This window comes from Hemitrygon akajei, chromosome 7, assembly GCF_048418815.1.
Source record: "Hemitrygon akajei chromosome 7, sHemAka1.3, whole genome shotgun sequence".
NCBI classification, from domain to species: Eukaryota; Metazoa; Chordata; class Chondrichthyes; order Myliobatiformes; family Dasyatidae; genus Hemitrygon; species Hemitrygon akajei.
The window spans coordinates 83,762,584-83,834,672 of NC_133130.1; positions in this window are offsets into that span (position 1 = coordinate 83,762,584).

Sequence of the window (72,089 nt, forward strand, 5' to 3'; positions counted from 1 at the left end):
TCCAGAAATCTGACAGCAGAAGGGAAGAAACTGTTCTGGAAACATTGAGCGCGTGTTCTCAGGCTCCTGTACTTCCTTCCCGATGGTAGTAATAAGAAGAGAGCACGTAATTCGAGTAGTTGGCACTCAGGCAGTTCAGGTGGCCTTCTGCTTGCGACTTAATCTCTGGGACTTGCTGAAGCAAGATGGAATTGCCTCCACCATTTTTCTTCAACTGCAGGAGCTCAAGGAGAGCCACAAGTACTTTAGACTAAACATTCAAACTGTGTTCATGTGGAACCCTGCAAGTCTGAGGAGAATCTGTTCTGGCTGTTGATATTCATGCACAGTATATAAAAGGTACTTCATAGAATAATCGTATATCCAATACAGAATGCCCACATGTAGCGGTACTCCAGACCAGGGGTTCCCAACCCAGGGTCCCTTAATGGCATTGGTCCATGGCATAAAGAAGTTGGAAATGCCTGCTCTAGCATGTTGCTGCTCTCTTTTCACATACTGTATGCTCATAGAAGGAAATACATTACTTGTTAGAGAATGGTCCCAGCAGTCTAGTAATTAATAATTTTTATGTTCTTCATCAGGCTATAAAGGCCACTAAGGATCCCAGCCACCCTGCTCATGGACAGTTTATCCCACCCCCATCAGGGAGGTGGCTACATAGCATCCACACCAGGACTATCAGACTCAAAAACAGTTACTTTTCCCAAGCAGTATTGCTGACCAACACCTCCACCCACTAACCCACCACTCAACACTCCCAACCATCACTATAATTTTTTGTCAGTCATCTTATGTACAGACAGTGCCTAGCGTCACTGTATGGACATACCATCAATCTACTATACTGTGCAAAAGTCTTAGGCACATGGAAAAATTCAGTAAAGCGAAGTTGCTTTCAAAATTAATGAATTAAAAAAGTTTCTAAATATAAAAAAATTATTATAAAGAGCAGTAAACAGTGAAACAAAACTAAATCAAATCACCCTTTGTCTTTATATTCATTGACTATTTATAGATGAGAGTTCAAATGAGTGATCTCAGACCTGAAATTTTGTCTCTTTCCACAGATGCGACCTGATCTGCTGAGTGTTTCCAGCTCTCGATGCAATCACCTCTCAACTTAAATCAGTTCCCTCGCCCTCCCCTCTTTTGCTATCTCTATCCCTCCATCCCTCCATATTTCTGTTTTGTCCCTCCTGGTTCTTTCTGCCCTCTTTCTACTCTTTCTTTGCTCTTTCCCTTCATCCCACTCCTTTTCTCTGCCCACCCCCACTTCCTCATTATGAGTAACTAAGTGGCCAATGAGTTGACAAAGATACTGTCAATTCTACATCCCTCCACCACATTCCCTGAAATTGCTGAACTGTGCATTAATGCATAACAACCACATTCGGAGGCATCGGCTGCTTCTACGTGCCACTGATGCTGGTTATCTAGTTGTCACAACAGCTGATAAAAAACCTTAAATCAAAAGTTCAATGGTTAATTTATTATCAAAGCATGTATCCATATTCAACTCTGAAATTTGTATTCTCCAGCTAGCCAAGAAAGAAAAAAAACATGCAAGTTTTTCAGAGAGAAACATCAAACCCACGTCCCCCATACAAAAAAGAATGGTATCCCAATCATCAATCCCCTTACCCCATCACAAAACAGAACAGGAACATTGACCCCCCCCTTAAAAAACAAACCCTCCCCACAGAAAAAACTAACAGAACATTAACAGAATATCAACCCCCAAACACACACCCCTTGCACAACAAAATGAAAAAGGAAAGTGTGATAAAAAAACACAGAATATAAAAACTATAAGTCTGAAAAAGTTCATAGTCCATAACTGTACTAGTCCAATCCATACACACAGAACCACGATACCATCCCCTGACATTACCAACATTCATCAAAAGAGAGGGACACCACACGAGGAGAAGAGGCCCATCTGCCTGCCACAGGGAGCCACACAGCGATAGGCCACTCACAGACTCCTTCTCCGACACCAATCAAAAGGCAGACAGTTGGCACTGAAACTCTCGCTTGCCTTCTGCATTCACTTCAATGTCTCAGTCTTCCTTGATGCTTTAAACAGCAAAATGGAGTCAAACATATGTTTGTGACCCATCTTGAAGTTTCTTTGCATCATTTATGGAACCTTCTTAGAGACAGCAAAGCGCTGAATCGTTCAACCAGTCTCCAATCTGTAAATCGCAGGTTCTAATAGCCCCAGAAACACAATTAAGGTGAAAAACAGGGGTTAAAGAAGTAAAAAAGATATTTTTGTTTGCCATCTGAAAGATGTCGCAAGGGAGAGTTGTATGCTGGCTCCATCTTAACTGGAATCATTTGCTAAATTTGTTGAGTAACCTGGTGAAAATTTCACCTCTAAATCTACCCAAATCAGAATCAGGTTTATTATCACTGGCATGTGATGTGAGATTTGTTAACTTAGTAGCAGCAGTTCAATGCAATACATAATATAGAAGAAAAAATAATAATAAATAAACAAGTAAATCTTTATCAGTATACTTTATACAGTATATATATATTGAATAGATTAAAAATAGTGCAAAAAAACAGAAATACTATATATTTTTAAAAAAGTGAAGGAGTGTCCAAGGATTCAATGTTCATTTCAGAATTGGATGGCAGAGGGGAAGAAGCTGTTCCTGAATTGCTGAATGTGTGCCTTCAGGCTTCCTGAGGTCCTTAATAATGGACGCTGCATTTCTGAGACACCGCTCCTTGAAGATGTCCTAGGTACTTTGTAGGCTAGTACCCAAGATGGAGCTGACTAAATTTACAACCCTCTGCAGCTTCTTTTGGTCCTGTGCAGTAGTCCTCCCATACCAGATAATGATGCAGCCTGTATAGAAGTTTGTGAGTGTATTTGTTGACATACCAAATCTCCAAACTCCTAATTAAGTATAGCCACTGTCTTGCCTTTATAACTGCATCAATATGTTGGGACCAGGTTAGATCCTCAAAGATCTTGACACCTAGGAACTTGAAACTGCTCACTCTCTCCACTTCTGATCCCTCAATGAGGATTGGTATGCGTTCTTTCATCTTACCATTTCTGAACACAATCAGCTCTTTCGTCTACTGATATTGAGAGCCAGGTTATTGCTGCGGCACCATTCCACTAGTTGGCATATCTCACTCCTGTACACCCTCTCGTCACCACCTGAGATTCTACCAACAATGGCTGTATCGTCAGCAAATTTATAGATGATATTAGAGCTATGCCTAGCCACACAATCATGTGTATATAGAGAGTAGAGCAGTGGGCTAAGCACGCACCCCTGAGGTGCACCAGTGTTGATAGTCAGCGAGGAGGAGATGTTATCATTAATCCACACAAACTGTGTTCTTCCAAATCCAATTGCAGAGGGAGGTACAGAGGCCCAGGTTCTGTAACTTCTCAATCAGGGTTGTGGGAATGATGGTATTAAATGCTGAGCTATAGTCGATGAACAGTATCCTGACATAGGTGTTTGTATTGACCAGGTGTTCTAAAGCTGTGTGGAGAGCCATTAAGATTGCATCTGCCATTGAGCTATTGTGGCGATAGTCAAATTGCAATGGGTCCAGGTCCTTGCTGAGGCAGGAGTTCAGTCTAGTCATGACCAACCTCTCAAAGCATTTCATCACTGTAGAAGTGAGTGCTTCTGGGGAATAATCATTAAGGCAACTCATGTTATTCTTCTTAGGCACTGGTAGCAGTGAGAGGTTGAAGCAGCAGTACTGTCTATCCATTTTGCCAAATCAAAGAATTTTATGTTTCTGCAGGTGGCATGCACTTTGGGAGGGAGTGGAACTATTAGTGACAAGTAGCAAGTAAAAACTAGAAGGATGTCCCTTTAGAACAGAGATGAGGATGAATTTCTTTAGTCAGAGGGTGGTGATTCTCTAGAATTCATTGCTGCAGATCATTGGGTACTTTTAAAGTGAAGGTTGATAGGTACTTCATTAGGAAGGACCTCCAAGGCTCTGTGGAGAAGATAAGACAAGGGGTTGGGGGGGGAGGGGGAATAAATCAGCCATGGTTGAATAGCAGAGTAGACTCAGCGGGCTGAATCGCCTAATTCTGCTCCTATTTCTTTTTTTTTGCAATTTATTTTTTATTGAAGTTCATCATCAAACAAACATTTCCATAAGATGTATTTCAGATATTGTACATATATATCATATAGTCATATATGCCACAAATCTCCACATAGTATTTATCTGAGGTATACACTTATAGAAAAGAGGAAAGAAAGAACAAAACAAAAAGGAGAAACTATGTACAAGTAGGGAGTGATCTTTTTTTTTTACAACATATTCATTGATTTGAGAGAATAAAATCAGGCCAATGGGGTGTTATGTAGTTAAACCATTTTTCTCAGTGTGAATCAAATTGCTCCAACTTATGATTAACAGATGCTGTTATCTTCTCCATTTTGTAACTGTCCATTGTAATTTCCATCCATGCATTTAAGGTTGGGCTCTCCTGTGATAACCATTTCCTAGTAAGAGTCTTTTTACCAACAACCAGCAGTATATTCATTAAACATCTACCTCTTTTCAACCATTCTTGAGGTATATACCTAAAATATATTGTCTTACTTTCTAAAGGTATTTCACATTTAAAGATGTCTTGTAGGGCATTGTGTATCCCACTCCAATAGTCTTTGATAACAGGACATTCCCAGAAAATATGATCAACACACACAAAATGCTGGTGGAATGCAGCAGGCCAGGCAGCATCTATAGGGAGAAGCAATGTCGACGTTTTGGGCCGAGACTCTTTGTTAGGACTAACTGAAAGGAAAGATAGTAAGACTATCTTACTACCTTTTCTTTCAGTTAGTCCTGTTGAAGGGTCTTGGCCCGAAATGTCGACATTGCTTCTCCTTGTAGATGCTGCCTAGCCTGCTGCATTCCACCAGCATTTTGTGTGTGTTGCTTGAATTTCCAGCATCTGCAGATTTCCTCGTGTTTGCCAGAAAATATAATACTTTGCATTTTGATTTCCACAATTTCTTCAGCAAACAGGGAGGTTACTATCATAATGGGATTTCTGAGAGGGTGTAATAAAATATCTTATCAAGTTTTTCCATCCAAACTCCCTCCATTTCTGTGAACTGGTACACTTTCATTGATACCTCCATATTATTGTTCATTCTTCCTCAGATATAATTATCCCTCCTTCCTTCTCCCATTTTGTTCTAATGTATGGAGTCGAATGTGTTTTAAGATTTCTGATGGTCCTTTTTTGTTCTTAATTTCAGTTTCTGGCTGTAGTTTTTTTTGTGATTTTTATTTCACATCTCGTACCTACATGGACACAGCCACAGTCCTACTGTGTGTTCATATGTCCTGCTGTTTTGTAGGGAGAGTTCTTCTTGCCAAGAGAAACTTTGTTACTTTATCATTTCCTGTCAGTCACTGATGTTCAGACAGCTCACGCCACTTTATGTATGAACGTACAATCACCCTATGTATATAAGCTAGTTTTATGTGTATTTAACCACACTCAATAATTACTTGTACATTGTGTTTTGTAAAGGTTGCTTTTATGTTTATACTTATTGTGTTCCTTATGCTTATTGTGTGTGTGTTTTTGTGCTGCATCAGATCCAGAGTAATAATTATTTTGTTTTTGTTTACACTCATATACTGAAGAGTGACAATGAGTAATCTTGAATCTTGAATTTAGAACCATAGAACCATAGAACATTACAGCACAGAAACAGGCCTTTTGGCCCTTCTTGGCTATGCTGAACCATTTTTCTGCCTAGTCCCACTGACCTGCACCTGGGCCATATTCCTCCATACACCTCTCATCCATGTACCTGTCCAAGCTTTTCTTAAATGTCAAAAGTGAGCCCGCATTCACCACTTCATCTGGCAGCTCATTCCACACTCCCACCACTCTCTGCGTGAAGAAGCCCCCCCCCCCCCCAATGTTCCCTTTAAACTTTTCCCCCTTCACTGTTAACCCATGACCTCTGGGTTTTTTCTCCCCTAGCTTCAGTATAAAAAGCCTGCTTGCATTCACTCTATCTATACCCATCATTATTTTATACACCTCTATCAAATCTCCCCTCATTCTTCTACGCTCCAGGGAATAAAGTCCTAACCTATTCAACCTTTCTCTGTAACTCAGTTTCTCAAGTCCCGGCAACATCATTGTAAACCTTCTCTGCACTCTTTCAACCTTATTAATATCCTTCCTGTAATTAGGTGACCAAAACTGCACACAAATTTAAAGACAATAGGTCTTCACCTTCTGCAGATGAGTCACTGACCTCAATTCTGTTTCTGGTTTGGTCTTGCAGCTGGTCTGGAACATGGCAGGTGAACAGTGACAATCACAAGGGAGTTAGTAAAGGTTTTGGCAGTGTTACTGTGTTAGTTGAGTAGTCAGTGAATAGTGTCTTCACAGAATCTATCTTTCTGAATGTTGTTAGGTATCACCTGCCTACAGACCTTATACCAACAAATCCCCCATCCGAGTCTGTAACCAGTACTTATATGTTGGGCATCAGGTGAACATAGATTTGAGTCCAGTTATAGTACTCCTTTTGTGGCATAGTCTTCGGCCATCTGTTGTCATGACTGAAGAATGAGTTCATTGGATCCTTGATATCCCCAGCAAGGAGTAAATATCCAAAATAATTGAAAGCAAATGAATTAGTTAAAATATGTAACCTGTGAAACGTTGTCATGTAATAGAGTGCAAATGTCTTCCATTGAAAACGTGACATTCAAATGATGCCTTTCTGATTTACATATTAGTATCACATAGTGTAATTTTCAAACCAAAGACAGCAGGAGAGCTGGTAAACTTTTCATACAAAGACCATTCATTTCAGCCATTAATCCATTACCAAAGTTACAGTGGATGCATGGTTCTAGCAGATTATAAACTCAAATCTACTTGTCCTTCTAGATGTCTTTTTAATCAGTCTGGCATAATTCTCCTCTAAGACGCTGACACAAGTCACTCAGCTGATGTATTCAGCAACCAGGCAGACGTGAGGATGAAATCTTTTGACCTTTTGATTGCGATTCAAGCAGCTGCAGTTGCGAAAATAAAGTGGAATTGCCTCTGTCGTTTTTCTTCAACAGCAACTACTTAGGGGACTCATGCGTATGCAGTGAAGTGTACATCAGTATGGTGTCAGTAGTGTAAAGTGGGAAAGAGGTTGGAGGGTGTGGAGGGGTCATTGTATGTTAATTTGATTTATATTGATCTGAAATGCTTTCCAAGTCCCATTCAGTTGGAACAGCATAACACATTGAGTTCCTTAATGTATTTACATATGAAGGGCCTGAAGCTAAATCACAGTCACAGCATAGGAGATGAAAGTTAAAATGTGGTTTTAGATATACTTGCCTGGTGGGTAACACCTTCATCTGAGTAATCCTAGTGAAAATTAAAGGGGTTAACCATTGCTGCAAAGGAGCCAACAGGAAGCAGCTGCAATCCATCTTGTTTATGCAGACCTGCTTCCTGACGTGCATACCTGCAGCTTGGCTGTTTTCTCACTTGTGAAATTCTTTAAAACCCAAATGAATGATAAACCCTTTCAGACAAGTGGATGCACAATGGGCTTTTGATTATTACCGATGTTTAGTTTCTGCTGTTATGTTTTATAACTCCAAAACATAAAGCTAATTAGGAGAAAAACATGGAGCCATGAATAACATGTCTACTTCATTTTCACTTTTAGTGAGGAATGCACTTATGATGTAGTGGTGTAATGGCGTAAGCCATTCACATACTTTTACATATAACCCATAATGAATTATGTAAGCATCAAGGAATGCTGAATCAAACAATATACTTACAATATTACTCAACTATTACTGAAATATTAAATACACGCCACTGCCCCCGTTTAGCTATAAAGTCCAACTGAATATAGAATGCATCAGAACATACATACTGTATATATAAATACATCCATATAGTAGGGTGGCTAAGACTTTTTCACAGTACTGTAGTAATTTTATTTATTGCACTGTACTGCCGCTGCAAGTAAACAAATTTTCTGATATATGTAACTGGTGATAAATCTAAGTCTGATATGGGTCTATGTTGTGGACTGAGAGTGGGAAAATTGCTGTGAGAGGGGAATCATGGTTGTGAAAAGAGGAAGGGAGAGAGGAGGGAACGGGAAACACCAAAGAGACATTCTGTAATGATTGATAAACTAATTGTTTGGAATCAAATGGCCTTGCCTAGCATTTCAGGGCTGGGTCCATCTGCACCCATGTCACACCCCTTGCTCTGGCACTCTCTTCTGCCACCTGTCTCACACCCCTCCCACAACATTCCACCCTCACCGTTCCCAACGTGCTTTGCTCCCGCCAGACTTACAAACTTGCTCTCCGCACCAAGTTGACAAATCCATGATGCAAAGGTCATGGGGCGTACACTTCCATCACTCATAACAAGTGACATGACTGCACCTATACCATAAGGTGAGACATCACAGGATAGCTTCACTGGAGGATGTGGATCAAAATGTGTGACACCAGTTTCTTTGCCTTTTGGAAAGCCACCTCTCACTGGGCTTCGTCCATTGCCATTTCTTCCTGATCTGTAGTAATGAGTTCAAGGGTTGGAACATGGTATACAGGTTTGGGAAAAACCTGTTATAGTAATTGACAAATCCTAAATAAGACCAAGATTGTGACACATCCTTTGGCCTTGGGGCATTCACCACAGCTTGAATTTTCTCAGCACACTTGTGTAATCCTTGTAGGTCAATAGTATATCTACAGTAAATAATGCTGGGATTACAGAATTCACACTTGTTGCTTTGTGCTCTGATCTTTTTAACACTGTCTTGAGATTTTGGAGATGTTCCTTGTCATCTTATTGCTAAAAATGATGTCATCCAGGTAACACTGAGTGTCTGGGCAGCCTTGCAGCACCTGTGCATACCTTTCTGCCAGAATGGAGGTGCAGATTCTATTCCAAAGACAAGCCCATTATAGCAACTTTGTGAGTGTTTGTAGTCAGAAACACTTTGGACTCTTTTTCCAGCTCCAGCTATAGGTAGGCCTCAGTTAAGTCCACTTTGCTGAAGTTTATTTTGTCCCCAGAGAGGTTTGCAAATATATCATCTATCCTGGGCAAAGAATATTGATCTGCTTTCTGTACTGGATCGATGGTGAACTTAAAATCACCTCGGATTCTAATGGACAGAAGTTTCTTGGCTGCTGGGACCACTGACATTGCCCATGGGCTCCATTCCACCTTGGAAAGAATTCCTCCAGCTTCCATGCAATCCAGCTCACCGCCTACTTTATCACAGATGGTATAAGAAACTGGAAGGGCTTTGTAAAACTTTGGTGCGGCATTTTCTTTTAACATTATTTTACTCTTGATATGGTTGAGTTTCCCAATACCATTGTTGAACACTACTGCGGCATTATACAGTGCCTTTCTTAATTGGCTTTCAATTGAGTCTGTTGCACGGGAAGTGCATTGAAACAGTGGATGGATCTCCAGTCAAGTTGTAGTTGTCTTAGTCATTCACATCCTCATGATGCTGGCCCTCCTGTTTTTACCACATACAAGCCCAATGTTACAAATGTCATTCCCACAGGAGTAAAAGTTTTTTCCAGTATAGGTTCTTAGTTGGATATCTGCAGGCTTCAGCTTTGTATCTTTGAAATGGAGATCAAATTCATGTTGTGGAATGACTGAAACAGCTGGGCCAGTGTCCAATTCCATTTTAATTAATGTGTCATGGTATTTAGTTGTAAGTCATATTGTTTGTTCTGTGTTAGTTTTCACATTGTAAATCTCAAGGTTCCCTAGTCCCGTGTCACTCTTATCAGCATCAGATTTTTCATCAACAGCATGTAGATTAGTGTTCTTTGAAACTGAAACATGACTTTTTATCTTTTTCTCTTCCCCGTGCAGTCCGTTTATTTCAGTCTGCCTGATGTGCTCTTCGTTTGTGTCTTACTTCATTGAATTTTCTGCAAGTTTCGCCTTTAAACCTGCATTGGTCTGTTTTATTTGAGCCCCTGCAACAACACTAACACAATTTGTTTTGCCAGGCTGGTTTAGATGTTGCAATATTGTTCACGCTCACTTTTATTCCTGACTACAACTCAATTCTCTCTCTGTCTGTTGTTTCCATTGATACATTGATTTCAACTGCTCTTTAAAATGTGAATTGTGCTTCAGTTAGAAGCTGTTTTTGAATGCTTTCTTGCAAGATTCAACAAAATGAATGATCTTCCAGGGTACCTTTGAGCTGGCAATTCTCAGGCAATTTCTTTAATTCAGCTATATCCACTGAAATGGACTGCCCTTCCTTTTGATTTCAATTTTGAAACCTAAAGCATTGTGCAATCAACAATGATTTTAATTCCAAATGTTCCTACATTACTTTCACAATATCAGCAAAGCTCATTTTGGCTGGTTTGGTTGAACATTTGAACTTCTAAGCAAACTATATGCCTTTCCACACAATGCACTCAGCAAAACTGACAGTCACTTTTATTCAGCTATTTCATTTGCTTCAAAATACTGCTCAGTTTGCTCAGTACAGATTCCCAGTTACCTCTTGTGCAATCAAATACAGCTATCTGTCTGATGTAGCCAGCCTTTTGTACTTTTCTAATTTATTATCACCCTGCACTCACTGTTTCTGAATCCGTGAAGTTCATCTATTTTCTGCCTTTTTTTAAAACTCAAACACCTATAACTCTCCTTTCTGAAGAAAAAAAAATGGCTGTGCTTTTTTAACTCAAACGTTTCACTGTGCTTCTTTTAAATTCGAACATCTTTTTTCCCTTTTGAAGAATAAATGCGCTGCACTTCAACAAGTGAGGTAATCATCTTGGGTTCATTTTAAATCTTATTCCTTGCCACTGTTATGTTTCATAACCTCAAAGCATAAAACTAATTGAAAAATACAGAGTCAGAAATAACATGTGTACTTCGTTTTCACTTTTAGTGAGGCACACACTTATGATGTTAATGTGCTATGACATATTGTATACTATTCATGTACTTTTACATATAACCCATAATAAATTATGTAAACAACAAAGAATGCTTAATCAAACAATATATTTACAATAAAGCTCAACTATTACTGAAATATTAAATACACAATACTAACGTGCCGTGCTCAAACTCTTGGGCCTTTTTATTTTGTGATAAAACCTTCAACTCACAGAAAAATCTTGGCAATCAAATCTTTCTGTTGACTGGTAGGTGACCAGCATTTCTGGTGATCTTTGTGGTATTAAAATAAAAGTGAAGCAGACAACAAAATTCTGTGAAGATCAACACAAAATGAACCATTTAAGGCAGTATATTAAATTCAGATTTGTAAGGCTTTTAATACACACCATAATAAAAGGATGAAGGTCTTCTTGCTCTTTTGGCTGGAAGAGCCTCATGTGAACTGAGCCTGTGCGGTCTTAATCCTACTCTAGCAAGCACCGATCAACTCCACATGAATGTTCACAGTTGGACAGTAGATTTACTTTCAGGTAGTGCATGGCAGCCTTTTTCTGTTAGGATTTAAGATACATTGATTGCTTCCTGTGGCTGTTGTAAAGCTGTTTCTGCTTTGAGACACAAGGCCATTGCTTCCATTATCTCCCCAAGGCTGGACATAGTCTAATGTTAACACAAGAAAATCTGCAGATGCTGGAAATTCAAGCAACACACACAAAATACTGGTGGAACGCAGCAGGCCAGGCAGCATCTACAGGAAGAAGTACAGTCGACGTTTTGGGCTGAGGCTCTTTGTCAGGCCTAACTGAAAGAAGAGATAGTAAGAGATTTGAATGTGGGACTATCTCTTCTTTCAGTTAGTCCTGATGAAGGGTCTCGACCGGAAACGTCGACTGCACTTCTTCCTATAGATGCTGCCTGGCCTGTTGCGTTCCACCAGCATTTTGTGTGTGTTGCATAGTCTAATGTTATTGGAGACACTGTCTTTTAGATGAGACATTGCTCTTCAGGTATATGCAATAAACCCAGTGAGATTCTTTCGAAGAAGATTAGGGGAATTTGCCATGATAGCCCAGGGCAACATTACTAAAGCTAATAATCCAATTAATGTCACTGTAACTCATTGGAGCTTGTTATGCGCAAACATTATTACAATGATACTACAGAAAATATAAAAAAGTGGTTTTAAATGTCACATGGGCTGTACTATATTGGGCTCTAGAATACTTGAAATGAGTGACAAATCCAGATAAAATGTGCCACTCATTGGTCTGAGCATCTTACACCTTTTAACCTTCCAATATTGCTTCAATAAAATTTGTTTCAACAAATTTTGGAAAATTATTTGGCTAGGTGCCAAAAAATAGATTTTCTAAGTGGTGTACTGAACCTTAGCAGGGTGATCTTCGATCAATGTGATTCGACTCTTAGTTATCAACTGTAGCAAAGGAAGATCAGGAGCACTGGGGTGTTATTGCCATAATTGTTATTATTTGCGCAGTTTGGAAATGTTTGTTTTCCTGATACCGCTGAACCTTACCAGACCATTACACTATCTGGGGTTCTCCTCCAAACCTCAAGAACGTGCACTTTGTAGAAAAAGGTATTCCAGCCAAAGAGGTAAGCACAGGGACACCAGCCAGTATGAACGAGGGCATGGTTGTTTTGACTGTTAGTTTGTTGGCAATGGTGGAATATGCAGATGAGCATTGGCTGGAGGAACTCAGCAGGTCAAGCAGCATTGCTGGAGGGAAACTATGCATCAGGATTAAGATCGGGGTTTGACTCCCACTGCTGTCTGTAAGGAGATTGTACCTTCTTCCAGTGACCGCATGGGTTTCTTCTGGGTGCTCTGGTTTCCTCCCACATTCTAAAGATGTATGGTTAGGGTTAGTGAGTTGTGGGCATTCTTTTTTTTGGTGCTGGAAGCTTGGTGACACTTGTGGGATGCCCCGCACAATCTTTGCTGATTTGATTTGAATCAAATGACATATGTTTCGATGTGAACGTGATAAATAAAGCTGATCTTATAATTGTATGATAAGGGACAGAGTAGCTAGCCAGTATAAAGAGGAGGGTGTGTGTAGGTGGGGAGATGGGGGTTAGAGGTGATTGCTGGACTGAAATAGGAGCAAAGGATGATGGGAACCAGCTGGGGGAAGAAAAAAGGGTGGAGCTGGGAACAGATGATCAAGATTGGGCAATACCAAGGTGAAAGCATAGCTACCTTATAGGCTGTGGGAGAACCAGATTCCAGCAGCAACTAAACTGGATTTATGGACAAAGTAGTAATTGTGTTGGGGTGGAGGTGAAGGAGGGGAAATAATGGGTGGGTTTATTTTACAGGGCTCTTGATTTTTTTTGTAATTCCAGTATTTCCTCTGTTAGACTGCATTTAAAACTATGCAATAGTTACACAGTTAATTCTTTATAGACATGGAAATCTCATGCTGAATGTCTTGTATCAGAATCTCCAGAGAGGAATGGTTGTGTCCAATGTCAAGGGCCAAGTGGTCTTTACAGCACCTATTTACCTTGGCACTTCTGCAGAGGTTCTGGTGATCCTTATCTCCTCCTTCACCACAACTGAGCAGGGCAAGACAGGGGGAAAGCCACCATCTCCTGAAGTCTGAGCTGCAACTAAAACAAAGGCAAAGTTCTAAAAATCCTTAAACGTCTTTCATAAACTTTAGTAATATATAAGCACGAAGCACCAGCTCCCACATGTAACAAAGTGATAACGATAAGGGTATTGATTGAGAGAGAATTATTGGCTAAGTACTGGAGAGATCATGTTCCCCTTTCTCAAAGTAGTGCAATGGGATCTATTATGACCAAGTGACAAAGTGGACAGAGTCATGACTCTTTCGTTCAAGTCAAAAGTTGTCGAAGTGTATCATCCCCAGCATTCTGCAATCATGTGTCAGCCTAGGTTTTTGCCCTCAAGCCTCCACACCAGGACATGATGTTCTGAGACATTAAGATGTACTTCTTCTAATATGTTCCATTTCATTAAGTTGTTACTAAACGGAGTTGTAGCTTAATAAGAAAGAACATATTAGAGTGGATGACATTTCATAGAGGGGCTGCTTTTCTCATCAAACAATAGATGGGAGATTCTGAACAAATGTGGCTGTATTGAAAATCAGACTACTATATAGATAGTGAAATTGCTAATGATAAACCAATTATCTTATGAATGCTGATTTCCTGATTTATTCTCATATCACTATTGAAGTTACTTGCCCCAGAAGCTGTTTAGAATGAGGATGCTGTGGGGCACCAGTTACTATGCCAACCAAATTTTAACATGGTTGCATGGCAGTTAGTGTAATGCTATAACAGCTTCTCCATGGATTGTCACCTTGTCGTGGTGGAGAAGCTTGTATGGTCCTGAGACCCTGAGAGCGATGCCGTCTGGAGCTATGCTCCTGGTAGGGTCACCCATGGTGGTAAGGTCGAGGGTGAGGTCCCTGACAAAGAACAATCCAACCAAGACCTCAACGGTGGACCAGGTGGATGAAGTTACTTCGAACTCAACAGCTGTGAAGGCGGATGAAGGCTGCAGCAAATCCATCAGCTCCAATCGTAGAGGTTTCCATGCCATTGGAATCAGTTGGTTGATTTGTGAAGTATCGTGTGCTTCTTGGAGTGCAACATCAAGTACATGTTGAACAAATACACGCACAGGCGCCTTCGCTCTGTGGAAATGGAACGAAAACCATCATCCTCGAACTCGAGGGATAGCCACAACGATAACAGCGCCAGCGACATGGGTTCAATTCTGTAAGGTAAGGAGTTCATACATTCTCCCTGTGACCGTGTGGGATTCGTTTGAGTGCACCATATTTCCTCCCACATTTCAAAGACATACAGGTGAGTTGATTAATTGGTCAATTGGGCGTAATTGAGCATCGTGGGCTCACTGGGCCAGAAAGGCCTGTTACCATTTCGTATCTCTAAAGAAAAATAAAGAGCAAATTGAGCAGCAGCATCACCAATAACAATTCTCAAGTAGGTCACTGAGAAAATGATTGGGTAGGGAGAAGATCATGAGGGAGGGTGCAATTGGGAGAACGACAATAATAATTTCCTGTGGTGTGGCTGGCAAAGAAGGAATAGCAGTGAGGGTAGAGATCAGAAAAGAAGGGAGAAATCGAGTGGATAGAAATGAGGTAAAATTGGGCCATTAGGAGGTAATGAATATGAATCAGGAGAAAAGAACAGGATATTTAGGTAGAAAGGAAGGGAATGAGCAGAAGGAGGCAATGAGAAAATGGAGTGAAAGGCATAGCTTGGAAGCAATGGAGCTGGGAATGTGCTCCTTCACACTCGGTGAACCACCTGAATCATTATTAGTTGTGGCTTCCTTTTAGAACTAGCGGGCTAAGAGAATGATTTGGAGCAGATTCTTGATGAGACAGGGAGTGGAATTTTGTATCAGATGGTCACTGGAGTGGGACTCCTCCACGATGGCATGCTTGCCACAGTCATGGTCAGCAATAGTAACTGTGAGCCTTTTAAAGTTAGATCAGGAGTAAAACAGGGATGCATGATTGCCCCAACTTTGTTCACCATCTTCTTTGCGACAATCATCCACATTATCAAGGATGACCTACCCCCAGGAATCGAAATTGTCTACAGAACAGATGGCAGACTTTTCAATCTTGCCCGTCTCGTCCAAAAACAAGACATCCATGAGTTCCCTCATTGAGTTCCAATACACAGATGACAACAGTGTAGCAGCTCTCTCCGAAAACCACCTACAACAGATTCTGACTGCCTTCAACCGTACATACACGAAACTTGGACTTACCATCAATTCCAAGAAGACTCAGATCATCAACCAACCGTCACCAACTGAGACAAATTGGATAGAACAATCAATTCAACTTGGTGAAATAACCCTGAAAAATGTGGACCACTTTCCGTATCTTGGAAGTCACTTCTCCTCCAATGTCGACCTTAATGATAAGATCCAACATTGTCTTAAATGCGCTGGAACAGCTTTTGGATGTCTCCGAACAAGAGTCTTTCATGATCATGACATCCAAACAGACACCAAAATGTTAGTGTACAAAGCGCTCCTGTATGCATCAGAAACCTGGACAACATACTGACGACATCTGAAGGCACTTGAAAAGTTCCATCAATGCTGTCTTCGAAACATCTTAAATATCAGCTGGGAAGATAGAAGAACCAACGTCAACAACAAACATTGAAGCCTACGTCATCAAGAACCATCTAAGATGGAGCAGTCATGTTGTTCGGATGAAAGACGAACATCTGCCGAAACAAATCATCTACTCCCAGCTTAAAGGAGGCAAACGTAAAAGAGGTGGACAGCAGAAGAGATTCAAAGACGTCTTAATAGCCAACATGAAGAAATGTAACATCGACATCAACAATTGGGAAACCAATGCCAAGGACAGGAAACTCTGGAAAGCCATCATCCGAGAAGGAATGGCAACTTTCAAAACCAACAGATGTGCAGAATTAGAAGAAAAGAGAAGAAAATGGAAAGAGAGACAGCAACAACCAAAGCCCGGTCTGCCACCTGGAACTACCTGTGCTGAATGCGGAAGAACTTTTAAAGCCAAGATTGGACTCAGAAGCCACTTGAGAGCCCATAAATAGATCAACGGAACAAAGACCATCATCCTCGACCTCAAGGGATAGCCACGATGACGAAGACGACGGAGTGGGATGGTGCCCAGAAAGTTGCCAGAGCAGGAAAGGAGGGCAAGCAGTAGCTTCAAATGAAAGATTTCCTCTTTCTGTCCCCAAAGCGTACTCAGCAATGCCTCTGGATTGACATCATTTGCGAGTTTGCCATCACGTTTCTCTCTTCATTCACTCACACTGAGTGTTACCTGTCATTTTCAAAATATTTTAGTTCTTCATCGCAAGGCATATTGAATTAAGGAACTGATATCATGTGGCCCATTGTCTTCAATTAAAATCTAATTTTCTTGGTAGGAAAATTGGACTTAGAAATTTTCAAAAATTAAACTGTGTTCCATGCAAAAACTAACATAGTTACTGAATCCCTTACCAAAAATGTTGCCCTCACAATAAAAAAGCATCAAATTTTTGGATGAAAATATGTTTAAGACACATAAAACATTTGATGATTGCTTCTTTGATGCTGGTATCATGCATGTTATTAACTCATAACCCACAGAGAACGTATATCATCTGATACACATTGCTGTCTATTAGGGGAACTCTGACAGTTTTAGATTTATTTTGTGGGAACAAGAAAAGCACATAAATTTGTGAAAGAAATTTCAAGATGATAATGTCAAGTGTCTCCTTCCCCTTTCTGTGATATGGTTGCAGTACATCATCACTACCCGGGATACCACACAAAAATGATAGTTCAATGGTACATGTGGTGGGTTGATGTGGTTATCAATAACATGCAAAGTCTTGTGGTTGTGACTTTGTGCAATGTGATTGTTATTATGCTGGGACAACATAAAGATTGAATTTCAGTTTAGTTCCACTTATCAGTTCCACTGATTTCAGATCAGTCCATGGATCTGGACTATATTCAGCAGCTTTCCTCGGAATAAAAGCGATAGCCCTCATACACTGAGGGACCAAGTTTCAGCAAGACTTCACTGCCGCTTTTTAGGCTTTGCTCTATTTTCTAGCCTTTGCTACAATGGAAAACTGTGGGGACCCTGTTCCTCCTGTTAACAATGAAATACAGCATGTTTCCAATAGACACTGAATTACTTTGGGTGAGCATGCGCAGAAAGTGTATGTATGTGTGTGTGTATGTCCGTCTGTATGCGGAGTGTGGAGTTGGTAGTTAGGTCACCAAGTGGCAGTAATGCACCTCAACGTATCAGTGTTTACATCAGTGTTTATTCCAGGCACTTCTGAATGGACGGATTCATTTGCTTAAATGTGCTTTAGCCTAATTGAAACCCCCTACAACCTGATAGGCAGCTTCACCTATATACTCAGGCATTTGGGTGCCATATTAGCCTACCTGTTGTGGTTTTATAAGAACAGTCCTTGGCTTCAAATTCCACTTCCACAGACCCAAAATGAAAAGGCAATGCCTGAATTAACCCAATTTGCCAGATAATACCTGTGGGAACACCTTCTGCTGGTGTTGGGGGAAAACTGCAGACAGGCATGCTTTTGTGAAGCAAGAGAAGGTGGGTGTAATAGAATAAGTGTGAGAACAAACATATATCATCTAAGAATTCTCTCCATACTTTTAATATAATAAATCATCCTTTGAAAATGATTACTAATTTATGAAGCCTCTACATAGTCACTAAATGCAGACAGCACAATTGCTCAATAAATCCTTTCCAACTAAAAGGATTGGGGCGTGGAGTTCAGTGCAATCTTAAATGTGTATCAGTTCTGTGTGTTTTAAAATAAGCCTTTCCTTTGTTTACTGTAGTAAACAGCAAAGAAATACAGGACATTGCTGGGGTGTCAGCTGTGACTCAGGGAGCAGAGTTCTGGACCTTCGAGGTAGAAGGATGTGTTTCAGATCCCAGTTCAGAGACTTTTTAAATAAAATCTATGGCAGCACTAATGGAGTGCCACATTGTTGCAGTTACTAGGTTTTGGATAAGATGCTAAATTCAGGCCGTGCCTGCTTTTTAAGGAGGGTGGAAAAGATGCTACGACCTGATATCTGAAGAACAGCATTGGAGATATTCCAGGTGTTACTTACTTATCATATTCATTTGCAAAAGCTTACTATGTAGAAATTGATTGCTATTTCCTACCTTACAACAATAAGTACACTTTAATAAGCATGTCTTTAGCTGTAAAACACCTTGGATATCCTATGGTTATGATGGGCACTACATAAGATTTTCTTCCAGGGCATAGAGTTAAGAATTAAGAGCATAGTTGAGAAACTGCTTTCTTGAGGGGCAACTGGGCCAAATAAATCACATAAATGCCTCATCTTTGATACTTAATCTATGGAAAGTTAATTATAATTTCAGACAGCAGTAAGCAGCTCACCGTTTGCAACATTGGAAAGGAAATAGCCCCTTGGGCCTATTTCACTATTCAGTTAGGTGAAGGCTGATCAGCAGCTTAACTCCAGTTTTATGATTACTGAATAGAAATCTAAAAGCCATTTAAAAAAAATTCTCCAGCAACTTTTGCATCATGACAATACACACAGGCAACACCAGTTTCTGTATTGTACATAGATATTTCTCATAGCTGCACGTTCCTGTCCTCATGAGCTTTCAGTGTAGCAGTTTCTACTGTTTCATTAAGCCATTCCACATTAAATGAACTAGCAGTTCTTTTGTCCTTCATGCCCTTTGCTTCTTTGGAATCTGACATAATGAATAAATACAGCATAAATAAGCCAATTCTAAAATCTGCAAAAATATCATCACAAAATCCACGTTGTCAACACTGACCACATCAGAAATTGGAAAAGGAAATGTGACTGCATATGATTGTGAAATATACTTAACATGCCAATGAGGTAGAGGGTGACAACTTTTTGTGCACGGTTGAATTCCTTTGAACGCTCGTAGCAAAAGATGTGTGCCCACACACATATGCACACCTTAGAAGGACTTTTGCTTTTGAAGGTCCAAGTAAAGAACATCCACTGACTCTCATTTGTCTGAATTTCAACAAATTTGCCAAGTAAGGTTTCTCCTGAAAGAATCTATGCTGACATTGGCCTATTTTATCATGTGCTTCCAAGAGCCTCAAAACCTCATCCTTAATAACTGGCTAAAATCTTACTGATCACTGTAGTCAGGCTAAACTGTCTATAATTTCCTATCTTTTGCCTCCCTCACTTCCCAAAGAGGGGAGTGGCATTTGATTTTCCAGTCTTCTGAAACCATTACTGACTCTAGCAATGTTTGAAAGATCATTATTAATGCCTCCACAATCATTACGGCTACCTCTTTCAGAAATTGGTGCGTTGTTCATCTGGTCCAGATGGCTTACGCGCTTTGAGAGCTTTCTGCTTCCTCAGAAATAATGAATACGCTCAGTTCTGCCTCCTGACTCTCTTGATTTTTTTTTGTTATGTTGTTGAGATCTTCTTTAGTGAAGACTAATGAAAAATACTTATTCAGTTTGTCCACCACTTCCTTGTTTCCTTTATTGCTTCTCCAGCATCATTTTCCAGTAGTCCAATGTTCACTCTTGCCTCTTTTAAATTTCAAAGTTCAAAATTCAAATTTATTATCGAAGTATGTATACCATGTTCAACCTTGAGATTCCTTTTCTGCATGCATCTACAAAACAAAGAAACACAACAGTATCTCCATGCACAACAAAGACTGCCAAACATACAATGTGCAAAAGAGGACAAATTGCGCGAGTAGTTTAAAAAAAGAAAACAAGCAACACATGGAGCATGAGATGCAGAGGCCCCGAAAGTGAGTCTGCAGCTGCAGAGTGAGGTTGCAGGAAGTGGAGCCGGTCCGGCAGCCTGATGGCCGCAGGGTTACAACTGCTCCTGAACCTGGTGGTGTGGGATCAAGACTCCTGCCCATCGGTAGTAGTGAGACAGGTCAAACACGGGCATATAGTGCTAAATCCCTTTTCACTTTCCACTCTTGGCCTTGATGGTTTTAATCTGGCCAGGTGCTTTAATTGACACAGAGTAATGGAACTGAGCGTGGGTTCATTTTCCACTCTTGGGCCTTGATTCAGTGTCCACCCCAGTGACGGCTACCCTGACTGTATTTGCACTCTCGTGAATCAACTTCACCGAATCCTTCATGAGATCGTAAAATCGCTAATTCCCTTAGACCAGTGTTTTCCAACCTTTTCTTAGCCCACTTTCATGCTTGCCAATGCCCCTCTGAGGCACAATATATTTTCTGGTGCCCCCATAGTGTAAAAACATGTCTACCATAACCTAACATGAGAAAAATGATTGTGCTTTAAATTTTTATTTGTCTTTAAATCTAGCTTATGCAGTACCTGTGTACTTCGATAGCAACATCATCCTTGAACATGCTGGTTTTTAGCAACAGCTGAAATATCTGGTTCAAATGTGACAGAAAAAGCCTTAAGTCCCCACATACAACATGTTTCTGTTTTTTTTTGTGAGTATGTGGTTCACTGCACTGAAGCCTCTTTCAACAAGGTAGGAGGATGGAAATGCAATGAAGAGCAGTTTGGCTCTTCTTCAAAGACTAGGAAAATTTGTACGACAGTGTAGCCACATACCACAAAAGCCATCAATTATGAAAAGCACTTCTGCTTCTTCATCATTCTGAATTTCGATAATTTCTTCTTGCAAGCTCTCTTGTGGTTCTTCAACCTTGCAAAGAAATGGGTTAATTACCCAGAAGGAAATTTCCAGATCATTCAAATTCTTGTATTGATTCTGAAAATCCTTCTTCAGTGACCGCAGGTGTAAGCAGTACTCTTGCAAATCACTGTGAAAGAGAGCGCCATACTTTCCATGCAGGGAAACTGTGAAAATATTCTTGTCCCAGTGTTTAGCTTATATATTTCCAATTTTCTGATAAAAGAGAACATTACACTTATTGCCTGGATTAACTTGAAATTCTCACCCTGCAGTTTCATATTTAGAATGTTCATGCTTGTCACACAGATCGGCTAGGTATGCCACATCTTCACATAGAAGTTTAATCTTGTTTTCCAAGCTCTTGTGGACTTTGAACAAAAAATCAAGCACAGTATCGAAAAGATCAAAGAAGCATTTTAAGCAGCAGGCTTCTGACAGTCAACACATTTCAATGTGAAGAAGTAAGCGTTCAAACTCTTCTTTATTATCTTGGCATAACTGGTGAAATATTCTGCTGTTTAATGGATGAGCTTTAATTTTGTTGACAGCAGACATTACAAGAGTCATGCTTGAAAAAAGTCACTGGCTGAGGTTTTTGGCTGCGAAATGTTGACGATAAATTATACAATGGATTGCAAACAGACTTGGAATTTATTTTTTCATAAATGCCACTAAACCAGCATTGTGACCTGTTATATACGGTGCTCTGTCTGTTGCACAAGAAATCAAGTCAAGTCAAGTCACTTTTTATTGTCATTTCGACCATAACTGCTGGTACGGTACATGGTAAAAACAAGACAACGTTTTTCAGGACCATGGTGTTACATGACACAGTACAAAAACTGGATTGAACTATGTAAAGAACAACACAGAAAAAACAACTACACTAGACTACAGACCTACCCAGGACTGCATAAAGTGCACAAAACAGTGCAGGCATTACAATAAATAATAAACAAGACAATAGGGCAGTAAGGTGTCAGTCCAGGCTCTGGGTATTGAGGAGTCTGATAGCTTGGGGGAAGAAACTGTTACATAATCTGGTCGTGAGTGCCCGAATGCTTTGGTGCCTTTTCCCAGATGGCAGGAGGGAGAAGAGTTTGCATGAGGGGTGCGTGGGGTCCTTCATAATGCTGTTTGCTTTGTGGATGCAGTGTGTAGTGTAAATGTCCATAATGGTGGGAAGAGAGACCCCAATGATCTTCTCAGCTGACCTCACTATCCGCTGCAGGGTCTTGCGATCCAAGATGGTGCAATTTCCAAACCAGGCAGTGATGCAGCTGCTCAGGATACTCTCAATACTACCCCCGTAGAATGTGATGAGGATGGGGGGTGGGAGATGGACTTTCCTCAGCCTTCACAGAAAGTAGAGATGCTGCTGGGCTTTCTTTGCTATGGAGCTGATGTTGAGGGACTAGGTGAGATTCTCCGCCAGATGAACCCCAAGAAATTTGGTGCTCTTAACGGTCTCAACCGAGGAGCCGTCGAAATCATATTTCTAATCGGAATACTTTTATCCTTGATATATATTTTCAGCTCACTGTAGATTGATTCTCTGTTGATATTTGTTTTTGATGTTTTACAAATGAGAATCTTTTCATGAACTTACATTTTTGATAAATGGTACATGTACTATTAGCAATGCCTCGATGTATCGCAAAGTTAGCTCATCCAGTTGTATCCCAAATTCTGTTTTCAGTAGCTCTGTGCATAGTTCATACTCAATGCCTCCACTGGTTTTGTCAATGCGATGAGCTCCTCAGAGGAATTGATTTTAAAGTACAGTTCATTTTGAGAACAGTGGTGAGCATTTTTGATACAGCAGGCATTATTAATCTTTCACAAATTGTATGACATTTTCCACACTTTGCTATCATTTTGGAAACGTTATAATAAGCAATGAGACCACTATGAAGGTCATCTTTAGCTTTCTTGGCAAATGACTTGAGTGTTAAATGCTTTTCAAATGCTTCTTTCATCTTCTGGATCTGAGTAATACCATAAGTAGAATTTTCAGGGTGTCATTTACAGAAATTGTCGCTCCCGCACCCTCCAAGAATCTTGAAGAGCCCCCAACAACTTCTATTTCCCTTAACGCATCCTTAGGACATGTGGACATGTACCCCCCCCCCCAACCCCAGGGGGGGCAGCAACACCCTTCTTGGAATCACGGACTTAGACTGTTTGAAAGTACACTTCTTAAAGGGAAATTATCATGGCAGTGATCATAGTTCAGAAGAAGTATATCCAGGAGATTATCTAGTAGTTTTGTGGCTGCCATGGTATCAAAACGGTTGGCACAACACTATTACAGCTCTGTAATAGTTCAGAGTTCAATTTTGACATCACCTCTAAACAATCTGTATATCCTCACAGTGGTATGCATGGGTTTTCTCCAGGTCCTCCGGTCTCCCCCCACAGTCCAAAGATGTACCAGTTAAATTCTCATCTTCTTTCTAAACTTTCTCTTTTTTTTATTCTGGAGGCTTCAGTGATCTCTCATGATCTTTCTTTACCGTTTACGCCATCCATACATCTCCAATCTGCTGAAACCACCCCTCTGCTATTTAGTTTAAATTCCTATCCATAGCCCTAGTAATGCAATTTTCCAGGACCCTGGTCCTATAGTTCAGGTGGAGCCTATCCCATCACTCCTTCCCCTATACTGGTGCTAATTTTTCACAAATTCAGCTTCTCCCACATGTGGCTCAGGTAACAATCTGGAGATTATTACCTATCTGGTTCTGCTTTTTAATTTAGTCCCTGGCTGCTTATATTCATTCAGCAGAACTTCTTACCTTGTTATACCTACATTATTGGTATCCAGATGGACTACAACAGTGTTGTAGTCCTACACCAGATTCCTCAGAAAGTCGGATGAGATGACCTGAACCTGAGAACCAGGCAGGCAACACAGCCTTCAGTATTCTCAATTCTTGTGACAGAGAATTGTGTCTATTCCCCTGACTTTACTATACCTAATTACAATTACACTTCTCCTTCCCCCCCTACCCCCTTGAATGACTCCCTGAACCATTGTTAGGTCGCTTATCATTCCTACAGCCCCCACTTTTGTCTGCACAGGGAGCAAGAATCTTAGAGCAACACACACAAGATGCTGGAGGTACTCAGCTGGTCAGGCTGTATAAAGTTAGATATGGCCCTTGTGGCTAAAGGGATCGGGGGTATGGAGAGAAAGCAGGTACAGGGTTCTGATTTGGATGATCAGCCATAATCATACTGAATGGCGGTGCAGGCTCGAAGGGCTGAATGGCCTACTCCTGCACCTATTTTCTATGTTTCTATGTTTCTATATATGGAAGAAAATAAACAGTTGACATTTTGGGCCGAGACAACTCATCTGGACTTGTCTAGATCTTGGCCTGAAATGACAGCTGTTTATTCCCCTCCATAGATGCTGCATGGCCTGCTGATTTTCTCCAGATTTTTGTGAGTTTCTCTGGACTTCCAACATCTGCAGAATCTCTTGTGTTTTAGGAATCTCAGACCTGCTGGACAAGCTCAAGGGCCGAGAGCCTCCAGCATTAACTCTTGGATCTTCCTAAATGTATCACCCATAGTCACATCCTCTTGTCCCACAGACTGAATTTGAAGCAGTTAATCTTACAGAAACACAGTGTCGAGGAAACACTCCTCCTCCTTGATGCATCACAGTATTTGAAGTTCCAATTCCAGGTCATCAACTTCGAGCCCGAGTTCCTCCAGCAACCAACACTTGTAGATGTGGTCACCAGGAACCACATTGAGGTCCACCAGCTCCCATATCATGCAGTTACAGCACAGCACCTGATGCTCATCCCTATTTTATTTAATTAGTTGTAATTTTGTGTTATTCCATTTAATCACTATATTGTCAGTAACCTCATTCAAGTCTCAACCACAAGTCCACAAAACAATTAGCCCATCTGAGTGAGTACCTGAGTGAGCCCCACAGCCTCGTGAGCTAAACCTTCAAAGTCCTCCCCTTACCCTAGGCCCCTTCTATAATAGCTGCTCTACAAAGGCCATCCATTTACCATCCTTTCTTTGGAAGCTATTGCCCAATTAGCCAGTAAACCAACAAGACTGAACTGAACTGAAATATGCCTTTTGATTTTATGTTTTATATTCTGTGTTTTTGCTCATTTGTTTTGTTGCTGCCTGCACGATTTTGTGTGCGTGTGCGTGTGTGTGCGTGTGTGTGTGTGTCTGCGGCGGTGGGGTGAATGGAGGTTTGATGTTTGAAATTTTTCATTGACTGGGCTGGTTTCATGGTTCTTTGCTTCGTGACTCTGTGGGGAAGTCGGAATTCAAGGTTCCATGCTGCGCGCGTACTTTGAAAATAAATGTACTTTGAATCTTTGAAGACTTGCCGTTTTAACTCTTTCCTACTCTTACTCCTGTAGAGTGAAACCCACCAGCTGCAAGGCTTACTGTTTTAACTCCTCTCACCGTTAATGCTCGTTGAAGAATGCATGTGCGTGGATCTTCCCCAGGAACAGAATTAGGTTTGTTTTTCTGGCTTCCTTTGAAAGCCTGTGGAGCTTGGTCATGAGGATGACCTCGGAGGAAGGCAGCAGACACATGCGGTGCTGCAACCCAGAATTGACAGCACGCTCTGGAAAAGAGCAAAGCGAACAGGGGAAAATAGGAAATGATTATTCCATGTCCCATTTAAATAGTCCACTGCTTTAATAGCACCTTCCGTGTCAGTACGTGTGCAGAAATCACAAAATTATTTTAAAATGAGAATTTCCAAATGTACAGAGATAATTTAATTTGTGTATAGGATTGTTTTTACATCCCATCTAGTATTAGTTTACATTGGATTCAACCAAGAGTAAAATCGGGCAAGCTAAAAAACCACTTCAAATCTATCAGATCATTGAAAAGTTTGGTTAAAACTGCCTCCTCTAAATACTTCAAGGAGTTTATTTTGACTTTCATGGCTGAGCTTGCCAGGAAAAAGGATTTAAGGTTTGGGCAACATCATTTGGAAATTCTGTTAGGCATTCCTTCCATTCACAGAACAAATTATCAGCTGTGAGAGGAGCCGATTGCCTTTTAACTGAGTTATGTTATTCCTGTTGCGAACATCCCCTGTCGGTCATGCTAAACGCATTATATAGTAATGTCAGCACATTATACTCTGCCTCTGAAACTCAGTTCCATTGGCTTCAAGGGCACTGAACAGCACAAGCAATGTATAACACATTGACACCATTATACAGTGCATTTAGCACCCCTGAATGAGGATACATTTCTCGGTTAACATCTTCATGATTGATTTACAAAAATACACTCTACTTACTAACTGTTAGGAGGAAAACACACCCTGTTGCCTCCGCCAAACTCTTTTGTGCCTGTATAGTAGGAATGAGGACCCTTCACCCATGACTTTTTAAAACAAAATCCTTTGTGGTTACTTCAGATGCAGCATTTGCAGTGAAGTGACTGAAGAGCAAATAGGAAGAGCTTTAAAAGATAGTTGAAATGCAGAAAGCCAGCTGTTATATTGCTGCAATATATCATCTGGTATTTTGACAGAACGTCTGCTGACTGATTGCACTTTAAATTATTCTAACAATGGATAAATATGAAACTCTTTAAGTGTGAGGAAGCTGAAATGAAAACACCAAGTGCTGGTAATTAAATCAATATTCAATATGTTTTTAATCATGAAACATAAATTTGTAGAAATGTTGAGTTATAAATCCATATTGCTGCTTCCAAATCGCTCCCACCACAACCCTTTAATGTAACACCTGCATTTCCTGTCTATGAAAAATGATACTTTTCCAAATGCCTCGGCCTGGTGCTCTGAGAGTAGGCAGACACAGGAGGATTCAGCTGAATTTCTTTCCAAGAGTGTTGCAAGTGCTTAGCCTTGTTCTGCAGACATTCCAGTCACCAGCTTTACTTCCTGTCCACGAGTCTAGACTCGCAGAAAGGAGGAGACTATTTTGAGCAGGTTAGCTTTCAAGATGATACTGGGACAATACAATATCCATGCAGAATTCATACCAGCATGGGAGGTCGAACAGTTTCCTTTGGTGTAAATTTGAAGGAGTGGAAAGGAAGCAGCACAAATTGTGATCTGTGAATGCTTTGTCCGAAAGAAAGAAGATGGCAAGAAGCTTCAAGGACGATACTTTTCCAAAGTTCAAGAGAAACAGTTGGCCTGCTAGTATCATTAAAGGATTTCAGGGAGCGCTGCTTAATTCATCCATTATTGAATGGAAATATACGTGGACGTGATGCAGAAAGCAGACATTTCTAGGGGCGTAGTGCTCGTAGAAAAAAGCATTCTTGGCTTTTTTTTCCACAGATTTCTAATAGATCTGCAGGTTGTTTGCTTTTAGTCAGGTGAAGGTGCCTCACCCCAGCTCTAAAACACAGCTGAAATTGGGAATAATATGTCAACTATAGTAAAATAAGGGTCATGCAGAGTTTAAACACATGTTACATTATCTAACCTTTAATCACTCTTGCAGTAAACTTTTTAAATCGGAGTATTATTTGCACCACATGTGTGGAAGTAAAATGACAACGTACAATACCAGCTGGGTAACATGAGTTTGTTAAGCTCATTGCTTTTCTCAGCAGCTTCCCATTTCAAAGTTCTGAGAGCCGTGTTAACAGCCAGACCTGCTATCTGCCAGGAGAAGAAGTTTCGGATCCATTCTCCCTGATGAATATGTTGACTTATACGCTGCAACAATCAGACTTCACCACGTTACATGCAGAAAATTATTCTGAGATTTTCTGAACGGCTTCACTGAATAGACCAAAGAAAAACCTTCTAAACCAATTTTTACACTTCATCGAGCCGTTTGTGGTATTGACTAAATAAAAACAACACAAAAAAGCAATGTTTGTTCAGGAGAATATTTCAGAAGCTAACGTCATTGCTATAAATCAATTTTTTTTGACAAAAATTATTCCCTCACTCAGCTGAATAATATTAACCATAGTAGGGATGCAGAGTATTTAATATGAATTATTATAATTCATTGACTTTGAAATTGGATCCATTCAATTTGCTTTGTCCCACAGAGGCAGCATCTCCCACACCATCACACTGAGCACGGGGGCTCCCCAGGGCTATGTGCTCAGTCCACTGCTGTTCACTCTGCTGACCCACGACTGTGCTGCAACACACAGCTCGAACCACATCATCAAGTTCACCGATGACACGACTGTGGTGGTCTCAACAGCAAGAACGACGAGTCAGCTTACAGAGAGGAGGAGCAGCGGCTAACGGACTGGTGCAGAGCCAGCAACCTGTCTCTGAATGTGAACAAAACAAAAAAGATGGTTGTTGACTTCAGGAGGGCACAGAGCATACACTCCCCGCTGAACATTGATGGATCCTTGGTAGAGATCGTTAAGAGCACCAAATTTCTTGGTGTTCACCTGGCACAGAATCTCACCTGGTCCCTCAACACCAGCTCCATAGCAAAGAAAGCCCAGCAGCATCTCTACTTTCTGCGAAGGCTGAGGAAAGTCCATCTCCCACTCCCTATCCTCATCACATTCTACAGGGGTTGTATTGAGAGCATCCCGAGCAGCTGCATCACTGTCTGATTCGGAAATTGCACCATCTTGGATTGCAAGACCCTGCAGTGTCAGGTCAGCTGAGAAGTGAGGTCACTGAGAAGATCATGGGGGGGTCTCTCTTCCCACCATTATGGACATTTACACTACACGCTGCATCCGCAAAGCAAACAGCATTATGAAGGACCCCACACACCCCTCATACAAACTCTTCTACCTCCTGCCATCTGGGAAAAGGTACCGAAGTATTCGGGCTCTCACGACCAGACTGTGTAACAGTTTCTTCCCCCAAGCTATCAGATTCCTCAATACCCAGAGCCTGGACTGACACCAACTTACTGCTCTCTTCTGTGCCTATTGTCTTGTTTATTATTCATTGTAATGCCTGCACTGTTTTGTGCACTTTATGCAGTCCTGGGTAGGGTCTGTTGTCTAGTGTAGTTATTTTTTCTGTGTTGTTTTTACGTAGTTCAGTGTAGTTTTTGTACTGTTTCACGTAGCACCATGGTCCTGAAAAACATTGTCTTGTTTTTACTGTGTACTGTACCAGCAGTTATGGTTGAAATGACAATAAAAAGTGAATTGACTTGACTTGAAGTAGCAAAATGGTAGCAAAATGATGCTTTCTGGCATCTTCCCCCTTCCTTAGAAGCTTATGAGATCTTATGCAAGTAAGTTACTGTAGGTAAGTAGAACAGATGGCATGAGCATGGTGAGTTAAAGAGTTTGTTTCTGTACTAGGTCAAATCTTCCTCTGGACACCTGACCAATAGTTCACAGCCTCTGCCCAAGATTGGTAGTCCTAAGACCCTGATCACAACTATTCAGTCCAACTCACTATTCTCTTCTATGTCCCAGCTCACAAACACCAGACCTGACACACCTATTCTCGTAACTCTTCTGGGCGTACAGTCAACAACAACGAGTATCCCATTTCACAATTCCCAACAGCCATCTTGAATCCAGAGCGCCTGGGCCCAGACTGATCTGCAAATAACAGAGAGATCAATACTATACTAAATTGCAAAAAAAAAGATAAATTATGACAAAACATTTAAGTAATTGGCAATGCAGGTAATTATAGAGATAGGTATGCCAGTCTATTCTTACCTTAATTGCCATTCATTCAAAATGAAATCACATTCTATAACATGATTTTAATCCATGAGAAGATGTACTTATGCTACAATCTAGCCTATTTTAGTAATAAAGCTTTGCCAACATTTACCTATCTGATCTGATCTGTTAAAGCATTGTTGTCTAAGCCTGAATAATCCAGCACGGACTGGAAGCATCCCAGTCAGTGAAGTGCATTGCCAGCTTTTGGACAGGAGCCTTGGTTTCTACGAGCAGGGGTTACGTCTGAAATATTAAAACAAGCTTCACTGTGGAACCAGTGCTTTTGCAATGTGTCCTCATTTTCCATGGTGGTTTGGCAAATTCTGGTTGTTTTCCATGACAGTTTAACAGTCTGATACCCTCCTTGTGGAATCAGAGCAATGGACTCTGGACGACCCCAAAGCTCTAAGCTGAGTTCAGAATGCAAGAATATCTTTGTTTGCCCTGTCTAATCGGTGTGTGGTGAGAAGTTAGTAGAGGCTTGAAAGTGTTTGGGATAGATTTGCTTTTTATGCACTATGTTCATTGACTAGAGTTTTAGATGTGGTTGAACGCACCTGGCATGAAATAAAATTCCTTCTAATACCTGCATTTTCTTTTGAAAACCTTGGTTGACTGGATGTTAAAGGATTTGATTGCATTTGAGAGGTAATGCACAAAATTCAGGTTGATACTTCAACACAGTGCTCAGGAAGCATTACGTTCCCAGGAGGGGGTGGGGGTGGTGTAAGCATTTTTACTGGATCTCAAAGTGAAGGTTAAATGGACATAAAGATCCTCTGTCACTGTCTCAAAGAAAAGCAAACAGTTATCCTGGTGTTCTGGCCAACTAGTTATATTTCAATCAACATTATTAGAACAGATTATTGAGCCATTTCTGCATCACTGTTTTCGTATCCATTTAGATCGTACTAACTTCCGTTGAAATCAAAACAATGGAACAATGGAGGAAAAGTTACGCATGAGCAATACCCATTGTTTTGGGTAACCATGATTTCACAGCTACTTTACATGGAAACTCATGATCCATGTTTTGCAGGTGCTTTTATGACTTTCTTTTAAACTAAAGAAACTAAGTAAAGGTTCCAATGTCCAGAGCACAGGACCAGAGAATCAGAAACAGATTTATTAATGCTGACGTATGACATGAAATTTGTTGTTTTGCAGCAGCAGTGCAGTGCGCTATGTTTTGTAACTTCACCGGAGCCCAACGAATGTGGGTGTAACTTCGAGTTTACTTTAAGCGAGGCGCACATGTGTCACATGGTACTGTAAAGATACATGCAATTAATGTATTTTTACATACAACCTGTAATTAATTATTTACACGAACAGGAATGCTTAATCAAACAGTATATACAGGATTACTTAAATATTATTGAAATATTACATACACAAGTACAAAGACATGAAATACTATAAATCATAAAAATAAATAGTGTAAAATAAATGAAAAATGAAGTTGATGGATTATTAGACTATTCAGAAATCTGACAGCAGATGGGAAGAAGCTGTTCCTAAATTATTGAGTGTGGGTAATAAAACTCTAACGTATTTTATTTTCTCCATATTCCCATCAACTAGCATCTTTGAAATGCGGGGGAAACCCATGCAGTCACAGAAACAGTGGGCAGACTCCGCACCGACAGCACCGGAGCTGGTGGCTTGAACCCGGGTCACTAGATCTGTAAGACAGTGGCTCTGACATCTGCATCTCTGTGCTGCCTCATTCCTCTCAGCTCCTGTTGCAAAAAGATGCAGCATCTTTTCCAAAACACTGCCCACTACAACATGTCTTTCCCACATTTTGTCAAGACCTTTGCTTTTTAGGCTTATAAATCTAAAAGTTAGAGGAAATAATAATTTTGTTATTTATTCTAGTTAAATGGGCCACTAAGTGCTTAAGAAAATGTGAATGGAATGTTATTATAGAGTAATGCTCTCCAGGATCATTTTAGTATAGTCAGTAAGAGCTGTGGAAATGGCAATAAAGTAAGATTAAAAATAATGGAACTAAATTTTCATGCCAGATCAGACCCCAGATCTAGTCTCTTGGCTGTGGGTTTAAGGTGATGAAGAAGGATCAGGGAGGAAATAGCAATATTAAACATTAAATGATCTTGGATGTAGGGATCGCAGACCATGAGGATTTTTTTTTCTGGAACCAATGGTCTTAATCTTGTCCCTAATGCGTACCTGTAACTTAGTCATTCTTATTCCCATGTGTACTGTATATGTGCAATGATGCCATTACCTCAAAACTAGTTTGGCAAATTTACATGGACAGTCTCCATTCTAAGTGATGAAACAGGAATTCATGATGTAATCAATTGCCAGAAAGTTTATGAAATTATGAAGTTTTAAAATATTCCATTGGTAGCTACGTATCCAGTGATAAGAAGTTGTAGGAATTTTAACTGGTTCAATTACACTTCCCTTTCATTTCACTTTATTTGAATATTATTTTTGAATTTGCCATGTGCAAAGCTTGAGAAATCACCCAAAATGTGAAAATGTGAGTCTTTTGGTTATGTGTACTTCAGTTTTGAACTGAGGATGCAGGAACTAAAATTAAACTGGAAATCAGTGATTTAGCTCCATGTTGGTTACTTCTTCTGAATAGTGATAACTTCCTTTGTACTCATCCTGCAAAAAACAATTGCAATATATTTAATAGACTACAGATTGAAGCTGCTATCGCATCATTCATTGACTAGCCAAGCACAACTTCTGAATTGCAGTCAACAGAACAAGTTGCACCTTAAAAGGTGGACAAAATTGAAATGGGTGAATATGGGACTGAAGGTGTTATATTTGAATCCATATGCACTATGGAGAATAAGGTAGACTAACTTGTAGCACAAGGAATTTCAATATGCAAATAGATTGAAAAAATCAGGTTGGTGCTGGATTCCAATAGGAGGAATTTATAGAGTGCCTACGACATGGTTTTTTAGAACATCTTGTAAGTGGAGTCCACTATGGGATCAGCTATTCTGGATTAGGTGTTGTGTAATGATTAGAGAGCTTATGGTAAATGAACCCAGAGGAATAAGTGATCATAATATGATCAAATTCACCCTGAAATTTGAGAAGGGGAAGCTAAAGTCAGTATTACAGTGGAGTAAAGGGAATTACAGAGAGAGGAGTTGGCTAGAAATAAGAACATAAACATAAGAAATAGGAGCAGGAATAGGCCATCCAGCCCATCGAGCCTGCCCTGCCATTCAATAAGATCTTGGCTGATCTGTCTGTAACTCAGCTCCATCTACCTGCCTTTTCCCCATAACCCTTAATTCCCCTACTATGTAAAAATCTATCTAACTGAATCTTAAATATATTTAGTGAGGAATCCTCAACTGTTTCCCCAGGCAGAGAATTCCACAGATTCACCACTCTCTGAGAAAAAACAGTTTCTCCTCACCTCTGTCCTAAATCTTCTCCCCTGAATCTTGAGGCAATGTCCCATAGTTCTAGTCTCACCTATCAATGGAAACAACTTTCCTACTTCTATATTATCTATCTCTTTCAGAATTCTGTATGTTTCTATAAGATCCCCTCTCATTCTTTTGAATTCCAGAGAGCATAGTCCCAGACGACTCAACCTCGCCTCATAAGTTAACCCCTTCATCTCTGGAATCAACCTGATGAACCTCCTCTGCACTGCCTCCAAAGCCGGTATATCCTTCCTCAAGTATGGAGACCAGAACTGCACACAATACTCCAGGTGCGGCCTCACCAGTACCCTGTACAGTTGCAGCATGACCCCCCTGCTCTTGAATTCAATCCCACTAGCAATGAAGGCCAACATTCCATTTGTCTTCTTAATAACTTGTTGCATCTGCTGTAAAATAACACTGGCAGGAATATTGGCAGAGCAGTGATGACTAGAATTTCTGGAAGCAATTCAGAAGGCACAGGATAATATATATCACAGAGGAAAGCTGGCACAATCATGGCTAACGAGAAATCAAAGCCAACATAAAAGCCAAAGAGAAGGCATATAATAGAGCAAAAATTGGAGTTGGCGGATTGAGAAGCTTTTAAAAAAACAACAGAAGGCAACTAAAAAGATAAAGATGGAATACAAATGTAAGCTAGCCAATAAGATTAAAGTGGATACCAAAAGTTTCTTCAGGTACATAAAATGTAAAGGAGAGGATGGATATCGGAACCCTGGAAAATGATGCTGGAGATGTAGTAATGGGGGTCAAGGAGATTGTGGACAAACTGAATATTTTGCATCAGTCTTCACTGTGGAAGACACTAGCAGTATGCTGGAAGTTCCAGGTGTCAGGGGTCATGAAGTGTGTGAAGTCTGAGGTAGATAAGTCACCTGGATCAGATGGGGTACACCCAGGGTTCTGAAAGAGATGGCTGAAGAGATTGTGGAGGTATTAGTAATGATCTTTCAAGAATCACTAGATTCTGGAATGGTTCCAGAAGACTGGTAAGGTGCAAATTTCACTCCACTCTTCAAGAAGGGAAAGAGGCAGAAGAAAGGAAACTACAGGGCAGTTAGTCTGACCTCAGTGATTGGGAAGGTGTTGGAGTCGATTGTTAAGGATGTGGTTTTGGGTACTTGGAGGCACATGATAAAATAGGCCATAGTCAGTATAGCTTCTTCAAGGGAAAATCTTGCCTGACAAATCTGTTGGAATTCTTTGAAGAAGTAACAAGCAGGATAGACAAAGTAGAATCAGTTGTTGTTGTACACTTGGGTTTTCAAAAGGCCTTTGACAAGGTGCCACACATGAGGCTGCTTAACAAGCTATGAGCCCATTGAATTACAGGAAAGATTCTAGCATGGTTAAGGCAGTGGCTGATTGGCTGGAGATAAAGAGTGGGAATAAAGGGAGCCGTTTCTGGTAGGCTGCTGGTGACTAGGACTAGTGGTGTTCCACGGGGTCTGTGTTGGAACTGATTCTCTTTATGTTATATGTGAATGATTTGGATGATGGAATTGATGACTTTGTTGTAAACTTTGCTGTTGATACAAAGACAGGTGGAATTTTGAGGAAGTAGAGAGGCTATAGAAGGACATAGACAGATTAGGAGAATGGGCAAAGAAGTGGCAGATGGAATATAGTGTCAGGAAGTATATGCACATGCACTTTGATAGAAGAAATGAAAGGATTTTCTAAATGGAGAGACAATACAAAAATCTGAGGTGCAAAATAATTTGGGATTCCTTGTGCAGGATTCCCTAAAGGTTAATTTGCAGGTTGAGTCTGTGCTGAGGAAGGCAAATGCAACGTCAGCATTCATTTCAAGAGGACTAGAATATAAAAGCAAGGATGTAATGTTCAGAATTTCTAAAGCCCCTGGTGAGGCCTCACTTGGATTATTGTGAGCAGTGTGGGCCCCTTATCTTAGAAATACACTGGAGATGGTTTAAAGGAGGTTCACGAAAATGATTCTAGGATTGCATGGCTTGTCATATGAAGAGCGTTTAATGGCTCTGATCCTGTATTCACTTGAATTCAGAAGTATGAGGGGTGACCTAATTGAAAACTTTTGAATGGTGAAAGGCCTTGATAGAGTGAATGTGAAGAGGAGGTTTCCTACGGTGGGAGAGTCTAAGACTAGAGGACACAACCTCAGAATAGAGCGGAGTCTTTTTAGAATGGAGTTAAGAAGGACTATCTTTAGCTAGAGAGTGGTGAATCTGTGATGTAGCTTTCCACAAGTAAGGCGAAGTGAGGCACGCTAAAAGCCTTTTATGTAATAACGTCATCATGTCAGATCAGCCTCTTGATGTGAAACTCCAAATCAATGTCAGTGGTTGACAGACTCTTGATAGGTCAGAGCATGAAGGCGTATGGGGGGAAGGCACGAGACTGGGGCTGAGAGGGAAAATGGATCAGCCATGAGGAAATGGTGGAGCAGACTCGATGGGCCAAATGGTCTCATTCTGATCCTATATCTTATGGTCTTATGGACTTTCTACTGCAATTTGCTTTTCTGCATTAATCTAATGACTAACTAAATTGGCAAGTAATTAAAAGCATAGAAAATAAGTCAGGATTATAAGTCTTAAACATAATTAAGGTTTTCCTATTTTTAAAACAAGACGCATTTTGATTCTTGGAAGTGAACCAAAGAGATAATAAAAACCAATAATTCAGAATAATGCCACTGGCTAAGTATTTAATAACTTGACTATATAAGAAATTGAAGCAGAAGCAGGTCATGTGGCTTCATTTCAAGAATCTTCAGATTTATGGATATGTCAAATATCTGTGTGTAATGATCATCAGTAATTAGAATTTGATTTTAATCAAATACTTAAGCAAATTCTTTATATTTTAACAGCAAATAGAAATTTGCATCAAGTTTCCTTAGTTTAGAATAGTGGTTATCTTTAGTTAGCCTCAAGCCTCCAATAAAAAAAAGTTCTTGCTGAATTAAACATGTTTGAAAAATCAGACCAGGTTATTAGCATTTCAGCTGTTTGGAAAACAATCTTATCCCTTGATTCCTCAATGCGAGAGCATTAATTTTTAAAAAAAAGTTGTGTTTTAATAGAAATGGACTGTAGTGCAACAGTCTGTCAGAAATCAACAGTATTTAAATGTTTTCATGGGGCAACAGTCTTTCTAATTTCAATAATGGCCTCAGAAAGTGAAATTTGGCAGAACAGCTGAATCCTAGGGAGGAAAACTATGGAAGAATGTTTATAGATGTTCTGCAGAATGTGAAGGAGACCTATGGATTTCCCTACCTCCCTGTTACATTACTAAACCCAGTAAGTATTTGTGATTGTAATGGGGACTTTCTAATATTTCCAATCCTCTGACTCAAGAAATACATCCTTGTATCAGTCTTAAATGAGAAAATCTTTATCCTGAGACTACAACACCTAATTATAGATACTTCCGCCTGAGAAATTGACTTATCAAGATATATCCTGTCAAGTTTCCCAAGAATTTTACATGTTAACAATGAAATCATCTCTTATTCTTCTCAATTCCAGAAAATTTAGGCTTGTTCTACTCAACATCTCCTCATAGGAAACCCCTCTCTCAGAGGAACCATTCTGTTCTTTGTTTCATTCTCTCTAAGGCAAGGATACGCTTTCTTAATTATGGAGACAAAAGAAAAATGGTCTTAACAAAGCCCTTCTTAATTCCCGTTTATTCCTCTGTGCCAATCTGCTTGAAATAAAATCTATTGCATGAAGTCGAATGTGTTTTAAGATTTGACAAACACGCTTGAAATGATTCTACTACCGTTATCTGAATTATATGCTTTTCTAAATAGCTCTATAAAACATATTCTTGCCTTGATTACATTTTTAACCATCCTATTAACATATTGTCGCATCTGTAAATACCAATAAAAGTCTTGTTTTTCTAATAAGTGTTTCTCTTTAAGCATTTCAAAACTGAACAGTGTTCCTTCTTTCATTATATTGCAAAGAACTGTTATTCCTTTAGCTGCCCAGGCCTTAAATCTAGCATCCAGTTTATTCGGCGTAAAATCCGAGTCATATGCACACCATTTAAGAATAAAAAATATCTCCCTCTAGTTTATATTCTTTTATAATAATTTTCCATATTTTAAGAGTCCATTTCACCCATGGGTTATCAGTAGTATTTATGTACCTTTGTAGGTTGTTATCAGCCAAAATTGCTTGTATGGGGATGGGGAGTACCCACTCCTCAATGTTTTTCCATTGAGCGTCATATGATGGGTTGCACCAACATATCACAGCTCTCAACTGTGCTGCAAAATAATAATCTCGAAGAGAAGGTAGGCCCCATCCCCCCTTTTCCGTGGCTAATTGCATAGTTTTGAGATGAACTCTAGGCCTTTTACCTTGCAATATATATCTTGATAACATCTTGTTCCATTCATTGAATTGAATTTGATTAATCTCTATTGGTAGGGTTTGAAAGAAATATAATAGTCTGGGCAGTATATTCATTTTAATAGATTCAATCCTTGAACTGAAACTAAAAAAAGGAATTAGGTTCCATCTTGTTATATCTTCCTTAATTTATTTATATATAGGCTGATAATTGCATTCTGATCATTTTGCCAAATCTTTTGGCATAATGATGCCCAAATATTTGAAAGACTCTGTTTGCCATGCCCATCTGAGGAAGAATGGACAATAATGTGGAGGTATCAATGGAAGTGTACCAGTTCACAGAAATGGAAGGAGTTTGGATGGAAAAACTTGATAAGATATTTTATTACACCCTCTCAGAAATCCCATTATGACAGTAACCTCCCTGTTTGCTGGAGAAATTGTGGAAATCAAAATGCAAACCATTATCATATTTTCTGGGAATGCCCCGTTATCAAAGACTATTGGAGTGGGATACACATTGCCCTACAAGACATTTTTAAATGTGAAATACCCTTAGAAAGTAAGAGCATATACTTTGGGTGTAAACCTCAAGAATGGTTGAAAAGAGATAAATATTTAATGAATATACTGCTGGTGGCTGGCAAAAAGACTCTTACTAGGAAATGGTTATCACAGAACAGCCCAACCTTAAATGCATGGAATAAAACTACAATGGTCATTTACAAAATGGAGAAGATAACAAAAGATAACAACTTAATCATAAGTTGGAACAGTTTGATTCATACTGGGAAAAATGGTTTAACTACATAACACCCCATTGGCCTGAATTTATTCTCACAAATCAATGAATATGTTGTAAAAAAAAGATCACTCCCTACTTGTACATAGTTTTCTCCTTTTGCTTGTTCTTTCTTTCCACTCTTTTCTCTAAGTGTATACCTCAGATAAATATTATGTGGAGATTTGTGGCATATATGACTAATGATATATATGTACAATATCTGAAATACATCTTATGGAAATGTTTGTTTGATGATGAACTTCAATAGAAAATAAATTACAAAAAAAAAGAAATAATATCTATCATATACATGATAAGCCATTTGTATTTCAAACTACCTTGTCCAAAGTAACAGAGGTTAACTATGATGAATAGAATCATTTCCATATGAACAGAAGTATTACTTTTTCAGCACATGAAATTAAACTGATGCCTGTCTAAATGTCAAACAAATGGCAAGAAAGATTTACATTTATATGTTGCCTGCCACAGCCCCACTGCCTAAAGCCAGTGAAGTATTTTGAGATATAATCTCCCTTGAAATGTAAGAACCATAGTGATCTGTTGAATCAGTGACTATTGATAGCTGCATTTGTAGACTGCAGTCAAAATTTCTTCATGGTGATACAGGAGCAGATGTGGTAATGAGGGTGTCCTCTACAGATCAAATCCAAGGGGATGTGGTAATCAAAACAAAGCATTATTAGTGAGAACTCCTGGAAGATTCTGGATAGCCTGTGCTTGAAAAGTGGTTTCCACTCTGGGGGTTATTGTGCACAGGAGGAGGAGAGCGATCTCCAGCCTGGAGAGGTGCTTCATGTGCCAGGATTCCTTCAGTTGTTGGTGGTTCCCCCCCCCCCCCCCCATTTATTAATGTTTTAGCCTAAGTGCCCTCCGAAGACATAGAGTTTTTCCATTGTTTAGTCTTTTAGAGGTTTGACCTCTGTGTGAGGAATGGAGCAGGTTGAGGTTCATTTGTAATGTGACGTTGGATGTGATGTATGAAAGGATAGCATACATGGGGGGTGTGGATAGAATAACTCTTTAGACGTTTAATGGATTGATTGCATTTGTGTATCTGAATAAGTTGTGTGGCTGCACAGTATTGTGTCAGCAGTGACACTGAACAGGTGTGGCCTCAAACTAAGGCTTCATTTTGGGAGGCAAAAACCCTGAAACGTCTTCAAATTTGTTTTTTTTTGACTTTTTGAGGAAATTTTGTCAATAAAATTATGCTTTAATGGAAAGAAAAGGGATAAAATCTAATTCCAGGCATTTTTGATGATGACAGATGATGACAGCCACTGGGTAGAATGACTCTCCCCACCTCTTCCTCCAGTGAGTACCGTTGGGAGATAGTTACTTCCAACTGAGAAAGCAGGCTTCACATCTCAGCCAAAAGACAGAAAGTGTACTGATCCAGTAGGAAGAAGGCACTGGCATGCATATATCCTTGTGAATTCTTAATATCCAGTAAAGAAACATGCCAGGGAATTACAGGGAACTCCAGAAGGTGTATTTGATTTGTTCTTCTCTGCCTGCACAAGTGCACATAAAGATGCACATCAGATCAAAGTGTCCCGGAACGCCAGGGACTGAGGGGGCAGTCGGTGGAAGGAGTGAGAAATTTATAAAATTATGAGAGGCCAAATCTTTTTCCCAGCGTAGGAATGTCAAATATTAAATGACATGCATTTAAAGTGAAAAGGAAAAAGATTAAAGGAGATGTGTGAGGGAAGTTTTGAAATTAACCACCAAGTGGAAAGTGCTTGGAATGGGCTGCCTGAGATCGTGGTGGAAGTAGATACAATAGTGGCGTTTAAGAAGTTGTGCGATAGACACATGAATACACAGGGAATGAAGGGATATGGATCATGTACAGGCAGAAGAATTTTTTTCTTATTCTACATCATGTTCAGCACATATGTGGTGCATTCAAGGGCCTGTTCCTGTGCAGTACTGATCTATGTTCTATCATGCAGTAACATTATACCTATTTACATATTCTGCAGAGAGAGACAAGAAAGGCAATTAGATTTCACATTGGGCCGTCAGCTTGTATGAACTTGGACCATTTACTTGGAAACTGGATACAGTTTTAATCACTATTGATTTGCAGAGTACACATACCAATATAAATATAATTAATGCTTATGTTTAATCCGATTATGTTTAATTTAATATAAGGCTATGCAACTGAAACAAATAGGCACAGTGTTGAGAGAGCATGTGAGAGAGAGGGTGCAAAGCCTTCTTCAGAGAGGAAGGTATGCAAACACTGAAGGCTCGAAAAGAAGAGAGCAAAGGAAGAATGGAGGTGGCACATTTAGGGACAGACAGTGCAACAGTCACATCAAGAAAGTCTAGTGGAGAAATGATCTGAAAACTCATTAATAGATTAGGCTGGAGAGAAGGATCATAAGAAAGCTAAAGAATGTGCAATTAAGTGAGATAAAGGAACACACAAACATTGAAATAGAGGGAAAAAAATAAAAAAACAATAATCTTACAAGAAATATTGTAAGAATTTCAGATGGTGACAAGAAGGCATAGAGGAGTGAGATTTATCAGCTAGTTGAGTAGTGTCACAGCAACAAACTTGCACTCAATGTCAGTAAGACCAAAGAACTGATTCTGGACTTCAGAAAGCATAGGACAAGGGAACACACACTAGTCCTCAGAGAGGGATCAGGTGTGGAAAGAGCGAGCAATTTCAAGTTCCTGGGTGTTAACATCTCTGAGGTTCTATCTTGGGCCCAACATATTGATGCAATTACAAAGAAGACATGACAGCAGCTATATTTCATTAGGAGTTTGAGGAGAATTGGTATGCCGCCAAAGACTCTTGCAAGTTTATTTAGAAGTACTGTGAAGAGCAGTCTTAATGCCTGCATCACTGTCTGGTAAGGGGGTGGGGTTGCTCATGCCACTGTACAGGACCAAGATAAGCTGCAGAAAGTTATAAATTCAGTCATCTCCATCATGGGCACTAACTTCACCAACATCCAGGACATCTTCAAGGAGTGATGCCTCAAAAACACGCCATCCATCATTAAGAATCCCCATCACCTAGGACATGCCCTCTTCTCATTGTAACCATCAGGAAGGAGGTACAGAAGGAGGCACACACTCAATGATTCAGGAACAGCTTCTTCCCCTCTGCCATCAGATTTCTGAATGAACATTGAACCCGTGAATACAACCTCACTACTTTGTTTTACTCTCTTTTTGCACTACTAATTTAACTTAACCTTTTTTGAATTTTATATACATTTCTTCCTGTAATTTGCAGTTTCTTATTATGTATTGCAAAGTACCACTGGCGCTAACAACAAATTTCATGACTATGCCAACAATATTAAACCTGATTCTAATTCTGATTCTGATTCTGAAAAACTAGCAAAATGCAAAAGGGTCAGTTTTTTTTTAACCTCCTGTTTGCCTATCATGCATAAAATAAAGGCTTATAAAAATAACACAGTGGATGGTATGTCTGCAGATATCACACACTTGAAGTGTGCCAACCATCAAATTAATAAAGACTTAAATATGGACATCCAGGACCTATAGAATTTGAGACCCAGTAACCTATAAAGCCTTTGAGGCAGTGCACCAAGGTTCAACTGTGTCCTTTGTTCAACCATCCAATACAATAGAAACTTTGGTTGCACTAATAGTCTTTCAAATGACATCGTTATTAGCCCATGCAGAGCTTCTTGGGCTTACTATTACAAGCAGTGAACCATAACATAAAATACATTTTTAAAACTCTTATGTACAACAAACAGTCCATATAAGCTGGGCAAATTATAAATTGCTTAGCAGGTGTCTTTCTATTTGCCTTGTATAGTTCTATTTGTCTGTGTCCTTTAGTATTCTTCCTTCTGCCTGGCATATCTCAACTTAACCTTGGATTGCACCCCTCAGCACCAAGTCTTGGCATACACAAGTCTGTAGCATTTGATGGTGGACCTCTTCTTGCACTGGAAGAACCAGCAGGCTTTGGGCAAATCAAAGTGCATCTTTCACTGAGTTGATGATCTTTCAGTAATATTCGGTGGTTATCTCAGCACCAACAGTGCAGAGAATGTTGAGCAGCCACTCAGGATGAAACTTGACAAAGACCAGTGCATTCTTTTCCAGACCTTCTTGGAAAATACAGTGAACACTTCCACTTGTCTTTGCAGCCATTTAAGGTTTGTTCCATGTTTCCTTATTTAACTTTGCTCTGAGGTCTAACTCAATGCTGAGACCACTGGCAGCCAGGACAACTGGCAACAAGTTTCCATTTTCTTCCTTAATGAGACTTCGGTGAAGACAAGGTGCCTTCAGAGAAACAGGAGGTAGCAGAGTGACAGGGTTATTAAACAGAAGTGGCACAATTCGGCATCATTTATTGATATTTAGCAAATTCAGCTGATATTCACCGATACAAACTAACATTCAGCGAGGAAAGAACACTGTGTGCCAAATAAATTCAAGAACTTTGGTGATATCTCCGTTTTAATAAATAGTTATGAAGAATGGCCTTCATACTATGTTCAGTAATGAAATAGTTTGTACTTAGACGTTCCAATTCACAGACCAAAGGCTCAGTCAGAAGTGATTCAATGAAAAGATAGAAACATGAAAGAACTGTGCCACCTACTTTAATAAAAAATTGCTTAGTCACACATAATTACACGGTAATTATTGGCCCCAGTATAATGCCGTTAAGTGTGAGGTATGTGTAACTAGTTTGGTTTTAAAATCATTTCTCTGTCGAAAAGCTCTTCAAGTTCCATTTTTTTTTTGAAAGGGAAAGATTGGCTACAACCCAAACAAAAACCCTCCTGGGTATAAGTGCTATAATTTGGATGAGTGTATGAGGGTCAAGGTCTTCAGCCTAGCTTTGAGCTTTGCTAGACCTTATTCAAAACATCTGTGTGTGTAGAGAACAAAACACAATAGGAATAAAATCACAAGGCAGTGATGGAGTAGCGCAAAAAAAATGAGCTGTATTATTGGTAATTACAGAAAGAATGTGACAGTTGTCAGTGAGGAGGGAAAAGACGTCGAAGGAAATGGATGTAATATTCCACCCATTAGTGGGAGAACAGGTGCAAGGCAGTAAAATAAAACCCAGGTGCAGAAGACTGAACTTTAATCCTGCTCTTGGCACAAGTATTTTTTAAACAATGATCCACTAGCTTCGTTCACACTGAGAAGAACTTGAAAGCAGCCATTGAGAGCCACAAACCCGGCCAAGTGCCAGTTCTGTGCTTCCTCCTTAAAGAAGCGCCCCCACTCAAGGATACCTGAGGAAAACGTGAGGAACCGTCTCCACGCAACAGGGCAAAAACGTTTTATTAGCAGTAAATTGGCCTGCAAGATTTTATTCTGCCTAAAACTTCTTGCTTCTAATTTTGCAGCTCTTGACGCCTCTCACTTCAGCTCAGCCAAATATGATATTGGCCCGAAACATCGACTGTACTTTTTTCCACAGATGCTGCCTGGCCTGCTGAGTTCCTCCAGCATTTTGTGTGTGTTGCTCGGATTTCCAGCAGATTTTCTCTTGTTTGTGATTCAAGTAGGATATCTTGTGCTGGTGTCTTTTTTTCGCAGCACAGTGTTTCCCTACACTACTCCCTCAGATATGATCCTAGCAGGTGGATGTTGTCTTGTTACTCAGGCTGGGGAGCCACCACAGCTCAAGGGTTCAAAGGTCCAATTTAATGTCAGAGAAATGTATACAATGTACATCCTGAAATGCTTTTTCTTCGCAAAGCATCCACGAAAACAGAGAAGTGCCCCAAAGAATGAGCGACAGTTAAATGTTAGAACCCCAAAGTCCCCCCCCACTTCCCTTTCCTCCCGCGCGTAAGCGGCAGCGAGCAATGATCCCCCTCCCCCCACTAGCAAAAAAAACGTCAGCACCCGCCACCGAGCACTCAAGCGTGAGCAAAGCAATAGCAAAGACACAGACTTGCAGTTACCCCAAAGACTTTGTGTTTCACCTGTTTTCCCAGCGAGCAGGGAGGCATAACAAACTATTTGCTGGTTTATGATGTTCAAAGTCCATTACATCGCTTTCTCCGAGCTTTGTTCCTAACGATCTCAAAGATCCTGGGTCTTTGGGCACACAGCAGAAAGTTTACCGACTCCCCGACAGTATCCTCCTGTGACACCGACCCTCGATTGGCCCGTCTCCAGAGCCCTGAGATCTTAGTCTTCCAAATCTGAACAGGACTCTCAGGCCAAACCCTTGCCAGTCCTGAATGGCAAGAACAATGTCCTTGCCCAATGGACAATGTCCATTGTCCTTGCCAGAACAATGGCCAGTCCTGAAACCCCAAGAATGGTCCCATTCCCGCAAAGAACCAAAGTCAGCGTGTAACTCCAGGTCAGGGTCTTCAAAAGAACCCTGAAAGGGAAAAATAGAGATATTAAAGATGAAAGTAGAGCTGTTTCCGAAGATGCAAGCAAAGGAGTCTTGACTTAGTGAAATCTTGACTTCGCTCCACCTTCGCTCCTTTGTGCTGAACCTCAGAAGCTGCCTGACCTTAATGTCGAACCCTTTATGCACCTGAGAGATCTTCAGATAAGGAAGTCATGACTGTGATTGGCAGTACGCACTCAGTCTGACATTCGGACCTACCACCCCTTTGACATTTATTTACTACCCTTCACATGTCCTCTGATGTTTAAGCACAGTAGTTTTGTATTAGACTCAGAACTGCTTGTGCAATGGTGCAATGTGGTGCAATCATAACTTTACACTTCAGTTTTAATTGTCTACATAGTTTACCAAGTAATGCACAAGACTTCAGTTAGATTAAGCAAAGCTACCTGTAATTTTTCCTATTACTTGTATACATTTTCCAGGATTATTTGGAAGAGAATTTCAGAATCAGAATCGTGCTTATTATCACCAGGGGGTGACGTGAAATTTGTTAACTTAGCAGCAGCAGTTCAATGCAATGCATAATCCAGCAGAGGGGAAAAAAATAAGTAAAATAATAATAATAATAATAATAATAATAATAATAATAATAATAAATAAACAAGTAAATCAATGAGGTATATCGAATAGATTACAAAAATGTGCAAAAACAGAAACCTGAATATTTTTTAAAAAGTGATCTAGTGTCCAAAGATTCAATGTCCATTTAGGAATTGGATAGTGGAGGGGAAGAAGATATTCCTGAATCACTGAGTGTGTGCCTTCAGGCTTCTGTATCTCCTTCCTGATGGTAACAGTGAGAAAAGGGCATGCCCTGGATGCTGCAGGTCTTTAATAATGGACGCTGCCTTTCTGAGACACTGCTCCCTAAGGATGTCCTGGGTACTTTGTAGGCTAGTGCCCAAGATGGAGCTGACTAGATTTACAACCTTCTGCAGCTTCTTTTGGTCCTGTGCAGTAGCCTCCACACCCCCATGCCAGACAGTGATGCAACCTGTCAGAATGCTCTCCACAGTACATCTATTGAAGTTTTTGAGTGTATTTGTTGACATGCCAGATCTCTTCAAACTCCTAATAAAGTATAGCTGCTGTCTTGCCTTCTGTACAACTACATCAATATGTTGGGACCAGGTTAGATCCTCAGAGATCTTGAATCTGAGGAACTTGAAGCTGCTCACTCTCTCTATTTCTGATCCCTCTATGAGAATTGGTAAGTGTTCCTTTGTATTGCCCTTCCTGAAGTCCACAATCAGCTCTTTCATCTTACTGACGTTGAGTGCCAGGTTGTTGCTGCAGCACCACTCCACTAGTTGACATATCTCACTCCTATACGCCCTCTCGTCACCACCTGAGATTCTACCAACAATGGTTGTATCGTCAGCAAATTTATAGATGGTATTTGAGCTATGCCTAGCCACATAGCCATGTGTATGTAAAGAGCAGAGCAGGTAAAATTGGGAATTACTGTAGCTAGGGATTTTTTTGGAAAGAATGATCACAGCATGATTGTGTTTCTCATACAAATGAAGGGTGGAAAAATTTGACCTAAAACCAGTGTATCATGCCTAAACAAGGGAGACTACAACAGGATGAGGAAGGAGTTGGATAGGGTAGTTTGGGAACACAGGCTATATGGTGGGACAGTTGAGGAACAGTGGAAGACTTTGAAAGAGATTTTTCATGGCGCTCAACAAAAGTATATTCCAGTTGAAAGCAAGGACAGTAAGGGTGGGGGGAGACCTCCATGGATAACTAAGGAAATGAAGGAAGGCATCAAACTAAAAGTTTGTGCATACAAAGTTGCCAAAAATAGTGGGAGACTGGAAGATTGGGAAAATTTTAAAAATCAACAAACAACCACTAAGCAAGCAATAAAGAAAGGGAAGATAGATTATGAAAATAAAATAGCACAAAATATACAGATTGCAGAAGTTTTTATAATTATTTAAGGTGGAAAAAGGTGGCTAGAGTGAATGTAGATCCCTTGGAGGACAAGATGGGGAATTGATATTGGGTAAAGAGGCTTTGAATGACTATTTTAGAAACATAGAAACATAGAAAACCTACAGCACAATACAGGCCCTTTGGCTCACAAAGCAGTGACAAACATATCCTTACCTTAGAAATTACCTAGGGTTACCCATAGCCCTCTATTTTTCTGAGCTCCATGTACCTGTCCAAGAGTCTCTTAAAAGACCCTATCGTATCCACCTCCACTACCATCGCCGGCAGCCCATTCCACGCACTTACCACTCTCTGCATAAAAAAATTACCCTGACATCTCCTCTATACCTACTTCCAAGCACCTTAAAACTGTGCCCTCTTGTGCTAGCCGTTTCAGCTCTGGGAAAAAGCCTCTGACTTTCCACATGGTCAATGTCTCTCATCATCTTATACACCTCTATCAGGTCACCTCTCATCCTCATTTTGTGTTGGTCTTCATGGTGGAGGACACATCTAACATGCTGAAAGATGATATGGATGCGATGGGAGGTGAGGACCTTGATACAATAGCTATCACTAAAGAGGTAGTGCTGAACAAACTTGTGGGCCTGAAGGTAGACAAGTCCCTTGGTCCTGATGGAATGTATCCCAGGATATTGAAAGAAATGGCAGAAGCTATAGTTAGAGGGTTTGGTGATAATTTACCAAAATTCTCTGGACTCTGGGCAGGTCCCAGCGGTTTGGAAGACCGTGAATGTAATGCTGCTGTTCAAAATAGGATGTAGGCAAATGGCGGGTAACTATAAGCCAGTTAATTTAACATCTGTAGTTGAAAAAATGCTTGAAGCTATCATTAAAGAAGAAATAGCGAGGCATCTGAAAAGAAATAGATCCACCATGCAGATGCAGCATGGATTCAGCAAAGGCAGGTCCTGTTTTTACAAACTTACTGGAGTTCTTTGAGGATATAACAACTGCAGTGGATAGAGGGGAACAGATGAATATTATTTACTTGGATTTCCAGAAGGCATTTGAAAAGGATGAAAGATTTATTCATCAAATAAGGATGCATAGAGTTGGGAGTGATGTATTAGCATGGATAGAATATTGGTTAACCAATAAAAAACAGAGAGTTGGGATACATGAGTGTTTCTCTGGTTGGCAATCAGTGTTGAGCAGTGTGTCACAGGAGTCGGTGCTGGGCGCTCAACTGTTCACGATATACATTAACAATCTGGAAGAGAGCACCTATGTTTGTTGATGACACTAAATTGAGTGGAAAAGCAAATTGTCCAGAGTATATGTAGAGTCTACAGAGAGATATAGATAGGTTAAGTGAGTGGGTAAGGGTCTGGCAGATGGAGTACAATGTTGGTAAATGAGAGGTCATCCGCTTTGGAAGGAAAAATAGAAGATCAGGTTATTATTTAAATGGTAAAAGATTGCAGCATGCTGCTGTGCAGAAGGACTTGGGAGTGCTTGTGCATGAATTGTAAGAGGTTGGTTTGCAGGTGCAGCAGGCTATCAAGAAAGCAAATGGAATGTTGACCTTTATTACTAGAACAGGGAGGTTATGCTCAACTGTATAGGGTACTGGTGAGGCCAATCTGGAGTACTGCATGCAGATCTGGTCTCCTTGCTTGAGGAAGGAGATACTGGTTTTGGAGCCGGTGCAGAAGATGTTCACCAGATTGATTCCAGAGATAAGGGGGTTAGACTATGATGAGAGATTGAATTGCCTGGGACTGTACTCACTGGAATTCAGAAGGATGAGAGGGGTTCTTATAGAAACATATAAAATTATGAAAGGAATAGATATGATAGAGGCAGGAAAGTTGTTTCCACTGACAGGTGAGACTAGAACTAGGGGACATGGCCTCAAGATTTGGGGGAGTAAATTTAGAATGGAGATGAGGAGGAACTACTTTTCCCAAAGAGTGGTGAACCTGTGGAATTCTCTGCCCAATGAAGCAGTGGAGGCTACCTCAGTAAATATATTTAAGACAAGGTTGGATAGATTTTTGCAAAATAGCGGAACTAAGGGTTAAGGGGAAAAGGCAGGTCGGTGGAGTTGAGTCCATGGTCAGATCTTATTGAATGGCAGAGCAAGCTCTATGAGCCAGATGGCCTACTCCTGGTCCTATTTCTAATGTTCTTATGTATCATGTTTGGGAATGTATACCCTACCTTATGGTGCTGCAGAAAATATAACAAAAGTAAGGCATTTTGTCAGCAGTGCTTGGCAGAGCCTTATGAATACTGGTGCACTTGGAGATGAATACAGATGTTAATCCCACCCCCTCCACCAAGTAGTATGGTCAAACAAAGCAATGGACATAACCCGTACTTACTAATGAAAAAGCAAGGGAGGTTGGAATTTATGAGGGCATAGGGTAAATGCTAGAGCATGCATGATTAACAGTTCAAGTCTGCTACCCTTGGGGTTTGGCTTTTCATTTTGGGGCCTCCAGGATGCCATCTTGATTCAATGATGTAACTCTGACCTCTGAAGTATTGACTCTTGGGTTTAAATTCCAATTCTAAGACTGAATTTTAATTCTTTAAACTTGTATTGAAGGAACACTATTCTATTGGAATACCTTTGGACATCACAAGAAGTCCCACTTGTCCTATCAAGTGGATATAAAACATTCAAAGAGAAGTGAGCAACATCTCCTCAGGTCAGAGAGTCCTAACACATGGAAACTGTCCCTATTGTCAGGATTCTATGCTGACCATCAAGCCCCCGATAGTGCTAATCTCATTTTATTCTACCCTCATTCCCATCAACTCATTAACACCACTGCAACCTCGTACACAGTAGGAGTGATTTGTGTTGGTGCGTGGCCAAATGCTTAAGGCGTTCATCTAGTGATCTGAAGGTCGCTAGTTCGAGCCTTGGCTGAGGCTATGTGTGTGTCCTTGAGCAAGGCACTTAACCACACATTGCTCTGCGATGACACCGGTGCCAAGCTGTATGGGTCCTAATGCCCTTCCCTTGGACAACATTGGTGGCGTGCAGAGGGGCAACTTGCAACTTGGGCAATTGCCAGTCTTCCATAAAAAAAACCCTGCCCAGGCTTGCGCCCTGGAAACTTTCCAAGGCGCAAATCCATGGTCTATCGAGACTAACGGAGGCCTACACACACACCTACACACAGAAGTGATTTACAGTGGCAAATTAACCTAACAATCTTCACGTCTTTGGGATGTGGGAGGAAACTAGGAAAGATGCAAACTCTCACAGGGAGAACATGCAAAGTTTGCACAGATAGCACTCATTGTTAGGATTGGCCTTGGGTGCTGGCAGCGGTGAAGCGTCAGCTTAACTAGCGATACCTTTCTGCCATTTTTCTGACTTTTGCCATCTATTTCATTGTTCCTTGCAGAACATTACTGAGCATAAACTGACCATGTTTCCTTCAGTTGAAGACACTGAATCAGCAGGAGCTCAACGGGCTGAAGAGCAGTGCTTCCATGTGGTACTGCTCTATGGCCTGAGGAGATGTTGATTGTTTTTTTCCCTTGCAAGCTGTTTTATATCCACCTGATAGGACAAGCAGGGCTTGCTGTGATGCCAGAAACATTCCAGTGGAGGAGTGCTCCCTCAATATGCATTTAAAGAGTTAAAGTTCCGTTTTTTTGTGCAGCTCTGTTTTTGTGAAAAATACTTCAGAAATGAGACCTGCTTCTTCCTAACATTAAGACAAGCGATGCAATCTAGTGTCACACAGACATCCAAGAGCTTGTGCTCATATGCAGGAAATTATCACCTGCTTCTTGGAAATAAGTGATAATCACAAGCACACTAGTTAGCAGAGCAAAGCAGTTGGTCAATTGAGCAAAAGAAGCACATGTCCACTTAAGGCAAGCAGAGCTGAAGAAAATATAACTGTATATAATCAATACATGGAACAGAGCAATGAAAATAAATTGAGTTTTTTTTTGTATTTTATCAAAAATCCAAGCACGGTAACGTAGTGGTTAGTGCAACACTTTACAGCACTAGTGATCAGTGATTGCAGTTCAATTCCTGCTGCTGTCTGAAAAGAGTTTGTACGTTCTCCCCATGACTACATGGGTTTCCACCAAATACCCCAGTTCCTTCCCACCTTCCTAAACATGCAGGTCAGGGCTAGTAAATTGTGGGCATGCTATGTTGTCACATGTTACATTGGAACCAGAAGTTCAGCGACAGTGTTGGTCTTTGACACTAACAACACATTTCACTGTATTTCAATGTTTCGATGTGCATGTGACAAATAAAGCTATTCTTACCTGAACATTTCTTTTCACCCATTATTATAACACTGATGATTTGGCTATGAAGTCAGACTAAGCTGTTGGATCAGAGCAGAAGGGGTTAGCCTATTTCAACTGTTCAAATACTAGTTGAAAGTAATTGAATCTAGTGAATTTAAAAATATTCAGGCTTAGAAATGAAATGACAGGAACTTAAGGGAGTTAACCATTTTGTCCATGACTCTCAATTCCTGATGTACTTGAACAAGTCCTACAGTGCTGAGGGAGATTCCTCTGCATACTTCATCATTGGGAAACACACAAGAGAAGATGGATGAGTCAGGGTTCAGGGTCTGGGTTGGGGTTGCACAGATGTTTTCCCTGTGTGATTTTGGATGTTTTTTGGTTTCCTTCCATAGTTGAAGGGTCCCACCCATCAAATTAGTAAAGGCTTAAGTTTGGACATTGAGGACCTATAGAATTTGAGACCCGTTAACCCATAGAACCTTTGAGGCAGTGCACCAAGATTCATCCGTGTCCTTTGTACAATGATCCAATGGTTTTGAAACTTTGAATATGGAACTTTGGTTGCACTATTAGTCTTTCAAAGGCCATCGTTATTTGCCTGTGAGAGGAAGTATATTTTTAAAATGCATACAATATTACTAAATGAGTGCTTAATCCCATAGAATTTGCCTTTTCCTCCAATGATTTTTGTTATCCTTAAAAATTAATCTTCTCTATTAGGGAACATACAATACCATCTTCATGTATATTCTTTTGCAGAATCCTCTCATCAGATTACCTTATAAGTTTTGTTCCCAGAAAAATCCTTGTAAATTTTCTCTGCACTCTTTCAATCTTATTTACAACTTTCCTGTAGAGCATTCATTACGTGCTGTGTCATATGATGTCGGTGATCATGATCTTGACAACAATTGTTCTTGGCCAATTTTTCTGTAGAAGTGGTTTGCCATTGCCTTCTTCTGGGCAGTGTCTTTACAAGATGGGTGACCCCAGCCATTATCAATACTCTTCAGTCTGGCATCAGTGGTCACACAATCAAATTTTGTGATAGGCACCAGTTGCTCATATGACCATCCACACCTGCCCCCATGGCTTCACATGACTCTGGATCAGGGGGGCTAAGCAGGTGATACATCTTGCCCAAGGGTGACCAGAAGACTAGTGGAGGGAAAGAGTGCTTTACACCTTCTTTTCATAGAGATGTATCTCTATCCTGCCATGCATTTTTTTGTGGGTAGGTGACCAGAACTGCACAGAAATATTCTAAAGAAGGTCTCATAAACATCTTATACAACTTCAACAGAACATCCCAACTCTTGTACTCAATACTTTGAATTATGAAGGGCATTTTCCCTGCTGGTCGAGATCCCACAGCAAGCGTTAACAGTCTTCCTTGATGTCCCCCAGTCATCTGCAAATTTGCTGATCTAGTTTACCACATTATCATCCAGATCATTGATATAGGTGACAAACACCAACAGATCCAGCTCAAACTGTCGCTCTTTCATTTTTCCTAGATATTTCTGGAACTCTCTATTTAATAACAGAATATATATATATATACAGTGCCTCCAAAAAGTATTCACCCCCTTGGAAGTTTTCATGCTTTATAGTTTAATAAACACAATAGGTTTAATTTGGCTTTTTTGGACACTGATCAACAGAAAAAGACTCTTTCGTGAAAACAGATCTTTACAAAGTGATTTTACGCACCGGAGGGAGGGGATCTAGGGGGGATCTTTGGGGTTCTAACATTTAACTGTCGTTCATTCTTTGGGGCACTCCTCTGTTTTTGTGATGGTTGTGAAGAAAAAGCGTTTCAGCATGTATATTGAATACATTTCTCTGACATTAACTGTACCTTTGAAACCTTTGAATTAATTACAAATATAAAACACAAAATAATTGATTGCATAAGTATTTACCCCCTTCAAGTCAGTATCCAGAAGATGCACCAATTACAGCTTTGAGTCTGTGTGGATAAGTCTCTATCAGTTTTGCACATCTAGATAGTGCAATTTTTCCCCATTCTTCTTTACAAAATGTTTCAATCTCTGTCGACTACATGGGGATCATGAGAAAACAGCCCTATTCAAGTCCAGCTACAAATTCTCGATTGGATTGAGGTCTGGACTCTGACCTGGTGACTCGAGGACGTTAACTTTGCTGTTTTTAAGCCATTCCTATGTAGCTTTGGCTTTATGCTTGGGGTCATTGTCTTGTTGGAAAACAAATCTCCCAAGATGCTGTTCTCTTGCAGACTGAAACAGGTTTTCCTCCAGGATTTCCCTGTATTTTGCTGCATTCATTTTACCCTCTACCTTCACAAGCCTTCCAGGGCCTGCTGCAGTGAAACATCCCCACAGCATTTTGCAGCTGCCACCATGTTTCACGGTAAGGATGGTGTGTTTTTGATAATCTGCAGTGTTTGGCTTACATCAAGCATAGCGTTTAGTCTGATGGCTAAAAAGCTCAATTTTTGTTTCATCAGACCATAGAACCTTCTTCCAGCTGACTTCAGAGTCTCCTACATGCTTTCTGTCAATCTTTAGCTGAGATTTCATGCGAGTTTTTTTTCAACAGTGGCTTTCTCTTTGCCCCTCTCCTATAAAGCTGTGATTGGTGAAGCACCTGGGCAACAGTTGTTGTATGCACAGTCTCTCCCATCTCAGCACTGAAGCTTGTAACTCCTCCAGAGTTGTCAGAGGTTTCTCAGTGGCATCCCTCACTAGACCCCTTATTGCGCAGTCACTCAGGTTTTGAGGATAGTCTGCTCTAGGCAGATTTACAGCTGTGCCATAATCTTTCCATTTCTTGATGATTGACTTAACTGTACTCCAAGAGATATTCAGTGACTTGGAGATTTTTTTGTATCCATCTCCTGGTGTGCTTTACAATAACCTTTATGCAGAGTTACTTGGAGTGTTCTTTTGTCTTCATGGTGTAGTTTTTGCCAGATACTGACTCACCAGCAGTTGGACCTTCTGGATACAGGTGTAGTTTTACTACAATCAATTGAAACACTTCGGCTGCACACAGGTCTCCAAAAACAGACTTCCATTGAGCTAGTTATGGGACTTCCAAAGCCAAATGACTGCACCAGTGATGATTTGGTGTGTCATATTAAAGGGGGTGAATACTTACACAATCAATTATTTTGTGTTTTATATTTGTAATTAATTTAGATCACTTTGTAGAGATCTGTTTTCTGTTTGACATTAAAGTCTTTTTCTGTTGATCAGTGTTAAAAAAAGCCAAATTAAATCCACTGTGATTCAATGTTGTAAATATATATATAAATTAAAGTGACAGAGTCCTCTCCAAGGCTGAAATGACAGTGGTGTTTCAGAATACATTATCATATTATGGTACTACCCATGAGTCAGCATTACAACATGTTTGCAAAGAAGTGGGGGAGAGGCAGGTTGAGTGCACCCAGCTTCTGTCCTTACAGTAGCCAGTTTAGACCTAGTGCATCATAAACACAAGAGATTTTGTAGATGCTGGAAATCCAGAGCAATACACACAAAATGCCGGAGGAACTCAGCAGATCTGGCAGCATCTAGCAGGTGCTCATGAAGAGTCCCAGACTGAAACATCATTTGTTTATTCTTCTCCAGAGATGCTATCTCAGCTGCTGTGTTCCTAGTTAGTCCTAATCCAGGAGGTTCATAGCCTTCTACAATTCTCAATGCAGCATGAAGTAGGCACCTTATTAATGGTGTCTTGGGCTCACACCAACCGGCCTTATTGGTTTTGTGTGTTTCGTGTTGGATCATTGTGGCTGGAGGATTTCTAAAGAACCATTTGGCATTCCAACTAGTCTTCTTTGCCTTTGCGATGTCACCAAAGTTTACTTTAGAAACAGAAGCCTTTACCATCACCACGTCTGGTAAAGCAAGATAGTCAGAATCTGAAGCAGTAACTAAGGTGATTAGTTTAGATGCTTTTGAGGATAAATACACAAGAGGAATTGAACGATACATCAATGGGATGCTATGATGCTATGACAGAGATTACACAGATTCTGTAGCATAGAAAGAAACCCCTTGTTCATTTGATCCATGCTACTGTTCAACACAATTCTTTCCCAACCTACTCATCCCATCAACATATCTTTCTATTCCTTTGTGTAAATTGTTCACTTCAATTGCTCTTTGTGGGACTAAATTCCAAACTTCAACTTCTTTGGGTACAGATGCTCATTTGAATTTACTTTTGTGCTTGGAGACACAGTAAACTGCAGATACTGTAATCTGGAACAAGAATAAACAGACTACTCTGTGGGCCAGGCAGCATCAATGGTGGAAAATGGACAGTCAACGTTCCAGGTTCTAAAACATTGCCTGTCCTTTTCCTTATGCAGATGCTGCCTGACCCATTGAGTTCCTCCAGCATTTCTTTCTTTGGTCCTTTAAGGTTTATTTGGGGCAGATTGTACTTCCAGATATCTGGAAACAGCACCAAGTAAACTCAACTAAATCCTTCCACCTTCTTAATGACCCATATCAGTTCGCCTCTGCATACTAAAACAATTCAGGATGTTATTAGTAACCTGCACCTTTTTCTCGTGTCACAAGGATATTCTGCTTGACAATTGCACACTCTAGGGATGGATTGATGGTCTCTTCAACATTTATATTGATGAGGTGGTTCATTGGCTGCTTAATCAGCAGTGAAGTACCGAGGCAGCATGCTTTGCTGTCAGATTCTCACTAGCACTGAAAAAACCACATTTTTAGGAAGCTCACTTATGGGACCCTGTGATTTTAATGAGCAGCAGAAACTGGGAATTCTTTGGGTGGGTTTTAATTTGGTGTGGGTTTCTGGTGACAATCTCTCTTTTGGAACCAAAGCAGCAAACAATGATATGGTCAGGCCTCACTTAAAGGGCACTAAACCATCTCATGCCTAGAATAACGCAACAAGTGGCTACTTGTTGGAGAGTAGGTAGAAAGAATTCTCACTTAAAGGAGTGGTGGTTTCGATTTTGGGGCATGTAACCTGCTCCTCCTGGTCTGTGAAGTTTCAAATTTGTCTCCCAGGGCATCTTAAAGTCTGTAAGCCTGTTTTTCCTTAGCAGCTGTGGCCTCCCTTGTCAATTCCTGGTAGAAAATTCCACACTGATCCTATTGATGTATAACTTGCTTATTTTGAAGAGGCTTATTTTTCCAGGTGGGATGTTATCAAATATGTTTTAAAAAAGTTAATTTCAATCCGTAGAAGTTGCCTGACTGGCTGAAATTCTCCAGTATTTTGTGTGTGTTGCTCAAGATTTCCAGCATCTGCAGATCTCTTGTGTCCAATATGTCTTCCCCTTTTGTGTCAAGGTCCCTCGTCTATGACACTTGACAGAGATCAACAATGAAATGCCAGTTCTTTGATTTGAATATTGACACTGCACAACACAGAGTAGTTGGCCATAGCAGTGACATCTCATTAGATTCATTGGACACTCCCTTCATCACTGTTGTAGAGGCTTCGATCTCCATGTAGTACAACAACCCATTAAACCTACTTCAACAAACTTCTCAAGCTCCCAAGCCAATGGAATATTTGGATATGAATCTACTTTTATAAGAGAGAACATTGCCAAGCATTCCAACAAGCTCTCACAAATAACAGTTTGTTAATAATAAAATAAACTAATTTATTGATGATGACTTATTGAAGTATGCTCTGCACACTTGTCTGCAATACATGTGCCCAAGTTATATTCAATACGAGAAGTCATACAAGTTGTACTATAGTGTGTGATTTGTTTCACAATCAAAATTGGAAGCAAATTGGTAGCTCTTTCATTATGAAAACATTTGCTAGGCAGCCCCATTATACAGCAAATTGGAGCCATAGATTATAGCCTAACACAGCACAGAAACAGGCCCATTGACCCAACTGGTCCATGCTGACTAAGATGTCCCATCCAAGCTAGTCTCATTTGCCAGCATTTACCTCATAATCTTCTAAACGTTTCCAAAAATATACCTGTCCAATTGTCTTTTAAATGTTGTAATGGTATTTACCTCATCCACTTGCACTAGCAGTTCATTCCATATTCTGTAGATACCGCCATTTGTACAGAAAAGCTGCAGCTCTCGTTGTTATAACTTTCCCTTCTCACCTTGAATCAAAGGTCTCTTGTTCTTGATTCCCCAACCCTGGGAAAAACACTGATTGCGTTCACCCTATCTTGGCCCTCATGATTTTATATACCTCTTGTTAAGTACCCTGTAACTGGGTCACTTACCAGCAAAGATAGAGAGGTCCGTTGAAGTCTGATGGTACTATTTTTTAAAGTCTTTATTTATAAAGGGGCACAAAAATAAGATTAATACAAACATTCAGATAATATACGTCATCAATACTCAATCTAAAAGCACGGGTATAATCATAATCATCAATAAGAAATAACTCTATCGTTTGTCTAGGGGATACTGTATTGTCCGATGAAGAAATAAAAGTCAATTGTCATTGAAGATGCAGCTTTTTGGGTTGTAGAGAGAGACAGTCTTAAACTTGCCCGTGTCTTTTATGAGGCCAATCCGTTGAGTCGGGGGAGTTGGTTCCCCGTTGTTAGTTCAAAAATCGTTTTCCGTGGTACCAGCCACCGGCACCCAGGCAAGGGAACCGAACGCACGTGGCTTCCTTCAAATGGCTTCCCGCTATTACAGGATCGCTAGCGTTTCTTCTGGTGTGTCTGAGGGGCTGTCCCTACAGCCCCTCTTTTTATCCTGACTCACAGGGTAGTGGATGTCAATCAGGTTGGGGGGTGATGCAATCTCTCTCTCAACCAGCCCACTTTGCCCGAGGGCTTGCACGTAGCATAGTCCCCAATCCACAAATGTGTCTCCAAGAGACAATGGCCAATGTCACGTTACTTTGCATCGCCGGGGAACGAGGCATTCTGCACGTCTCTCTCCCATTTCCTGGGTCCTCTGACCCAACCCACTAGTGCTCTTGCGATTCTCTCAAAGGCAGGGGCTGCGGGCATAACACTCTAAATGATCACCTCTCTGTTGACCATGCTCTAAGGTATAAAGTCCTAGCCTGTTCAACCTTCCCCTATAACTTAATCCCTTAAGTCCTGGCAGTATCCTTGTAAATTTTTTTCTGCACTCTTTCCAATTCAACTTTTTGGCATCTTGTTTATAGCAGGGTGCCCAAAGCTGAATACAATACTGCAAGAATGGTCTCACCAACATCTCGTACAACTGCACCATGAACTCAGAACTTCTATACTCTATATCCTGACCTCTGACTCCACTCCCAGTGAACCAGTTACTTAACTCCAAGGTCTCCAACATTTCCCAGGGTACTGCTATTCACTGTGAAAGGCCTACCAGGATTCTTACAAACATCCACAATCCCCTTGTATTCTTGTTCTTCTAATTGCCATTGATTATTTGGTGACCTATAGCACAACCCCAAAAATGTGATCATCCTTTTCTTATCTCTCACCACCTATAAAACCTCACTGGATGATCTTTTAGTAATTTAATCTCTGACTACTGCTGTGACAACACCTTAATAAAAATGCAACCCCTCCCTCATTCTTTCTTCTGCCTCTTTCCCACTGAAAGCACCTGAACTCCAGAACACTAAACTACCAGTCCTGACCTTCCCTTAGCCACGTTTCCATAATGCCAACAATATCCCAGTCTCAGTCCGACCATTTGGTGAATTGAATTGAATTGAATTGACTTTATTACTTACATCCTTCATATACACGGGGAGTAAAAATCTTTACGTTATGTCGCCGACTAAATGTGCAATGTGCAATTTATAGTAATTTATAATAAATAGTATGTGCAAAAATATAACACAGAAATACAGTTGTGTCAGCATGAATTAATGCCTGATGGCCTGGTGGAAGAAGCTGTCCTGGAGCCTGTTGGTCCTGGCTTTTATGCTGCAGTACCATTTCCAGGATGGTAGCAGCTGGAACAGTTTGTGGTTGGGGTGACTCAGGTCTTCAATGATCCTTCGGGCACTTTTTAAACACCTGTCTTTGTAAATGTCCTGAATAGTGGGAACTACAGGTGTGCTGGGCTGTCTGCACCACTCTCTGCAGAGTCCTGCGATTGAGGGAAGTACAGTTCCCATACCAGGCAGTGATGCAGCCAGTTAGGATGCTCTCAATTGTGCCTCTGTAGAAAGTTCTTAGGATTTGGGGGCCCATACCAAACTTCTTCAAAAGTCTGAGTTGAAAGAGGTGCTGTTGATTTGCCAGACATCAATTGAACCAGTTTATGAAGAGGCAAACAAATTGTGACTGTCCTAATGATTCATTCATTGCATGATTTGGTGTTGAGAGTTTTAAGTCACCGTTGGGCTATTTTCTGCTGGACTTTGCGTCAGTTGGCTTGATTCACTCCCCTGGGCAAACTGATCCACCTATGACATTCAGTGTTGTCCAATACTCTTATAATATCATCGACCAAAGACAGATTTCTTTTTCAAAGTATCTTGGGAGTGAGAAATATCCACATTTTTACATGTACATGATGTTTTTGGGACTTCTGGAGCAGTGCCATATATACTGGGTGCTTTTTGAAATTTTTTTGGCTAAAGCTGCTTTAATTTTCTCATGATGGAGAGGCGCCCTAGGTATTGACATGTCAATTCTTGCATATTTCACTCTACCTTGTGTTTCAGAAGTGAAACTCTGGGTGTGGATCTGAACAACAATCATGTTGAGCTCTGGCTTGGCTCATAGCAAGCAGTCAACAGACAGTTTTTACTGCCTGCTGTGGGGCCATTAAAGGGTAGGGAGTCAATCTGCATTGAGCCTTCAGAGTGATAGAAAACTGCAGCATGGGAACGGGTGCTTCATCCCACCAAGTCAGCACTGATCATCAACCAGCTACTTGCATTAATCATACATTCATCAATGTTTTACTCTCATCAAATCCCACCACATTCTACCACTCACCTACACACAAGGGGCAATATGCAGAGGTGCCCTGCCAGCTCATATATTTAGGGATTTTGGGAGACAATCAGAAGACTGAGAAGGAACGTGTGGTTAGAGGGAGAACATGTGAACTCCATACATACAGCACCTGAGATCACGAGTGAACCAGGGTCTCTGGCACTGTGAGACAGCAACTTCAGTGGCTAAGCCCCTGAGCTGCCCATGTTTACTTTTTACCTGTGTTTTCTTTTTCTCTGAGTTGTTGTTTCTACTTCACATGACAATTGTCTCAAGTCCCTTTTGTTGTGTAATTAATATTTAAGTAATACTTGAAGAAAGGCACAAAGATCAGCATGTACAGAGCCATTGTACTGACCACCCTGCTGTACGGCTCCAAGTTGTGGGTCACTTACCGTCACCACCTACGACTCCTTGAGCGTTTTCACCAGCGCTGCCTCCGCACCATCCTTAACATCCACTGGAGTGACTTCGTCACCAACATCGAAGTGCTCGAACAGGTGGAGGTCACCAGGATCGAGGCCATGCTGTTGAAGACACAGCTGTGCTGGGCAGGGCACGTCTTCAGGATGGAGGATCATCGCCTGCCCAAGACTGTGCTGTATGGTGAACTCTCCACTGGCCACCGTGATGGGGGTCACCGAAGAAGAGGTACAAGGACTCTCTGAAGAAATCCCTTGGTGCCTGTCACATTGACCATCGCCAGTGGTCTACTCTAGCTTCCAATCGCGAGGTCTGGCGACACACCATTCACCAGTCTGTCTCCTCCTCTGAGAACACACACAGGGTTGGCCTTGAGGAGAAAAGGAGAAGGAGGAAGAACCGTGACACAGCAGCACCAAACCCAGGACAGAATTTCCCTTGCAGCCGCTGCGGCCAGGTCTGCCTGTCCCGTATCGGCCTCGTCAGCCACCAGTAAGCCTGCAGCAGACGTGGGCAGCCCCCTTCCTAAATCTTTGTTCCCGAAGCCAAGCCATGACTGACTGAATACTTGAGTAATCATGTATATATATTGGTTGATTAAGCATTTTTATTCATTTAAATAATTCATTATGGGTTATATGTATAAACACATGAATTGCATACATCATCATTGTGTTACATGGGCGCCTCGCTTAAAAGTAAACCTGAAGCTAGACACTCATTTTCAGACTCCTGTGTCTTCCTTTGAATTAATTTAATGTTATAAACTTACAAAACTTAACACCTTTATTTCTTGTGACAGCTGCTTCTGGTCAAATTTTCCCTCCAACGGATTGGTACCATTTCACCAAAGTCAAAGGACATCGAGGAGAAAGCACTCCACTGGTTATACCTTGAACCAGGGTTGATGGAGGTGATGCATTATCAATAACTCCAAAAGACTGGAAACAGAGTAAATACTGAAAGGCTTCTATTAGCGGTAAAATGGACCACATCCATGCTGGATGACTGCCCTGGACTGTGGGAGGAGCAGTGACACCATCGCCTTTATCCAGGGGTCTGTGGGAGGAGCCACAGGAGCAGTCAGCAGAGGGGCACGTCCAGACAGATATACATGGTTTACCATAGGAGGTTAATCATCCTTGCCCCAGAATGTAATTGCAGGAAGTTCTCAGAACAGTATCCTAGGCCCAATGATCTTAAGACTCAGCTTTTACATCAATGATCTTCTTTATATAAGAAAGTTAGAAAAGGCAACATTAATTGGTGATTGCATGTTGTACAGTTCACACAAGAACATAAGAAATATGAGCAGGAGTTGAACCTACTCCACTTTTCAATAAGATCATGGCTGATCTGGCCATGGACTTATCTCCACCTCCCTGCCTTTTCCCCATAATCATTAATTCCCCTCTATGCAAGAGTTCCATTTTCATCTTCACAATAAATGAAATAGTTGTGCCTGCCTCCAGGGAGACCTGAACAACATAGAAAGGAATGTTCACACTACAAATGTATGAACCAACAACTTTTGTTGATCGAAATGCTGGAACTCCCTACTCAGCCTCATTCAGAGAATATTTTACCTAGAAGGACTGCAAAGATTCAAGAAGTTACAAGTTTTCAAGGACAGTAGGGGTGGCAATAAATGCGAAGCATCCAGAACCAAGAAAGAAAGAAATACAGCTTTGGAGAGAGAAACAGAGTTAAAATTTCAATTGATGACTTTTCATCAGGCAGTGACCTAACTTGACACACTCAGCACTTGAAGATCAACACAATGATCATCCATTGTCAATTCCAGCAAAAGACTGAGCCTAACTTCTCTATTGGCTCCGGCTTCAGCTTTAGAACATGGAATCTATAACCTGGAACAGTACAGCATCACAACACAATCATGTGCCAAACAAATTCTCTGCATATTCATGTGCCTATCCAAGAGTCTCTCAGGCTACATCCACACTACGCCGGATAAATCCGTAACTGAAGCTTTTTCTCTTTGTTTTTAACCTTCGTCCACACTAAAACAGCGTTTTCGTCCCCCGAAACTGGAGCTTTTCAGAAACGCTTTCCAGGGTGGGTATTTTTGAAAACGCTGCTCGGGCAGATCAGTGTGGACGGAGTAACCGGAGACTTTTGAAAACACTATCAGACAGCAGTGCGCTATATCATTGTTTTCTTGAATGCAACCTAACAATTTCAGAACAGACGGCAACGAGACTGAAGCCAGAAGAGTTAGAAATGTACTCACCAAATACTTTGACCCATAACTTACTGAATAAATAAGTATACTCACTTTGCCCTGTTTTCTGTCCTTGCTCGTATGAAGGTGGTTTACCTATTTATGCAAGTACTTCTCTGACAATAGATGTGTAACAGCCTAATGTAACATTGTATGGAAATACAAGATAACACTGATGCAGAAATGTTTTATACATATAACAAGGTGCTTTATTAATGCAACAGAGTTAGTCAGTTTTTCAATGTTCGTTGTCAGCCGGGTCAATCTGTTCATGATCTCCCTGTCGGTTGCCTCTGTACGCTCCAGTATTTGTTTTATTTTTACTTTTAAGTTCTCCTGCGCGAAAGCCAACAGCTGTCCGTCATTTTAAGTTTTTCTAGTCTGTAACTACACAAACGCGCACTTTTACGGCGAGATTCGACACCAAACATGTCGCTTGTTTTCGGTAGATATGTCCTGCGCATGCACAGCAGGAGGAGATTCGCCCAGATCTCCGTTTCAGTGTGGATAGAGATATTTTCAAAAACGCATAGTGTGGATGCCTATCGTTTTTACGTGAAACTGGCGTTTTCAAAATTATCCGGTCTAGTGTGGACATAGCCTTAAAAGCTTTCAGAGTTTTAGATAGGGAGAAAGGTTTCTGCAGGGTCATTTTGAAGGAGTAGTAGACAGTGTGCTCTTCATTTTTACCTATCTTTATTTCCATTGCCTCCTTTGACTCACCATGAACAATTTTACATTATCAAGTAAGGTCAATATCTGTGTATGGCCAATGTATCAACAATATCAGGTTCAGCAAGGATTCAGAAGATGCAATCCTATTGAAAGATTTGGACAGTGACATTTTTCCTCTGTTATAATATAGATACACATAAAATTCTCAAGATTAGCTGGGTACAATTACTTTATTTATTACTTATTTTATATAGAGGTTAAGCAGAGCAACAGGGCCTTCTGGCTCAATGAGTCTTTGCCACCCGATTACACTGATGTGACTGATTAACCTGCTAACCTCTGTGTCTTTTGAATGTGAAAAGAAACCAGAGCACGTGGTGAAAACCAACACAGTCACGGGGAGAATGTACAAACTCCTCACAGACTGCAGTGGAACTGACCCTGGGTCGCTAGCGCTGTAATAGTGTCATGCTAACCGTAATGCTATTGTACTGCCTCCTTTTACCATATAGTTCGCTTGTGGATCATAAAAATCTTGCAAGTTGGCAAGAATGCACTACACATTGGACTGAACTGGATGAATTGCAAAACTACAATGTCTCTCGGCTATTGTAACTCAAAAGTTCCACTTATGATAAGTGGGAAACCGTACAGGTCAACCCCAGGTAAAAAGTGAATTCCATTTTCTACATACAGCCATGATTTTATTTGCAAGCTGAAAAAAACAATTGCTTAATATGGTCACTGTACAGCTATAGTATTGTAATGGATGGCATTAAAAGTACATAAGCCTGATAAGAAATAACAAATACTAAAGTGGCAAGAGAGGGGAAACTAGTTCTGAAGTTCGTAGGATCAAATATTTGTTCTTATGTTGGACTTTTGAATTTAATAATACTATGGGAGCTTGTTTTGTATGTAGGGTGTCCGTAAGTCAGGTTTTCATAACCTGTGGATAGCCTAAATGCTAAAAAATAAACAATCTGCATCATCTGTTGCACAGTAAGAATCTCGGTTTCCTTTAGAGGTGTATTAACCAACAATACAGTAGATTTTAGAGCAGATACTCAATTTTTATCAAGGAGGTCAATTTTAAGGAGCGTACTGAAGAAGAAAAGAGAGATGGTCAAACATTTGGTGAACTGGATACAAAGAAGAAACATCATTTTTTAAAAATCAGAAACAACAACAGTCATAGGCAAAGTGGAATTGTTGTTCACGCTATCTTGCTTAACCTGCAGGTATGTACAATAATTATAAACAAAAAGGTACAGTACTGGCATTTCAAATATAAATTTAGTGAGTCACGCAATATTCTAAAAACATTCAAAAATTGTTCCTTTGTGACTAATCTGAGTGGTTGCACAACAATGACACAGTCTACTCTCCAGGCAAAATATGGTGTAGAGCTTTGACATATTTCCACTATCACATTAAGATTATAAATCAATAATAAAAAAAGTTAATAAATCATTTAGATCATGCTCAATGCAGCTCATAAAAAATTAATTAACTGTCAAGTAGGTGATAGCAATTTTCAAAGTAATTAAATGGTTTACAAGGAACTTGTTTGCTGTCAAACGGTACATTTTTTGATTGAAGGTTATGCTCATAAAGGGAAAAGTTTCACAAAAGCATCTGTTGTTATCCTACAAATGCAAGCACGGCTGGGGTATTTAGGATGCTGAGAAGCACTGTAATTGCATTTTGTCCTTCCCTACTGTGGTGAGCTACATATACCTGTCTGGACACGCCCCTCTGCTGACTGCTCCTGTGGCTCCTCCCACAGACCACTGTATAAAGGCGATTGGAGGCACTGCTCCGCCCCTCAGTCTCCAGGATGTTGTGTGGTGGTCTCTTGCTGCTAATCGTAGTCTCTTGCAGCTAATAAAAGCCTATCGTTCGCCTCCCGTCTCCGAGAGTTATTGATGGTGCATCACCTACATGAATACATTCTCTAGTTGAAGTATCAGAAGAAGGTACCCTGCCTTTGGGTTAGTAGGTGTGGGCTCAAGCTCACTGAAGACTTGAGTGTGAACATCAAGGATGAAACAGCAGTACAGTAGTGAGGGAGTGCAAGCGAGACAATGGGTCAAAGAAATTCTGGGCACATACTGGAGATGATGCTTTTTAGCCAATACAATAAATTGATGTTATATTTGTTCTCTCTGCTGAACGCAAAATATCTCTTGCTATTAACTTGGAGAAGGACAAAGACAATGTCTCCAGTATTCTGACCATTAACTATCCTTTAATCAACATCACCAGAAGTGTTTTCCTGCTCATTTTCTTTTTTGATTTTTTTTTATGTTAGAATATACTATGCAGAAAATCGTTGCTGTATTTCCTGTTTTACACCGAAAGTGTTTAATATCAAACTTGTGAAGGATCCTAAAAAAAATGCAAGTCTTCTTCTTGGGAGTCACTGGATAGCAATGAGAAGCAAGATCCCGTTCTGATTATTTTTTCTTACCCTCCCTAGCCTAGAGGTTCTGAGTACAATTGTGGCTCATTAATTGCCACCCTGCCTGAGATGTGATAGTTCAATTCAGACTGTGGATTAAAATTGCTCCGAGTGGGTTAACACCATGGCACATGATGCACTCACACAGCGAATCGACTGAGCAAGCTTAACTTGTTTTGCAGAAATGCAGTCAAAGAGTAATCATTTCAGGAGCTATCTCTGCCTCTTCTGTTATGGCAGCAGCCATCAATTGTGCAGCCTGTAGGATTGGAGGGTTTCGGAAAGGCTCTGAGAGCCTCAGCCCCTTACAGTAAGTGTTGAACAAAGTTACACTTTGCAACAATAAAAAGTAAAACAAAAATAGAAGTGCATCGAATCAATGGGAACTGATGCTTGCACTGTGCCTTTTTGGAAGAACTGCAATAAATCCATACTTCAAGGAATTAATTTAAGGGAGTGATCAAATTTATCCACTCGGACTAGTAGGGAGTAGAAGTATGCAATTGTTCTAAATTTACTTTGACGCTTGTGACTCCAGAACCCCTTGTGCTGCCAGCATTTTCTCAGATGTGTCCCCTGCTTGGAATGCTGGATTGCAGAAACCACCCCTTTAATTACAGTGTGTAGACTATCTCGTTGCATCCCACAATTTACAGTAATCTAAAATTAGAGGTGGGATGCATCACAAATCTCGTCTCTGGCAATAATCATCAACATGGCCAGAGAGCTCAGGCACGTGGTGATTTATAGTTATCGCACGGGTTGGATCTCTGATTATAAAATTGTTAGCATCTGGAAAATGGTGCAACTGAAAGCACCAACCATGGTGATAAACGTACCAGCAGAAATCGATCCAGATGGATTATTACACAAACCCATAGGATGAACCTACAACAAAGCTGCATCCCGTCACCACAGTCACGCACTCTACCACAGATTCACTGCGGCTACTATGAATCCCATCTACAAAGTGCACTGCAGTACATCACCCAGGCTGCTCTGACAGCACCTCCCAAAACCATCTACCACCAAGCAGCACAAAGGAATTGTATGAGAACACAGAAGAGTCTTTTTCTGTTGATCAGTGTCAAAAAAGGTAAATTAGATCCACTGGGATTCAATGTTGTAAAACAATATAACATGAAAACTTTCAGGGGGGGTGAATACTTTTTATAGGCACTGTATATATACAGTTATGTACAGTTTGACGTCAGTGGGGGGTAAATTAATGGAAAGTATTCTTAGAGATTGTATATATATATAATTATCTGGACAGACAGGGTCTGATTAGGAACAGTCAACATGGATTTGTGCGTGGAAGGTCATGTTTGACAAATCTTACTGAATTTTTTGAAGAGGTTACGAGGAAAGTTGACGAGGGTAATGCAGTGGATGTTGTCTATATGGACTTCAGTAAGGCCTTTGACAAGGTTCTGCACGGAAGGTTAGTTAGGAAGGTTCAATCATTAGGCATTAATATTGAAGTAGTAAAATGGATTCAACAGTGGCTGGATGGGAGATGCCAGAGAGTAGTGGTGGATAACTGTTTGTCAGGTTGGAGGCCGGTGACTAGTGGTGTGCCTCAGGGATCTGTACTGGGTCCAATGTTGTTTGTCACATACATTAATGATCTAAATGATGGGGTGGTAAATTGGATTAGTAAGTATGCAGATGATACGAAGATAGGTGGCGGTGTGGATAATGAAGTAGGTTTTCAAAGCTTGCAGAGAGATTTAGGCCAGTTAGAAGAGTGGGCTGAAAGATGGCAGATGGAGTTTAATGCCGTTAAGTGTGAGGTTGTGGCGACCCACTTTCTGCGCAGGCGAACCAGCTCACAAATAGCCAGCGCGCGGTGGGAGACCTTGGTAATGCACCTCTGATGTCACTTCCACCTGGAGAGGGTGGGCGCTAGGGATTAAATGCCAGCGCCGCAAAGTTTGAATAAACTAGTCTCCAAATGACTTACGCGTGTCGTTATTTCAGTGCTGTGTGTAGCACATCGCTACATTGGTGATCCCAACGGTCCAAACGGGATTTGGACCAAAGATGACCGACTCTTCATCTGTTCACGCAGTTTCGCTAAAACTGCCGACTTTCTGGACGCTGCGACCATGCGTGTGGTTTAGCCAAGCAGAAGTCCAGTTCCAGATTCGACAGATATCTTCTGATTCCACGCATAACTATCACGTGGTGAGCACCCATGACCAGGAGACGGCCGCCCAGGTTGCGGATTTCATACAGTCGCCCCCGGAAGAAGGCAAATATGAAGCATTCAAAGCGCTGCTCATTGGGACCTTTGGCCTCTAACGGCGTGAGCGGGGTGCCCGCCTGCTTCACCTGGACGGATTGGGAGGCAGACTGCCGTCAGCATTGATGAATGAGATGCTGGCCCTGGCTGACGGACACAAGCCCTGCCTCATGTTCGAGCAAGCGTTCCTAGAGCGACTGCCCGAGGACATACATCTGCTGCTGGCTGATGCAGATTTCAGTGACCCCCAGAAGGGGGCGGCCTGGGCAGACATGCTGTGGAAAGCCAAGAGGGAGAGCGTGGCGCCAGTTGGTCAGATTACCAGGCCACGCGCCCAACAGCAGACCAGACCAGGCCCGGCAGGGGGGCACACACAACACAGAGGCAGGAGTGAGGAGGCCAGTGAACAGTGGTGTTTCTACCACCAGCGGTGGGGCACAAAAGCCCAGCGTTGTTGCTCGCCCTGCAAGGGCCAGGGACAGGGCCAGCTGCCGCTAATGACTATGGCGGCTGGCCACCAGGACAGCCTCTTGTACGTCTGGGACCAACAGTCGGGACGCCGCTTCTTGGTCAACACCGGAGCAGAGATCAGCGTCTTTCCCCCGACGGGGTACGACACACGTTACAGGAAGCCAGGACCCACCCTGAGGGCCACAAATGGCAGCACGATACGGACCTATGGCACCCGCATAGTGCAGCTGCAGTTCAGTGCCAGCCGGTTCACGTGGGACTTCACACTGGCCGCAGTGGCCCAACCACTCCTGGGGGCGGACCTTGTGAGCTCACAGCCTGCTGGTTGACTTGCAAGGGAAAAGACTGGTACATGCCGAGACTTTCCAGACGTTCTCCCTGGGTGAAGCCAAGTTGCCGGCCCCACACCTGGACTCCATCCCGCTGTTAGACAACGAATTCACCAGAATCCTGGCAGACTTTCCATCGATTCTGGCACCTCAGTTCACAGCAGCCATGCCCAGACACGGGGTACAGCACCACATTCCGACCCAGGGACCACCCCTCCACGCCCACACACGAAGGCTCCCCCCAGAAAAGCTCCACCTGGCGAAGGAGGAGTTCAAGAGGATGGAGGAATTGGGGATCGTACGGAGGCCCGACAGCCCATGGGCCTTCCCCCTGCACATGGTGCCCAAAGCAGCCGGGGGTTGGAGACCATGCGGCGACTACCACAGATTGAACGAGGCTACCACTCCAAACTGATACCCCGTGTTGCACATACAGGACTTTGCAGCAAACCTGCACGGGGCAAGAATCTTTTCCAAAGTAGACCTCGTCCGGGGATACCATCAAATCCCAGTGCACCCTGAAGACATCCCCAAAACGGCACTTATCACCCCGTTTGGCCTGTTTGAGTTCCTCCGAATGCCATTCGGCCTGAAGAATGCCGCACAGAAGTTCCAGCGGCTAATGGACGCGGTGGGACGTGACCTGGACTTTGCGTTCATCTATTTGGACGACATCCTTATAGCCAGCAGTTGTCGTCAGGAGCATCTGTCCCACCTCCGCCAGCTCTACTCCTGCCTGAGTGATTTCGGCCTCACGATCAACCCGGCCAAATGCCAGTTCGGTCCCAATACCATCGACTTCCTGGGCCACAGGATTACCAAAGACGGGGCAACACCTCTGCTCGCCAAGGTAGACGCTATCCGCCACTTTGCCCGTCCCAACACGGTCAAAGGCCTGCAGGAGTTCGTTGGTATGGTGAACTTCTACCACCGTTTCCTCCCCTCAGCAGCCCGTATCATGCGCCCTTTGTGCACCCTGATGTTGGGTAAAGGCAAGGACATTACTTGGGATGAGGAGGCCGCGGCCGCTTTCGTTAAAGCCAAGGAAGCCTTGGCAGATGCCGCGATGCTGGTGCACCCAGAACGGACGTTCCAACTGCCCTCATAATGGATGCATCCAACACAGCAGTCGGTGGGGTGCTGGCGCAGCTCATCGAGGGGCGCTGGCAACCCCTGGCGTTCTTTCAGCAGGCACCTACGGCCACCCGAACTCAAGTACAGTGCTTTCGACCGGGAGCTGTTGGCACTGTATCTGGCGATCCGGCATTTCAGGTACTTCTTGGAAGGCAGGCCGTTCACCGCATTCACGGACCACAAACCGTTGACCTTCGCGTTCACGAAGGTGTCCGATCCCTGGTCGGCTCGCCAGCAGCAACATCTGTCCTACATCTCTGAGTACACAACGGACATCCAGCATGTCTCGGGGAAGGACAACGTTGTGGCGGACGCACTCTCCAGACCAGCTGTCCAGGCCCTGTCCCTGGGGGTGGACTATGCAGCACTGGCGGAGGCGCAGCCGGCAGACAATGAGATGCCCAGCTACAGGACCACAGTCTCGGGTTTGCAGCTGCAGGACTTTCCCGTAGGCCCAGGTGATAGGATCCTCCTGTGCGACATGGCTACCGGCCAACCTCGCCCCATCGTCCCGGCAGCCTGGAGGCAGCAAGTTTTCGACTCCATACACGGTTTGGCACACCCATCTATCAGGACAACCGTCCGGCTGGTCTCCAGCAAGTTTGCGTGGCACGGACTTCGCAAGCAGGTCAGTGAATGGGCCTGGGTCCTGCTTGGAATTCATACAGCGCCTAAAGAGGATCTGCACGCCTCATTGGCCTAGTTGGTGTATGGCGCATCCCTGGCCGTCCCAGGAGAGTTCATACCAGCCCCAAGGGGGCAAGAGGGAGAACCCGCAGCAGTCCTGGACAGGCTACGTGAAAGGCTCGGCAACCTGGCCCCCGTACTCACTTCACAGCATGGACGGACCCCGACCCATGTACCCAAAGACCTGCAGGACTGTAAGTTTGTGTTTGTACGAAGGGGCGGACACCGGGCACCGCTACAGCGGCCGTATGAGAGGCTATTCAAGGTGATCAACAACAATGGGTCCACGTACGTTCTGGACACTGGGGGGAAAGAGGAGGTTTTCACGGTGGACCGACTCAAACCAGCCCATGTGGATGTGGCGCAGCCGGTCGAGGTTCAGGCACCGCGGCGCAGAGGCAGACCTCCCAAGCAGAGGCTGATCCAGACTGTGGACATTGGGGGGTGTATCACTGGTTCTTGGGGGGGGTGGTTATGTGGCGACCCACTTTCTGCGCAGGTGAACCAGCTCACAAATAGCCAGCGCGCGGGGGGAGACTTAGGTAATGCACTTCTGACGTCATTTCCGCCCGGAGAGGGCGGGCGCTAGGGATTAAATGCCAGCGCCGTGAAGTTTGAATAAACTAGTCTCCAAACGACTTACCGACTGCGTGTGTGTAGCACACACAGCGCTGTGTGTAGCACATTGCTACAAGGTGCTACATTTTGGTAGGAATAATCCAAATAGATAGATAGATAGATAGATAGATACTTTATTCATCCCCATGGGGAAATTCAACATTTTTTCCAATGTCCCATACACTTATTGTAGCAAAACTAATTACCTACAATACTTAACTCAGTAAAAATATGATATGCATCTAAAATCACCCTCTCAAAAAGCATTAATAATAGCTTTTAAAAAGTTCTTAAGTAGTTTACTTAAATACATTGAGTCCTAACCCCGGCACTTTAACATATCTTACTCCTGGCGGTTGAATTGTAAAGCCGAATGGCATTGGGGAGTATTGACCTCTTCATCCTGTCTGAGGAGCATTGCATCAATAGCAACCTGTCGCTGAAACTGCTTCTCTGTCTCTGGATGGTGCTATGTAGAGGATGTTCAGGGTTTTCCATAATTGACAGTAGCCTACTCAGCGCCCTTCGCTCTGCTACCGATGTTATACTCTCCAGTACTTAGCCCACGACAGAGCCCGCCTTCCTTACCAGCTTATTAAGATGTGAGGCGTCCCTCTTCTTAATGCTGCCTCCCAACACACCACCACAAAGAAGAGGGCGCTC